Source organism: Lytechinus pictus, chromosome 13 (assembly GCF_037042905.1).
Source record: "Lytechinus pictus isolate F3 Inbred chromosome 13, Lp3.0, whole genome shotgun sequence".
NCBI lineage: Eukaryota > Metazoa > Echinodermata > Echinoidea > Temnopleuroida > Toxopneustidae > Lytechinus > Lytechinus pictus.
Genome location: NC_087257.1, coordinates 14,149,267 through 14,210,214, shown reverse-complemented (window position 1 = coordinate 14,210,214; position 60,948 = coordinate 14,149,267). Strand labels below are relative to the sequence as shown.

At 36.9% G+C, this 60,948-nt stretch overlaps 1 protein-coding gene and 2 long non-coding RNA genes across 3 annotated transcripts; 1 reads left to right on the top strand and 2 right to left on the bottom strand.

Annotated features, from left to right (window-relative positions):
- Window positions 1-2,645: 2,645 nt before the first annotated feature.
- LOC129282854 (uncharacterized) lies at window positions 2,646-4,325 on the bottom strand. Its single transcript, XM_054918713.2, has one exon. It carries the CDS (start codon window positions 4,323-4,325, stop codon window positions 2,646-2,648), a length of 1,680 nt encoding a protein of 559 aa, XP_054774688.2.
- Window positions 4,326-12,458: 8,133 nt separating this feature from the next.
- On the top strand, window positions 12,459-16,186 carry LOC135156345 (uncharacterized). The gene is made up of 3 exons (XR_010295458.1): window positions 12,459-12,655; window positions 14,205-14,329; window positions 14,864-16,186. It is a non-coding gene; the product is annotated as an uncharacterized LOC135156345 (long non-coding RNA).
- A 4,556-nt stretch (window positions 16,187-20,742) lies between these two features.
- On the bottom strand, window positions 20,743-25,039 carry LOC135156288 (uncharacterized). The gene is made up of 3 exons (XR_010295391.1): window positions 21,831-25,039; window positions 21,319-21,438; window positions 20,743-20,859 (listed from the first exon to the last, which is right to left on the bottom strand). It is a non-coding gene; the product is annotated as an uncharacterized LOC135156288 (long non-coding RNA).
- Window positions 25,040-60,948: the final 35,909 nt, after the last annotated feature.

Below are 60,948 nucleotides of genomic sequence, written 5' to 3'. Positions count from 1 at the left end.
ATTATAGATCAGCATCCCTGACTGAGATCGAATTGGGGTGAGACCGCTATTCATAAGGACCGCTAGTCATAAGGACCACTATTCATAACCTGCAAGTTCCTAGACCCCGAAAAAGTTCACCAGTCATAAAAGGGAAAGGGGGTCACTTGTCTTAAAGTCACAAGGTCCGACATTCATAATGCAAGATGAGGGTAAAAACATTCTCACAAGAATCGCTAGTTATAATCAACAAAAAGGGTCGCATGACATAATACGTAATATTAGAAAGGCGTTGCTATTCATAAAAAGGGAAAAGATTCATTAATCATAGGGTTCAATCGCTCTTTATAAACGCATTAGAGAGTCGATAGTCACATGCAGTAGTAGAAGAGGGTCGCCAGTCATAATAAGACGGGATGGTCGCTATTCATAATAGCAGAAGAGGGTCGCCAGTCATAATAAGATAGGAGGGTCGCTGGTAATTTTTTTCTATTTTTCTATTTATTATTCATATTCAAGTTTGTACAACAAAGGAGTAAAAATGGATATCGGAGCATCAAAAAAATTACAGAAAATGAAATCCAGGATATGTCGATGTCATTATTTGACATTTGAGGACACGGAGTTGTAAATTTAAGATTCTTATTATTTTTTAATACATTTAAATTAAAAAAAAACTGTTCAAACTCAATATTTGCGCTAACTCGTTGTTCCTCATTTCCATTCTAAAACCCCTCGGTTTGATATGAATTACCATGTCGCTTGCCTTTATATCTTCTGTTAAAAAAGTATGAAATTAACTTCACACTTTTTGGTGGTTCCATATCATATACATACATACATATTGTCATATCAGGGAGGGGAGCTTAAGAAAATACCCTTCCTGGTATGACTATCACAACAACTCCATCAACATTACAAAACAGAAAAAACGGAAATAGAGGCAAAATTCATAAAATTACCTTAAAACTTCTTTTATTACGCAAAGGCCCCCTCTTGCGCTGACAAGAATCGCACATGTACATGACATACCTCCCCCCTTAAAAGAAGAAAGTTATAGCAATTTAACTTTCTTTCATTTAAAGGAGCGTGTTGAAATAGCATAACATTATAACACTCAGAAGAACGATGAATATGAAAACAAAAATCCATTCAAGTGTATAGTCAAGACGTAGCATCATAAACATTTACAAAAAGAGATGCAGAAAACTTCAATCAATAACAAGCTGGTTTTACCTTAGGAATTCCAATATCACGTAAAAAACATATGCCAATACAACAAGGTGACTTAACTCTGCAAGACTCTTGTCTTTTTATATACATATATATAAAACCTTTCTAAAGCAACATGAGCTATTTAATCATAAAAAATGAAATTAAGTCCTAAAATGCAAGAACTTTGATCCAGCTTTGTGATATACCTTGCATTGCCAATCTGATCAATGCAATCCTCAATACGAGGTAAAGGAAATGAATCAGGTTTTGTTACAGCATTGACTTTCCTGTAGTCAATGCAAAAACGCTGACTCCCATCTGGTTTTGGAACAAGAACTACAGGTGAACTCCAGCAGCTCTGACTAGGCTCAATGACACCGCATGCAAGCATATACTCAAGTTCCTTCCGCACCTTGCTCTTCTTTCTTGGATTCAAACGGTAGGGATGTTGTTCAATAGGCAGATGATCGCCTACATCAACATCATGAATAGCCTCTCCGGTATATCCCAACTTATCTCCACATAATTCAGGGTAATCAAGAAGTATTTGCACTACATCCTGCTGTTCAAAATCTGATAGATGACCCAATATCTTTGAGGGATCAGCCATCACCTGTGAGTTATACACCTTTCCAGACACCCCTTCACCAATCTCCGCTTCCACCGGGATTTCAAGTTCTCCAGGAATATGTTCTGCTGCCTTTTCACAAACAACAGCAACTGTCGCCACCTCGTCACGATCATAATACTTCTTCAGCATATTAATGTAGCAAACCCTCTTTATTTTTCTCCTGTCTGGAGTACTCACCCTTACCCAAGTTCTTCTCTACCACATATGGACCACTGAACTTTGCTCTGAGAGGTTCACCCTGGATGGGCAGTAACACAAGGACTTTGCTACCAGGCTCGAATGAGCGAGGTTCTGCCTTCTTATCTGCCCGGGCCTTCATCGTACCTTGAGACAACCTCAAATGTTTCCCCGCGAGTTCACACGCCCTCAAGAGCCGTTCACGAAATTGTGACACATAATCTAGCACATTCCCACTCTCCACCTCAAACTCTGACAACATATGCTCCTTCACTACCTTAAGAGGACCTCTTGGCTCATGGCCAAACACAAGCTCAAATGGGGTGAATCCCGTAGATTCATTTGGAGTATCACGAGAGGCAAATAAGAGGAAAGGAATACCCTTTTCCCAGTCTCCAGAGTTCTCAGAGCAGTAAGACTTGATCATTGTCTTTACGGTCTGATGGTATCTCTCAAGGGCACCCTGCGACTGTGGGTGGTAAGGTGATGAGTTCACCTGCTTGATTCCTAATTGATGCATCACCTCCTGGAATACACTAGACGTGAAATTAGAGCCCCGATCTGACTGGATGTCTTGAGGGAGTCCATAGCGTGTGAAGAACACAAAGAGGGCATCAATAAACGTCTTAGCCTTAATGTTCCTTTACGGAAAAGCTTCTGGAAAACGTGTGGTTGAATCCATGACAGTAAGCAAGTACTGATAACCTGCCTTGGTTTTTGGCAAAGGGCCAACACAATCTATCAATACACGGCTAAATGGTTCAGGAAAAACAGGAATTGGAATAAGTGGGGCTGGTTTGATGTGGTGTTGTGGCTTGCCCACCACCTGACAGACATGACATGACTTACAATACTCAGATACGCACTTCCTGAGCCCAGGCCAGTAGAAATGAGCCCTAATCCTGGCCACTGTCTTCCTCACACCTAGATGTCCAGCAAGGGGAATATCATGAGCTAACCTTAGAATCTCTGCTCGATACTGGGGCGGGACAACAATCTGATCTACCGCAACCCAATCTTCATCAGCTGGGCGACCAGGAGGACACCATTTTCGCACCAACACACCAGACTTGATGTAATAACACTGTGAGACCTTCTCAGCCTCCCCTGCTGCCAAAGCAACATGATACAAACCCTTCAAGTCTGCAGCTGACTGTTGGGCTGCAATCAAGGCAGGCTGTCTGAAAACAGTCCTATCATCATCAGTCTGACTATTCATACTCTCACCCAGATCTCTGAAAATTGTATCCCCTAAATCTATGTCACGATCATTTCCAACCACTCTCTCATCTCGCCCTGCCATAGCCTGCGCTCTGGTAACCGCACACGATGGAAAAATACCTGGGATAGCCGTTTTCAAAGCCTCTGTCTTGGAATCCACTACCGGCATGTCACTCAACACAGTAGATGGCTGCACCTTACCCCCAGCCAAATCATTGCCAATCAGCATTGTGATTCCCTTCATAGGCAATCGAGAAACAATGCCAACTGTCACTCGCCCAGAAACCAGCCCTCTATAAAGTTCTACATCATATAGAGGAACAGATTTGAAACCCTCATTCACATCTTGGATCAGAACTCTCATGCCTGTGAAACACCAAGATTCCACGGATGACTCATCAGCAATTAACAATGTCTGAACAGAGCCAGTATCTCTTAAAATCACAACAGGAAATTCTTCTCCATCAACAGTGAACTTCACCGTGCCATCAGAAATACATTCCTTGTATCCTTCATCCACCCCATCACGAAAATTCTGCTTTACCCCATCACCACACAAAGGGTCTCCTACACAAACCGTAGCCGGCCGAACAAAACCGCTGGCCTGGACTTTATTCTGACCAGTATTATTGTCCTTTAGTTTCTGACAGTGAGAAATAAGGTGCCCATCCTTCTTACAGTATGCACAAAACAACCTGCCCTCTTGTCTAACACCATTAGACTGGCTACCACCACTCAGCTTACTCTTCGGCGACTTTGACCTCTCCACTTCCTTATGTAACGTCTCGGACCTACTCCAACCAAAACCACTCGCTAACGTACTAGAAGGTTGGAGCTGCGATGCGCTACTTCTATGTGACAACTCATACCCATCTGCCAACATTGCAGCATTTCTGACACTAACAACAGCATGATCATTCATGTACGTTTTAACATCACGGGACATGCATCTTGTGAACTCATCAATCAAAACAACCTCACGCAGTGATTCATATGTCGTCTCAATTCTCAGAGACCGGATCCATCTATCAAATGCGACCTCTTTGCGACGTGCAAACTCAACACAAGTCTCTGCAGGATCCCTCTTGAGATCACGAAACATCTGACGGTATGCCTCTGGGACTAGCTCAAACGCCCGAAGGATGGCATCTTTGATTTTCCAATAGTCAAAAGCGTGATCATAACTCAATGCAGACACGACAGACTGTGCCTTGCCTGAAATTACTTGCTGAATGAGCAATGCCCATGCAGTCACTTTCAGGCCATTCCATTTTCCTGGCTACTCTCTCAAACAAAAGAAAGAACGAGTCTAAATCAGTCTCATCATACCTTGGAATAAGCTTTACCCTGGCAGAGAACCCAGCTTCCACTGACCTTTTCTCTCTCTCACCCAACTGCCCACTCTGAGACACCATTTCACTATGCCGCATCATCTCAAACTCCAGTCGCTTTCTTTCCATTTCCCTCTCATGCTCAGCAGCTCTCAGCCTTTCTCTTCTTTCTGTGCCCCCACTAGCCTGATTATCGTTTGTGTCTTTGTCCTTGCTTGCATATTTTCCCTCACCAGGTTTATTGTGGGATTCATATGACCCTTTACCTTTCTTTTTCCAATAATTCTTGAAAGGAGGCATATCTCCACTACCTTTATGTGTGACCTCAAATTCATCAGCTACTATGGCTGCTTTACTGACTTCAGTAACTCTTTGGTCATAAAGGTGGGATTTAATGCCAAAAGGAAGACTCTTTTTGAATTCTTCTAGGAGGACAACTTCCCTAAGTGAACAAAATCTTTGTCAACTTTCAGTGATCTATATAATACCACGTATCGAACATCATTTCTTGTTCCCTAGCAAATTCAACATACGTCTGGCCTGATTGTCTGTGCAGGCTTGTTATAATCACTCGGGTCGCGTTCGAAATCACTCGGGTTTTTTATTTTTGGCGATTTTTTTTATTTCGATGCGATTTTTTTTTCTAACGGTGTCTTCAATGGGACAAACACGCTGGGAAAATAAAATGAAATTCAAATTCTAGTTTCGTTTTAAGCCGGCAAGTGCCTTAAAAAAAAGGCACTCGCCTACTGCTTAACATATCAAACAAGCAAATCAGCCATGTGGCTCAACTATCCTAGAATACATCCAGACTTCTACTGTTTTTATACGAGGACTCCGAGTCGGAACTTGCCATATCTGCCACATCGATATTACATCGTCATTCCCATGTACGGACATGTATGCCTGCATGCAATGGCCCCAAGGCGGGACCCGGCCACGGTCGGACACGGCGTGCATCGGTAGCATGGAGCAAGGTAACGTGAGTCCAGCCGAGTTAGATCCCACGTTACAGTGCCAGTCAGTCTGCAGCTCGTCCGAAAGTATTTTATTCAGCGGTATGCATAGCCAGCCATCCGTGGTTTAATGCATATATACGCAATTAGACCAAAAGCTTCGGTCTCCAGTCTGTAATGTTCGTTGTTCCGCTGAACTCCATTAGCTCCACTCACCAATACAGAGACCGGAGTTCTAGCTCGATCTGTACAGGGACTCAATGGCCATATGTTTATGCATTAAGTTCCAATAAAACGGGGAAGTGAAGTTGCGCGACAGCCGAAGCAATTAGTTACTGTTTTTCCCCTTTTAAGTTTATTTTCTCTTTTTTTTTGTGCATTTTAGGACAAAACGGAATAATAATATTTATTTGATACAGTTCTTTCCATATATTTTTATGAAATAAAGACAAAAATCGATGAGCGCTGTCTGGGGGATTTTGCATTGTTAACCCCGTAATGATGGTTGCACCATAGCGAGCCGTCTGTGTACGAGGAGAAATAAAAATGTTAAAAAACTCGAAACAGACGGCTGCCAGCTGTCTAATACGTAATGAGCTTTGAGGACGATCTTTCCGATATGCGTTTTAAAATTCTGCTCTTAACTATTGTCCATTTCTCATAAAATTTGTCTTATTTTATAGATAAAATCGCCATATCATGTTTTAAGTAACTGGAGACCTAAAAAATTCCCTACCTACATGTAAATTCTCGAAACATTGCATTAGGTGATATGCTTAATTGATCTTCTTTGTGCTCGCGTGCAAAACGTATACGTTGAGCTGAACGGGGATCAGTCTCTCTCTCTATCTCTCCTACCTTTCCGAAATTAAAACGGTCCTTCGATCGGACATAGTTATTTAGACGCAGGACAAATAATGCTCTGACAACCAAACTAACTTTTCGTCAAAATCAGTAAAAATGTGAATGGGCTTTTAAAAACTAATACTAAAACTGATCTAAAATTGATCTTAGATCGATTTTAGAATTGATTTTGGAAATCGATTTTAAATTAATTTTAAAATCGTAATTGTACCTGTTCTAATTAACCGATTTTAAAATCGGCTCCCGATTTTACCACAATCGGCGCGATCACCTGCCAATCTTCGATCATGCCCCTTGAAGGAAAAATCGGATATAAAATATCGGCGTAGATCTAGTTACAGTGCGTGATCGTTCAGAACATATTTCAAGATTTTTTTGAGGTGCTAGCTATTTATAGGTCGCATTAATCAGGGAGAAAGACGCAGTATTATCTCTGACGATGTTTACGAGGATAGATATCTACTCTTCAACCTCGTGGTGATAGCGGACGCCGCCGTGAACTTTTAAAGGTCGTATTACCGACGGACATCACTGCACTACTCTCTTACCTCCTTTATGATGATAGACACTTCTCTTCAACCTCGTGGTGATAGCGGACCCCGCTTCTTTTATATTTGTTCTTGGTTATCAAAAGTTAATTTCTGAAGATAGTAATAAATTGATTTGAAAACGTTAGCTCCCCAAAGCATTTTAATAACATGTTCCGAATCATCGCGCGTGCTTGCGACTTCTATTACATTTTAATTGCACTTGCGCCTTTAAGATGATGCATTTTATTTAAGGCATTTGCTGGCTTAAAACGAAACTAGAATGTCAATTTCATTTTATTTGCCCAGCGTGTTTGTCCCATTGAAGACACCGTTAGAAAAAAAATCGCATCGAAATAAAAAAAAAAATCGCCAAAAATCAAAAACCCGAGTGATTTCGAACGCGACCCGAGTGATTTCGAACGCGAACGCGACCCGAGTGATTATAATAAGCCTCTGTGCATTTTCCGAAATTATGTCTGTATGCTTCTGGTACCAACTCATATGCATTGAGAATTGTTTCTTTCACTGAAGCATGGTCACATGATTGTATTTCAGAGAGCGAAGAATAGACTTTTGCAGCCTTTCCAAATAAAACGCTTTGGAGGAGAAGAGTCCAGTATTCCTAAGGCCAATTCAGTCTCTTGGCCACTTTTTCAAATGACACAAAATATGTATCAACTCCCTCTTCATCAAATTTGGGCACAAGGCGAATGTTTTTCGCCACAACAAAGCCTTGGGGATATTTATCTTTAACAGAGTTAGTATTAGTATTTGCATGAGCTAACTCCACTTCTTTCAACTTTATCTGGTACTCCAATCTCATTTTCTCCATTTCAAAGTTTTCTCTGATTCTTTCCTTTTCAATGTTTTCTTTGATTTTCATTTCCTCCTTTTCAAGGTTCTCTTTCATTTTCATTTCCATTTCAAACTTTGCCAGTTGAATCTGAGCATCGTCTGAAACAATAACAGAAGTTTCAGATTCCTCTATAAGCTTCATGTGACTAGCTAACAAGTCAATTATCTCTGCCTTCTTTAAACCTCGGGCTAGAGATACACCCAAATGATCACAAACTGTTATCAAATCATCTTTCTTCAGTGACTTCAAATGATCATATGACAATTCTGTCATTGCAAGAAATTCTTCAACATCAAATGTAGCCATAGTGAATATACACAAATACAAGCAAGTAATTAACACAGTACAGTATATTCTAGAACTTTCCAAAAATTTGCAAAATGTTTTCAATTCAAATTGGCTTTTGTTTCAAATTGATTTTCGTCTCAAATTGGCTTTCGATTCCCGAAAAAACTGGTTTTAGTTTCAAATTGGTTTTTCGTGCAAATTGGCTTTCATTTCCCGGACAAGCCCCCAAAATTATTTGTTACGATACTGCAACAAATAACAATTAAATAATATGAAATTTGATTTCCCCTTTTTTATTACAGGAAATACAAGTATATTAGCCAACAAAATTAAAACAAAATATCAATCTCTTGAAGTATCTGATGTACAATCCAGGGTTATAGTTCACAGTTATGATAGTCCAGTATATAATCCAAATTGGTAGGCTAAGATTCCGTAAATGAAAGTTCACAATGATGGCGATGATGAAACTGATGTTGAAGCGCGATGAATAACAAGAGTCACTGTAACGAGTTGAAATGTCCGTGAAGACGATGTTGATGATGATTAACAGTCAATTTCAGCAATCCATGGGTTGAAGAGTGTTCATTAAATAGGTTGATGATCTCGATGAGAACTGAGAATTCCTCTCTCAAAATAACAGCGAACAGTTCATTGATGGTGGGTAAATAATTCCACAGAAGATAAATATTCCAGGTGGAAATAAACTCGGCTCTGACATAAAGTCTGGCGTGAAACTCTGAGTTCTGATCTGATATGATGAAGTGATCTGATATGATGATGTTCTTGAAGAAACTGCCGCTTATATACAAATTACAACTATTCTAGAGACTTCTAGTATTCACTATTATGGAAGGTTCTAGTATTGTCCAAAAAATAAAAATTCTCATTTCAGGAGCAGTCAAATTCCAGAAGACTCTTAAATGACCTCATTGAAATCAACAATGTCAACAAAATAGCTAAGCCTATTGTTCATTTCCACTTCCAATATAAGTCTATTGTAAAGTAATCTCTATTCAGAAATAACAAAGAGTATTCAAAGATTAGTGTCCAACAAAGCTGTAGTGGAACATTCTTGATTATTCTATGCTAAAATATCCTTAAAGAGGAAATAACTAAATAAATGAATGTAATTGCTCTTACAATTCTTCTTATATGTAACACTATATTGGTTGTTCCGCTGAACTATGAGTATGAAAGTCCACGTTGGCCTCCCTCACCAAGGCTATTTGATATGACAGTAAAATATCAGAATTGTTAAAATAAATCCCCATAAACGACGGTTATTCCTGTCTACAGTGTTAGATCTGACTATTGCTACGCATTGCTTGCCAAGTAACTAGGCCTGGCTAAATTTAGAATTATTACTCCTAAACATCTCTCTACTCCTGTTTTAGGTCCATATCTGTTTCTGTGAAGAGTTTTTGTTTTATTTAAACACTTTGGGGGACTTGTTTAGGTTTCCCGGTCCAGGACTAGAAAACAGGCCTAAACCTAGACCAACAGCTCAGTCTTGTCTAGACTAGGCCTCGCCTAGATTTATTTAAGAATTTAGATCTAGGCCTAACGTTAGTCTGTGCTATCTAGTCTACCGTATGATCTAGAATCTCTTAACTAACGCTGGCCTAGATCTAGACTAAAAAACTTAGACTAGTAAAAGATAGACCCTATCTAGATTTAGAACTAAATCTATATCAATCTAGGTCTACATGTAATAAGTCTAGATCTCAATGTAGATTCTGAATCGAAAAGTAGTAAATGTAGGCTAGTCTACAGTAGATCTACTCATTAGGGGGCTGAAATGGGAAGTAGGCTGGAGATCTAATGTTGGATTATTTATATTACTAGATCTAAAGGATCTAGATCTAGGCCTAGATCTAAAGCTAGGGACTGTAGTTCGAGATCTAGAGGTCTAGTACCCCTCTTAAAACTACAACTAATCCTACAGCTACATGTAGTTCTCTATGTAGCCAAACAACAGTTAGCATTTGACCATAGTCTTAATCTTATTTTGGTGTGTGTAGTTTTATCATACAAACACATATTTTGATGAATGAGAAAATGTGTCTTGCAGATTACCTCAAATCTATGTGTTCTAAATCTCATGAGCATTGTCCTATGTCATAAAATGAAGAAGTAGTTCAATCCACAAGATGTGTTTACACATTCATTGATTTAATATGCTATTATCATGACAACACATTTTCCAACACACACAAATATATGTCTTGCAGATCTATACCTCAAAACCAATGTGTGAGCCAACTTTTATAAGAATTGGTTGAAAACTAATGAAGGAGTTCAAACCGCAAGATTTTCACCTATTTTCGTTATATATTATGTTGTTACCATGGCAACACGATTTCTGATATAGGCAAAAATATGTCTTAGACATCTTCACCTCAACAAATTTTTAAGAGAATTGACCAGCTGGAAACTGATAAAGTCGTTCAAATCACAAGATTTTCATCTAATTTTTTATATTTAATTTGTTACCATGGCAACATGATTATTTTTATAAAGACATAAAATATGTTTTGCACATCTTCACATCAAGACTAATGTTTGTGCCACAATTCATGAAAATTGGTTAAAACTTAGGAAGTAGTTGGAATTGCAAGATTTTTACGTAATTTTTTTGCCATATTATACCGTTAACATGGTAACACAATTTCCGACACATGCAAAAATGTCTCTTGCAAATCCTCAACTTAAGACTTATGTCTGTTCCAAATATCATGAGAAATGGTTTAAAAATTATAAAGTAATTAAAACCACAAATTTTTCATCTAATTTTCGATATTTAATGTTGTTACCATGTTAACGCGATTTTAAAAATATATATTTTAGGCATAGAATATGTTTTGCACATCTTCACATTAAGACTAATGTATGTGCCAAATTTTATGAATCGGTTAAGAACTGAGGAAGTAGCTCGAAATGCAATATAGGCATAAATTCTAAAATCTTGTTGGCCATGATTTGTTGGATTTAAAACAGGCTTAAACTATCCCCTGCAAGAGTTTAACTTTTTGAGGATTTATTACCACACTTAGACCAGGGTTAACTTAAACCTTGCTATCGGAATACGAAACTTAAACCTAGGTTTAGATATGGCAATTCATTACCACACTTAGACTAGGGTTAAGTTAAACCACGCTATCAGAATACGGGCCAATGTTGCTCGCGAGGTCTAAAAACGCCATATTATTTTGGATGCGCAATTCTTAAGAACATCGTCCCTTTTGGGTTAACTTTTAAGCTCTATAGCAAAAAATCAAGCACATGGACCCATGTTAATTTTTGTATATTTGTAATATTCAGGTGCTAAAGTATCTATATGCAAAGTATGGTAAAAATGACATAGATTTTCAATGTTTGGGAGCAAGACTACGGAACCACTCACATTTTAGACGGTATTAACAGCCTTATGCTTGTTTTCGGCGCATTTTTGGCTGTTTCAAGCCAACTCGCAATAGTTTGGACACTGATAATTTGAAACGAGCACATGGACCCCATGTTTTTAATATTGTAACGTCATCAAAATATATTCCTCTGTAAATCTAGAGAGTATGATGAAAAGGACATGGATTTTGAATGTTTGGGAGCAGAACTAAGGAACTATTGATATTTTAGACATTTTGGACGGTATTATCAGACTTTTACTTGTTTTCGGCGCACTTTAGGCTGTTTCAAGCCAACTCGCAACAGTTTAGACACTGATAGTTTTTAAAAAGAGCAAATGGACCCCATGTTTTCAATATTTTAACGTCATCAAAATATATTCCTGTGAAAATCTAGAGAGTATGATGAAAATGGATTTTTAATGTTTTGGGGCAAAACTATGGAACCATTCGCAGTTTAGACGGCATTATTAGACTTTTGCATCTTTGGGGCGCATTTTGGGCGATTTTCATGCCAACTCGCCTCCAGCCCATGGACCCCATATTTTTAACTTCCCTACACCTTTGATATGCATTCCTCTACAATTTAGCCGAATGTGATAAAAATGACATGGATTCTGAAAAAAAGTGCAGCTTACAAAATCCTTTTTTAATTTTTGAGTAGATTCACGTCTTTGAAGATTTGTTTCAAGTTTTCCGAGTTTTTTCAACATTCTTGCCAAATGAGGGCGCTGCTGACTCCAAATAGCACAGAGATACGATCTTACGTATACGTAAGCTCCCGAAGGGAGCTAGAGAGGGAACTCTTTTCGCGCGTTTTTGATTTTCCATAGGTTTTGTACATAACAAACATGGCTGCCATTTGGCCAATTTGAAGGTTGATTTTGGAAGGTCAATGTTTAATTCATGAGTAATGACGTCAAAATACGCATAACGCACTTGTATGATTGGATAAAACGCTAATGTTTTATTCATGTCCTCATGCATTAAACATTCTTTCCTTCCCACAATTCCCTACGATATCGTTGCGAAGTGTCGTTCTTTTTTACTCTGCGAAATTCAACATTTGAAATACAATAGCAAGACTAATTATCTGTTTATAGAATTAGTATCCGGAATCATGATTTCTGAGTGAAATTCAGTTGAGCAGAAAATTATGAGGGAACATCCACATCAAAGTAATGGCATTCCATACAAATAAAAGTAAGTTAAGTTCAATTTCGTGCTTTGATCTCGGTTGTAATTGTAATGTGTTTGCTGCTGGGGTTCGGCGTCGCAGTCAGGGCCTTACCGGTATGTACCGGTACTTTGTGTAGTTTACTACGGAAACCACAATTTCCATACCATTAGTTACTGAGATCTGACTCCGGATCTGACTGACATATTTTCTCAGAAAATAATAGTTTTTCGTAGAACTAAGTTGGTTAATTAGAATGCTTCATGTCCGTCCTTATTAAATCTGTATTTCAGTACATTGTCATATATCAGGGGTAGATGTGGACTTGTTCAGTAACGGCAAAGCTGCATTAAATCTAAGCCAAATAATATAGTCAGAGCGGGAAATGGGCATTGATACCGCCGGTGCCAGCCGGCTGCGAAATTGCCGATGGCGATGTAGGCTAGGTCATAAGGTGTTGGGAATTAATGTCAAGCTTGAGTTGAAGTTTATTAAAAGTTGGGCCTGAGCCTACTGATTTTTTGACACCGCTATTCCATCTTTATATGAATCAATATAAGTCTCTGCATTTAAAAAGAAATTAATTTTAAATCAATTATTTAAATGAACTAAATCTAGGCCAATTTGGAATGATATTGATATCGGTATATTTGCCTCTGCCCACTGGTGGAATGGTTTGAGACAGATTTTAACATAAGTCTTTTTTTACTAAAAAGTAAGGCCCTAGGATAGGTCTAACTTAGATCTTGATTTCTAAAAATGAAATTCTAGATCTGTCTGGTTTGACTTTTTCTACGAAGATTTAAATTAACTTTATTCTAGTCCCTGCCTGGACCGTTGGACTAACGGAGTTGAATGATTCTTATTTTTTGGGGACAACATTTCTTTGTCAGGTTTCAAACTGCTCAGTTATCGTATACCATGAGTGCAATTTTTTTATGGGAAGGGGTGACAAAATTTAAAGTGCCCCATTTTGAATTTTATAAGTATAAGTAGAGAGAGGGCTGATCCAATTGATTTATCTTTATTGTCCTCACTTGACCATATTTATGGTGAAAGGCAAAGGGTCATTTAAACTTGCGAGCAAGCTTACTTTTTTTTAAATCAAAATCAAACTTAAAGAGGAACTCACTTAGATGTAGAGATTCACATGTTTATAGATCTAGACGATTAAAAAAACCCAAAACAATAGTCTTGCACTGGTGAATGAGCGAGAGCCAAATTATCACACAAATAATAATTATCCTACATCTGTCAAAGCTGGCTTGGTGTATAAGATTGACAAAAGGCCTCGCTATAGTAGGCCATGTATATGCTTGAACCATTTACTGACTCTTGTTGACAATGAAGATGGTCAGTGAAAACAGAGCCAGGTAGGCCTATGCCTATTTCGTCAGTGGAACATAATACAGAGAGAAGGAAGTTTTCGGTCAATACCAGCTTTTTTTCTAGTTGGGAATATTCATAGGCTTAGGATAGGACTAGCTGGAAATTTTGAAAATATTGTTTTAAAAGAGGAATTTTGTTTCTCACCTCTAAAATTCTAAACTGTATTGTGTGTATTTTGAATTGCAGATCCAATGGGATCAAGTTCTTAGCAGTCCCAGCCCAGTCAGAAGTACAAAGTCAACTACCATTTACACATCACCAAGAGTTACGATCTGATGAGGAACAGGATATTTGAACTGAAAACTTGTAAGGTATGCTTGTTTTTGTTAAAAAAAGGCCTCCTATTTCTTTTTTATTTGGGGGGGGGGGGAGGGCTATAGCAACTTTTTCTGAATCATGTTATCCCATATAGTAAAGCTCCGTTGTGAGTAAATATTTATTTGGATTCAGATTCACCTGTATTTCCATTATCATCAATGCATACTTATTGTCCATGTCTCTTTTCTTATCTACATGAGTCATATGTGATATCACTTTAAAACTCAGTTACTTTGTAGACAGAAATAAAAAAGGACAAAATATTGAGAGTAATTTTATGATATATATGTGAATGAGTTTACACACTTAATCAAAAAAAATCTATGAATAATGCTCTATAAATAGTGATCTATGATTTTTATCTGGCTATATAGATTACTACATGTGCATTATCTAAACAATATTGCATGGAAGATTAGGGCCTAATTAAACGTTTAAAACTTCTTAATAAACTGAACTAGATGAGTAAGAATAATTTATATCAGCAGCTCATTTTGTTCTTTTCTTTTTTTTTGTTTACCATGCAGGTTCCGCAGGCAGTTTGAGTATCACCAGGGCAGATTATAAGAAGAAATATGGAGGCCAAGTTCATAACAAGTAGCTACTTCATCAAAATTACTCATTTTAAAAATTGAATGAATTTGAATAAACATGTCAATACATATTGAATGTTGCTTGAACTACACATCTGTAGAAAAAAAAATGGAGTATTGATACTTAGGTCCATAGGTTTCACACAAGATTGAAATATTTTCCCAAACGGCACACCTACCCACCCTTTATTAATGTTCTAATCATCTACATGTAGTAGTAGTGAAAGAACTGTTAATGATATAAGTAGTTTGAAAGGGATAAGTTGTATTCTGGTAATATAATCAATTCAGAATGGGTCTTTACTGAGTTCTGGGCTATGTACATGCCTACAGACATACATAAGACAATAAGAAATAATGGGTTTTCATTGAAAATGTGCATACTAAAAAAAACAAGGTGACAGAACAAAGAATTAAGAAATCACTCTCACTCCTGGACCCCATTTCATTAAGTCTATCCACTACTCTAACTCTTTGCCATTCTGGTAATTACCATGGAAATATTAAAGTAACAGATCAACATTGAGGTTCCCATGTTAGTTGCTAGTTACAATTGGGGCAAGTTTACCATAATTGACGTCTTTATGAAACAAGGATCTGTATTGCTGGACATTAAGCTGTTGAATTTATTTTTTTGGGGAAGTGAAAAGTTGCACTGTTTTGTTCGTTTTTAATCTCTTTTTGTTCTTGTAGCACTGTATTGTTCATGTCCCGTATTATGAACTAAATTAGCTCTTCAAATGAAAAAAAAATTGTTGGAAATAGAACACAGCTCTAGCAGCACTTCACAACAATAGCCAATAAGCAATTTTGTTACTAATTTACTAATGTGCAGATTTGGGAAGGCACTCTTTAGAGAAATGTGGCAATGTGCTCCCTTTGTGAAGTGCCCTCGGTTAGATTAGCATGCTATTTCTTGTCAGCAAATGCTGAAAAAAAATTACTTGATATTTGAGTAACCGACTTTGAGAGAGATGTATATCGTTAATTTTTTTAATGACATCCTTGATGTCTCCTTATATTGACTATATAAGGCTTATCAATACCTATGAAAGTTATTTTTTTTAATTTGTTTTCTCTAGATTTTACCAAAAAAATTACATCCCCTCCCTTGTAACAGCCTTGCAATTTATGTTGCATTCATTATATGTATTTTGCTGATGTAATGTGATGCTTTGGCGAGAAAAAGAGGATAGGAATATTTTGATCACATATTCAGAAATTGATTCCTTAATAAATATTTTAATTTGAAATATACTTTCTAATCTTGATATTCGTGATTTATTTATTCACATTGCGTGAAAGATTTGTGATAATGATGTTATTGCTACCAAACTGTGTTGTGATGTAGGTAATGATGATAATGAAGAATACTTCTATATGACTGGAATATATGATGGTGCTACTGATTGATTGATTTTGTTTGTCAGGTATCTATGGGTATAATACTAGTACAACAGGTAAGAGTATAGCATAAAGTATCAAAATACCATGCATGCATGGCAAGATAGCCCATAAAAATATGGCCTACTGTGACATTTTAAGATCAGGTGCAGCCAAATTAGATATTCTTCCTAAAGAGATAAATGAGTTTGATTTAAGAGTGGGATAAAAATGATATGAGAATAATTGTTTGCTCGCATGATTATGTGGTACATGTATGTGTGTGTGTGGAAGAGAGAGGGGGGAAGGGTGGGATCGATGGATAGATTTTGGGGCGGGCAGGTACAAATAAAACTTTATCTTTTTTGGAAGTGACCTTTTTAAGATAGCCTTGATGAGAGTAAATTCATGCGGGGGGGGGGTACTGGGCTGTCTTAATTTTGCTCCCATCCCAAACTCAGAAAATATACATTTTTTTAAAATCTTTATAAGATTTGCACCAGATTGTTCATTTCAATTTCAAAATAAAGACAAAATGGCCTTCTAAATTGCTTTGCTCTCTTGCTCAGATTTCTCTGATCATTTTAAGTATCTACCCCCCCCCTAAAAAAAACCCCAAACATATAAATAATTATGGCTATTAATGATGTGTAATGAAAATAATATGCAGTGATGACTGCATGAATAGATCGAGCAAGCAGATCCCTAAGTTCAATCCTATTAATGAATTCCTTGTAAGCTTCCACATTTCTTCAAGGGAAATAGCTGTAGCAAATAAATAATTTTATTAATTGATGTAGTAATAATCGCGACAGGAAAATATGTAAACAAGGAAAGATGAATTAACAACTGAATACCGGGGGTGAACGGGGGAATGAATGACATAATCTACCTTATTAATATTATTTACCAAAGACGCAACTCTATGAATTCATTTCATAATCAATCACGTCGCGCATTATGCTAATTAGTAACAATATACTTATTTGCATATCTTTACGCTGTGCGCGCAGGCCAATTATGACCACGCCTCTGTTTCGCTGGTGTGCCATGAAGTTGTGGTGTCCATAGACTTGTACGCGAAAAATGGGAGCAGTGTGCACTTTTGACCTTCCAAAATTTCCCCATGTCTAACCGGATGCAGAAGCGGAGTTTCACCCCCCTGCCAAATAGATATAGTTTTACCAATTAAAAGACTTTCTTTTACTTTGGTATACACTTTGTTATATATCTTGAGAATTCGATGAAGTTTGATGCGGTATCCACTGAGTAAAGATGATTTAAACTCATTTGTTAAATTCGTGAGGTCTAAGAGAGGCATAATTCTCTTGATTGCGCAAAATTGCATATCATTCAAATACGGTGACTTTGAAGACCCGTAGAAAAAAATGAGCACATGAACCTATGTTATTTTTTGCATTTCCATAATGCATAGATTCCAAAGTAACTCTCTGAAATTTTTTTGTGAAAATGACATGGACTTCTTTTTAACTGAATTTTACCGATTTTTGCTCTAAATGTCTGATTTGGTTAATAATAGCAATATTGACTGGCCTGGGGGCGAAAGAACATGTATCACCCTCACTAAATTGATATCACCCTCGGTGTCTACGACTCGGGCGATATAAATCTAGTTTGAGCGATATATGTCGTATCGCTCCGAGGTCATTCAATTTTGCTTTATTATTTTAATACTGGTTGTGTGCATGTGTGTGTGTGTGGGATGGGGGTAAATGCAGTTTATGTGTTATCAGTAATTGGAAATAGGCCGAGAAGCAAATATGACAATTCGAATAGAAGTCCTTTAATCGTTGAATGTACTCTAGAATGAGTGGCCAAATGGTAAAAGTTGTATGCCAGATGGGGGGGGGGTGTTGGGGATGGGATAGGGGATATGGTTGGTAAAAAACAATTCTAGTTTTTAACCAGTCCCAAAAGTGCTAATCAGTGGCGTACCGAGGATTTTCCACAGGGGGGGGGGGGGGCAAAACCGTCCGCCCAAAAATTTGACAAAAAAAAAAAAAAAAAAAAGGTCTTCGATCACAAATAAAGGATTTCGTACCAGAAAAAAATTGACAAGCAAAAAAAAAAAAAAAAAAAAAAAAAAAAAAAAAAAAAAAAAGGTCTTCGATCACAAAGGATTTCGTACCAGAAAAAAATTAACAAGGAAAAAAAAAAGGCCAAAGGCCAGGGGGGCATTGAAGGTCTTAAAGCTCGTCAGGGGGGGCAAAAAAAGGTTTTTAAGCTAAAATAAGCCCTCATTAATATTAATTTCGTACGATGCTCCCTCGTCAACTGTGGTTTTGTACGTGTATTAGACAATACGCACATCAGCGCAATGACAAAGGTCAACTTGGCAAATTCATTAATGTATTCATTTTGTTACGCGCTCGTGACGCGAAGGATTCAGCGAATCAAGCAAGCGCAAATCTGAGACGATACGTTGCGCTCTATAAAGTATCGATATCACAAGCGATATCACTTAAAAACAAAGCATTGTTTGTATTGCGTCTTATAGGCCTTTGATAATTCCAAAAGGGAAGATGAAAAGAGTAGATCAAGTCGTGATTAGGTAAAGAGGTCTCTAGTGCTTTTGCCATCCCTAAATCGTAGTTACCATACTTGTAAGTCATGATGAAACGGGCCCCAATTTATCATGTTTAATACGTTTCCTGTCCCCTTTATTCTCCAGCATTTCTTACTCTGTTTTTTTTTCCATTTAATCATTTTCCCACTCAAAATTCTTTTGTGCCGCCTTTCTCCTACATATGTAGAGCTCATTTTCAAAAGGGGTTAGGTCCATTTTTCATCAAACTTGATTTTTATGTCTTAATGTATATATTTTTAGTAGCTATATAAGATGATTCCATAGAAAAGTTGAAATTCCTATTAAAAAGTGAACTAATATGGCAAAGAAAAATCACCTTTTTTCAAAAGGGGTTAGGTCCTTTTCAGTTTAGTTGCAAAAGGGGTTAGGTCCACACAAACCTTTTTTTGGAAAATAATATCTTAAAAAATATGAAGACAAGTAGATATCTTTTATACCCAATTTTATGTTCTTATGGTAGGGTATCATGAAAATTCAGTTTCGCATTAGAATATTGCAATATGGGAGAATAAAATAAAAATTATTTTCTTGGAATGGTCCAAAGTGGCCCTAACCCCTTTTGCAACTAAACTCTTCATATATTTCCTTCTTCTTTTCCCACTTGTTATATGTCTCCTGGTTTCCATAAATCTCGTCTTATTTCTCTTCCACCCCTTTTGTTCCTACTTCCCACATTCTAGCTCTCTTACCACCCCCCTCTAAATTATCTCTTCATATGTGCCCCTCCATTTCTTTTTCATCTCTTCAACCCACTTCTCATCACTCTTTCCCTCTCTCGATCTTCATCTCATTTTGAATTTTGCCAATTCCAAATCCCTTTCATTTTAGCTCTGTACAAATACTATATGAACACAAATGAAAGACATAAAGGAATTTTCTGGTTAGTGGTGAATTTTATTAATTAGCCATACAAAATATCACATTATTAGAGGATTAAGCTTGACCTTTTTCTTAAGCGTATGTTAATACTTTGAACCAAAATATTTTGTTTTTGTATGCTGGGGCAGCGATCCTGGGGATGGGGGGGGGGGGCACAGTTCCCCCTACTTCTTGAAGCACTGAAAAGTGCCTTTTTATGCAAGAAAAATGCCCCCTCACGAACGTGTACTGTGTCCCTTTCACCTGACGAGAACCTGTTTTGGGTGTTACCAAGTGCTCTTCCTTGTATGCAATTTTTTAACCCAAAAATGCCCCCCCCCCCGGAACGTGTTCTGTGCCCTTTCATCTGAGGGCCCGTTTCATGTGTTAAAGAGTGCCCCCTCGCCTTCTTGTAAGTGCCCTTTCTCGAATCACTGCCCCCTTTTACCCAATGAAAGTGCTCCTAAAGAACTTGTTCTGTGCCCCTTTCACCTGAGAATGACCAGTTTTATGGTCACCATGACGATTGCCCTTTGAAAAAAGAAAACAATATTCTCATTTCGATAATATACTTGTGAAGGAAATCGTTTGTGCATTAGGTTTAATGATTCATGAGTGGGGTATATAAGTAGTTTCGTACAGATGGAGGGGGAGGGGGGGCTTGAAGGACTCTTGCCCCCCCCCCAAAAAAAAAAAAAAAAAAAAATAGAAAAGGGTGAATATATATCATTCTGAATATTTTAGATTTTCTTTTTAAAAATGTCAAAATTTTCCTCTCTCGCAACTTCTTAAAAATTTCACGTAATACAGCATTTTCCCTATGCCCCCCCACTTTCAACTTCACTCCGCCGCTCCTATTTGTATGTTTATAGCTTCTCCTTTTGCAACCAGTTTTAATGAAAATCAAAAAGAAATTTCATACGTCATGAATTTGGGGTTGTGATAATAATTTTTTTTTGTTGTTGAAAAATTGAACTTGGAAAAAAAAAACCTTTTCCATCTTCATCAAGTGGTTCCTAAGTCAGACTCTTCAATATTGAATTGTTGGATTTCTTGAATGAAAACATCTGTTACACCAGTCCTTCAGATTGAAAAAATAGAGAAAGAAAATCAATGAATTTGAATTAAAATTGTCGTGATTCATAAAACATAAATGTTTTAAGTGAGACTATACATATATATGTTTCTTCAACACATAACAGGAAATCTTACTTCTACTAATTATAAACTTGTACTTCTATAAAGCATATCACTTAAACCTGTTCTATGCAGTTTATATACCACTCTCCATTATAACTACATGTACTCTATGAAAAAATGTCAGAGATTTCTCATAAATATGAATATATGAATATGTAAATTATATAAATAGTCATAATTAAAGTTGATGTTTTGTTGCACAGAATATTTTGATCTGTGATTAAAAACGACACTAACTATAATCTAAAAACAAAATTGAAATGGGTTTTTTAAAGGCAGGTCTATTTTTTGCAAAAAAAATGTGAACAACCTCCATTATTAAAAATATTAATTAACTCACTCATATAACTGCTGTAGGTTGTATTTCTCTTTGTGGTCTAGTCGCTGTTCTATTAGGCCTACTTCACCAATTATTTATCATCATCAATCACCTCCATGGAAATTGCAAAACTGCATCATCCTATTGGACAAAATGTAAAATAACAAGATTTAAAAAAAATCGTAAATCTACAAATATGAAATATGAATATCACACTAAAGAATGAATAAAATGAATTTTGTAAAATATGAAAAATAAATATTGCTTTGTTTATAAACAAATAGGAAATAAAAAGGCCATTTAATTACTAGTAGATCAAGGACATGACCTTATTTTAGAAATTTGCCCAAGGTACATAACTTTTGGCATTGTTTCTATCTTAGACTCAAGAGCCTGTATATCTAAGAAGTGTATACTAATTACAGATCCTACCTATTTGTGGCTCGGATTATTTTTATTTAATGTAAACATGGTTAACATTCCATGCATGTAATGTATCTGTAATTTTGTATGGGTTAGTTTAAGTTTTATACCTGGATGAGAATCTGCAAAATGATGCATGCCCTTATGATCATCATCTTGAACCATATACCGGTAGGTAGACCTCTACTGCTTTTCTTGTTCTTCAAACTCAACCTGTTTGTGAAAGAAAAGAGAGAACAATAATAAGAAGTGATCTTTTTCATGGCCGTATGTATAGGGGGAGGGGTTTGGGTAAGAGCTGAAATGTGAAAACCTTCATCAATGATCAAAAAGAGAATTGCATGACATCCTTCAATTTTACTTTAGAAAATGAACAAAACGGCCCTAGGTAATATTGGTCGTTTCTGGCTCTCGCTTTCTAAATTTTAGGTTTCTCTAAAATTTTTCACATGTCTGCCCCCCCCCAAAAAAAAAAAAAAAAAATCTGGATCTTTTTATTTCCGAATCTTATTTCATTTGATTTTAACATAATTTCATAATCTCATGCACTAGGTCTAGATCTATTTGTAAGAAAGTATAGATCTAGTCCAACGAGACTCAGTGCTGTGCGACAGCATTCATGTATCTAAATTTGGTCTAGATCTAGACTAACGATGGACTCTCGATCTATCTAGAGTAGACCTAGAAAGTAAAGCTTCGGTTCTAGACCGAGATCTAGACCCTATATCGGTTTAGAAATTTTTGATGTCTGACTCTGACTTTTATTCCTGGCTAACTTCATTGCCACTATTGACCGAGAGTAGATCTAGATCTAGTCCTTGGTCCACCGAGAGTCATACTCGTACATGCAAATGGAGTCGTTTAGGCCCAGACTTAGATCTAGGCCTAAATTACAGACCTAGATCATAAGCCCTGGGGGTAAGTGTCGAGGGTTGGGAAAGTATAAGTTAGACTAGATTTGAATTACGTAGGCCTAGTTGATAGCATCGATTGATAAATAAAAGTAAAGTAGCCTAGATCTAAGTGTAAAGTAAGTAGGGCCTAGGATTAAGAAGATCAAGGTCCTAGATCTATTGTCATAAGACAAACATGCAGAGCAGCATGTTATTTCTAAGACCGTGTCTAACTATATTTATAAATAACAATAAGAGTTAAAATGGGTGGGGGCTAAATGCAGAAGCCTGAAGTTATGCAAAATAAATTTGATATCTGAAACAAAGTGAGGACTGAGGATTGACACAATGACAGGCGTATCTTCATTCACACTCCGCTTCACAGTTTATTCCTGACTGAGTCTCGATCTACTGAAGATAGATGCAGATCTCCCTCTAGATCCAACGTTACAGTGTACAAAAAGAAGCCTCATTTGGTCCTTGTTGGAGCTAAGGTGAACCAAACCAGCCCGATTATCTCTCGATTCCCAGCCGGCTAGGAGCCCGTACAAAATGTGGTTAACACAGCGGCACAGCGGCATAACGGCATAACCACAACACTGCAAGCAACATACAGGCTGCACTGGGCGACGATGACAATCTAACTTCAATTTCAAAGACAAAATTCTGCTTTCCTTTAACAGAAGAATGATAACAAACTCTCTAATTTGTTAAAGAAATAACCTAAGATCACAAAATACAGTGTGAAATGTGTAAATAGTCCACTGAATGCATGTGGTTATATCAATTTATACGTACTCACCGGAGTGTTCGTAGGTCCACTTCGTGTGTGGAAAGAAAAGTTTCAGAATGAATAAATTAGATGACGTAATGAGGTCAAATGAATAATTAATTCTGTAACACGATACCACTAGTATCGATGACAAGGAATCGGGGAAATCGCGTATTAATGACGCTCTTAGCCAATGAAAAGGCCGGATTATGAATATCTTCATGCTCATGAATGTTAATGAGGGCTTATTTTTGTCTTCAAATGATCGCGGTAGGCGGAGCCTAATCTCATTTGTTTTGTGCTGAACGCGCACGCAGCTTTCGGTCTAGTAATATATTATAAGGTCTTTGGTTGTGACTCGTCAGGGGGGCAGAGTGCCCCCCTGCCCCCCCCCCGTAGGTACGCTAGTGGTGCTAATACACCTGATTTTAGGGGTCTTGGGGGTCTTGAGTTGATTCCCCCCTCCCCCTCAGTCAGTGGGTGAGGGTCGGGAAAATTTTAACTCCATCACTTTCTGATAGATTGGACCCAAGTGAATCTAAAAATGCCAAAAATAAAATAATTTTTCACACAAAAGTCCTACGTGAGCTGTGTCAGTGACATACCGTACCACACTTATATCATCATGATCGGTTATGGCGCCATTTAGTGTTGTAGTAAGGTTTCCACTGCATAAAATCCTGAAATGGGGTTAATTTTTACATCAATTGACCAAGAATAATCATATAAATTACATGTGATGTATTCATCTGTTATTGGACTGTATAACAAGACTATCAGTTTGTAATCTTTTTGTCCTAATTCTAGTGCCAAAAAAAGGGGGAAATACATTATGGGGGTAATATTTTACAATTTTTCAGCATTTTTCGCAAAGTCTGCCCCCATGTGAAAAAAGTGCAAAAATCATTTACATCAAAACATCATCAAATAATAATTCTTGTACACCTCAGACAACTTAAAAATAAAATTGGCGAAGAAAAGTGAGAAAGAAGGTTGAAAACAATAAATTATCCGATTGGCTTTGTACATGTCTAATATGGCGACAAAATTACCCCCCCCCCCCACGAAGGGAAGGAGGGGTCTGGAAATTTGAACCCAATCATTTTTGGCCTAAAGGGACCAAAACAACAAAAAAAATCAATTTTGGCAAAAAAATCCTAAGGGATTACAAATCACACTATAGCAAGGGGTTGTTACATCCGATATTATATCCTACATAGATTGAATCCTGTATTGTGATTGGTTTAAATAGCATCATGTGACCGAATATCTCAACTATGATGTTGTGTGACGTCAGACCTCGATATATTTGTCGCTATACCAATAATCTGATGTCATTATTTCAGGAAACTGGATATATAGCTAAACTCTCGGGCGCACCGACCAGCGAGCTCTCTCTCCCGGGCAAGTCCAACCATGCCAACGATGCGTCGGCACAGGCACTAATCTGCGTTCCGCTGAGCGCGGTGGCTTGGAGAAAAGTAGGTAATTCAACGCAAGTAACCGGACTTTGCGAGCTAAGCGCATATATTTTGGTAATAAATTATTAAAAGTAGGATATAAAACAAATATATCAGGCGTTTCATTCGAAAGCATAGTGGGAATTATTAATCCTCGGTTGGATTGGCAAAACTACTCCATCGGGGCTTCGCCCCTCGGGGAAAAATAGTAATTGCCAGACCAACCTCGGATAAATAATTCCACTATACTTTCTCAAAGCCTGATGTATTTATTTAATGTCGCAGCGACGCATAATGTCGCAATTGCGACATTTGGGACCTTTCGCAAACCTTACGTACGCTATTATTAGGGTCCCCCAACACAAAAGTTAACGCTTAATCATACACTCGATTTTTAAGATTGATTGTACATTATAGTCAATAGAATCAAACGTAGAAAACTGCTCTACGCTCAATGCTAAGCTTTGTGTTACAGGCCCTACAGATCTGCTTTTCGTGTGCAAAAGCCTTTCCTGCGACACCCGCACCATACATGCATGTATATTACGACTGATGGCTGGAGATATTCGAAATGCAAAACCTAAAATAATGTAGATTATGACAGGAATAAGAAAGTGGTTTTTCAAACAAATCGAGTACATATTGAGTGAGGAAAAACTTACTGAATGAAGGCTTAGATATAGATCATTACAGTCCATCGAATAGATATTGCATTTAATGTGGATTATTGGTGGATGACTGGCAATTGATTCCATGGGTCAGATCACCTCTCCAGCCGAGACCATTTCGCACGCGTTGATATGTACACAGCGTATGCAATACGTTTGAACATGCGGGTTTCTTTTGTTTCTTTTGTTTACTCCTTCTACACAAACGATACGCCTCTAGCACACGATGTAATGGGCATTAGTTTTACTTTCCCCAGAAATTGGGGATTAGATTCAAATTCCGGGGGGACCACTTCCATTGATGAGTGGATACCAGGCACGACCATGGGGTTTCGAAAAGTACCCTAAACAAGGGAAGCAAGTCTTTTCCAGATTATGAAAATGCATCTTTTAACAAGTATTTGGCTTGTGAAACCCTGCAAGTATTGGATATATATACACAACAAACAAGTAAGTCCCCCCTTGAACAAACATCAATAATTCCGAACCAATGCGAGTTTTTGATATATTTTTACATGAGAGTGTGGGTAATTTTATAAGCTACCATCTGAGTAAAAGTTATGGACGTATTTTACGTCATGCTTCAGTGAGCACCGTCAGAAGGCAAAAATTTCACTTTTCAAAAGTCACAAGCCAAATATCATGACTTTGATTCCATTTTATTGGAACTGATTCCATATTCTCATCATGAAAAATAGTCAAAAGGCTTGTAAAAGGCACTTTTTAAAAGACGATGCAACTTTTTTGGTTAAATTTCACGGTTGAATAAACATAAGTCCAAATTTGCTATAATTTGATTTTTTTACACATTTTATCAATAAAAAATGATAGAATATGATGACAGTTATTTTGGGGAAGAGTATCTTCAACAATATTCATCGTTTCACGGTTCAATGAACATATATTGAAAACAAAAAATACGATTTTCAAATATCATAGGCAAGAATTGTTTTATTTTGGTTACTGAAATTGATCTTTTATCAACTTTTTCGTTATGTTCATGACCAATTAATATGTTTTAATGATTCAAATGCGTTTAATTAATCATTCACGCTTGAATGAACATGTGGAATGTGATTAGCTCTTTGTTACGTTATTTGAAAAAATGCAATTTGTAACTATGGATATCTGTCACAAGCCTCCTTGCATGGTTCATTTGATTTGATTTTTATGAAAATCCCAATGTTTAATGCATCAGTGAGCACACAATATTCGAAAATTATGCAAATGAGAAGAAAGTTCAAGGCCTTGGCCCAACTCTGTGCCGTATCAAATTGTTATTTTGATGTGCGCGCATTTTGGATACTGTTACTCTGAAGCCATGTGCGAAGTTTCATGAAATAACCGTTGGCAGAAGTAACAAAAATCGTCCATGAAACAAACCCTTATTTCATATTTGTTAAAATTTTGACTTCCTCTCTCATAGACCTGTGTACATTATGGGTGTTTATGTTTAAGAATAAGTAACCCCTTATTCAATATGGTGGAACTTTTCTTCAAGGCTGTCTTTAGCAATGTCATTTGGCAGTAATATTTATCAACCTATGGGCAGAATTCTGTGCAAAAATGAAATCGATTTGTTAATTTATGGATGAGAGAGCACGCATCAAAGTGGGAAAATGGGTATTTTCAATGTCACAGACTCATTTTAAAGGGTAATTAGCTGAATATTGGGGGCAAATTCGGTCTCAAATGTGACTTTAATTGCTGTTGTTTTTATCATCCATCATTTCTATCACCACACACTTTCCGAACTTTTAACATGTTCATGGTTGAGCGAGCACATTAGAAAACTTAGGAATGAATATTCTTTATACTGCATAAATGTATTCTTTTCCTTACAATTTCTCATGATCAGTTTAATTCATGGACAAATTAGGGGTGGATCCAGAATATAAAAATGGGGGAGGGGCCTATAATCGGGGGAGCCACCAACATTTTCAAATTTTAATATGACCTATCAAGTTGTAGAGGATACTACTGAAAACCCCTATGATGATACGTCACAATACAGGGGCCGCGGAACGGTTTTCAAAGTGAGGGGGGGGGGGGCTGACCATTCAAAAAAAAATTACAATCGTGTGGTAATTTTTACATTGTTGTACATGCTTTTGGAAAAAAGTGAGGGGCCCAAGCCCCCCCCCCCCCCCGCTTCTGCGGCCCGGCCCTGCAATATTGTGCTCACTCAACCATGAACATACGATATCAAAATTGTGTGTGGAGGGGCTAAATGATGGATAGTGAAATAGCATTAACATCATAAAATTCACATTACAACATCTTTTGCTCAACTTCGTATTTGCCAAATCTGAAAAACGACTCTTGTGACTTTCAAAAATTGTCATTTTTAATTAAATCTTTAATTACCCATGCATGACTCAACCGATCAATCTCAATATTCCCTAGGAGTTGCTTAATGAGTGTAGAAAACCACCAACGAAATGTCATATCTCAAAATAATTCCGTTAACTCTTACTATGCCAGGCCCAATACCCCTCTAGTGCCAGGGATATTCGAGGGAATCCTTAATTGACCGAAACGTAAGCAGAGACTGATTTTAAAACGGTCATAACTCTTTACCCGTACGTTGTATAATGAAACCTTCTACACATGAAATGATGCATGGTTCATGGACTTTATGATCATGTTATGACCTTTCATATTTGCTATCGGAAAAATTGAGAAAAGATGAAATATTTTACATCGTTTTTTTTCAGTAAGTAAAACCTGAAAAACTATGATTTCATGAACAGTGAAAGAGTGAATAACCTGAGTAATTGTAGAGATACCAAGAAATTAAGAAGATAAAATGAAAGTTCAATGTTTACCCTTTCAAATGACGTATCTATTGATGAAATTGAACAAACAGAAATATGAAAAATAATGCTCTTTTTAATGAAATACTATTTTGCTATTCAAGTTATTTCCTCTGAAATGTGAGAGGGTTTATACACACGAAATTGAAACCGACCTTTCCAAAAAAGGGCATTGTCGTCGATCAAGTGACCAATCATAGCACAGCTGCGATCCCCACGCAAACACACACAATAATATATTAGAGGCATGTATCTTCACAGTGCAGCCAACCGTACCCTTGCATTCGTGTAGTCTTCAAAACAAGACCCTGTAATTTTTCAGAATGCGCGATATTCCGAAACAACCGCTATGGGGGAAACAAAATTATTAGCGCAGTGTAAATTTTATGTCATTTCAATTCTCGTCAATATTGTCGTAATGCAAAACATGTTTTAGAAAATCGTAACCTGGATACGATTTGTTGTGTGCGATGCACTCAACTATATACTGTTTTGGATAATGTAGGCGATTTATATCCAGTGTCGGCAACAAACATTTGCGACCCACTCAACTATCGTTCTAAAGTATGAATCAGTGTAAAGTTTGGTCATATTTTGTCAGGGTCGATTCGTCGTACATACTATACCGGCTTTCGTACTGTAACAAAGTTATTGCCAGTCAGAAGGAGACAAAATATAGAAAACTAAAGATGATATATTGAAATATAGATAAAGAGGGATCGGACAGATTCAATACTAACAGGTTTGGGGTGTAAAATCCCACAACATAATATGGGCGTTATTGGCAAAGTACGCAGAACTAAGAAAAAATGTTTATTTTTCGTGAATCAAGAAGAGGAAATGCAGATCAGTTACAAACTAAAAATTCAATAGAAATTTTCAAAAAGAAAATAGGCCTTTTTGTTCTGTATTTCTGGTCTGACCCCCCCCCCCCCTCGCCTAAAAAAAATGTGAGGTCAGGTGGAAATGTTTATGTTGACTTTTAGCCCTTTTTGTGGTGACCAAGGTTGAATACAAAATTAAATGTATTTATTACTAAACATAATTCTAGCATAATATTCATACGTTATCATCATTACGTAACTAACTGATCTCACAGCTCTCTCTCTCTCTCTCTTTCCATCTATCTATCTATCCATCTCTCGTAATCTCTGGGCTCTCTCTCCTTTCTTTTTCATCTCGTGTTTTTTTTTTTCACTTTTATTTTACTTTTATATGTTTGCATAGATTCTGTGCTTTAATGATAAACGTAATTTACAGTGAGCTAATAAATTATAATGAGAGTAACAAAACTACTACTACTACTACTACTACTACTACTATTACTACTTCTACTACTACTCTTACTATTACTATTACTACTACTACTACACTACAACTTCTTTTTACAGCAGTACAAAAACTGGGTGTCCTGGTCGATCAAATGAATCGCTTAAAATATTATGAACGTTGATATTTGTGAACACTCATTTTAAAACTGTCTAAAAATGTTTAATGTTGATCCGTTTTGAAGTAAGAGACCCCCCCGGCTTCCAGGGTAACCAAAATTAAGATAAATATAATGAATAATTACGCAATTAGAATTTTGTGATTGCAGTCATTATAAGACTGGTATTCTGACAATTTAAAGACTGTAATCTGGGCCAACTATGCATCTCGTACATGCCAAGGAATGGACAATAGATGCCGGATATTCTTTTTCGTGTGGATAATATAATGCAATATAAATATGAAAATATAATGGCAATTTTAGACAAGAAAAGGGCCCCATTGCATATTATGTCTTTGAATAATTGATTATTTTCAAACTTTAGGCTTCATTCATTCCACAAGCGAGCATACATAGCAAGCGGTTTGAAAAAAAGGGCAACTGTCTACGTCGACATGCCAGGAAGCCCAATGGGATCTCTATTTGATATAAAATCGTAGCTGAACAGTGAAAGAACGATAAACATAACAGGTAAAATTCACTCTGGACATTTCATGATGGGGGTGAAATATTAATTATATCTGCTTCGGTATTAAAAAGAATAATCTTCGACCAAAGTAACCACCTGTCTGATAGCGACTACATTTTTATTGTTCATGCCACCAAGTAATGAACAATAGATGCCCAGACTCCCTTTCATGAGGAATGTCTAATCCGCACTCCCTCCTGACCTATTATCGAGGAGAGCAATTTAGCACAGGATGTTCATAGAAATCGGGCCACGCGCGCGTCTTTTGATTTGACAATTGAATACTTTCAAAGGTTCCGATACGAACAATAGATTTTCTCTCCGTTGAGATCAAGATTAAGATTCCTCTGTCTCTTTCCCTAACACCTTCCATTGACTTATTGCCATTAAAGTACATAATTTTTATTCAAATATTTGTTTCGACTTTAGACATTTAGCATCGACAATATACGTCAAATTTCCTGTAATCTATATGATGATGATGATGATGATGATGGTGATAGGGATGATGGTAAAGATGGCATGGATAATAATGTCGAGAATGATAACAAGAAATCACGGGGAAAACAGCACACCTCCACCACCACGACCACCAGCACACTGGCATCGTTACTTCCACTTATCAAAAGCATAAAGAAAAACAAATAGTTTAAAATAATTTAATTAACTTGTAGCTGAAGCCTATTTTGCATATTTAGAAATAAAGGATAAAGATAAGATTTAAGATTGAACAAAATGTATAGGCTATATAATCCTTGACAAATCAAAAATACAGGAAATTGAAAGATAAAAGAGGAAACATAAATAACGAAGCAATGGGGTGTGAAGGTAGAAATTACTAACAATTTGTAGAAATTTAGATCTTTATAATTTGTTGAACCTTACGATTGTTTATTCAAATACTATGTTTGTAATTGATCATCTATCAGAAAAGTAAGATATTGCTTTCGACAATATCAGAAATTATATTTTCTACACCTCTTTATTTGTGATATTTATAATTACCCCGTCATTAAAAATATCAATCTAGTAAGGATTAATTTTACTTCCCCTTCCCTGAAATAAAATATTAAATGGACATTATTTGTTGTTAAAATGATATATAAGTGACACCACTAAATTTCTTTATACCGTGCATTGTCAATATTCATGCAGTAGGACTTATGCACAATAAACATACTCGATATGTTAGTACATTTCACATTTCCAATTATCAAATTTGCTTGATATATTATTTTTTTTTTTCATTTAGTAGTAATCCAGTTTATGCTTCCAGATTTACCATATGAGCTCAGCGTGTAGGGGAATTTACCCATCATCTTTTTGCTGGCATAAAGGGAGTAACAAAAGAAAGCGGATCATCGGAAGAAATTATACATTGATTAATATACGTTATTTCTCGCTAATAAAACAAATGAGGAAGAATGGACCAAAAAAAAAAAAACGCATTGCGGAAAATGCATGACATTCACAGAATTTTGTAAATAAAAGATCATGAAAAGTGCGTTTAATCGCTTGATTGGCTCACTCCCATTTTCTCCTTTTTTTTCCTTACACACATCATACTTTTTATTTCGCCCTTGCCACATTGACAACATATATTTTGTTGATGATCAAAATAATATTCAGGTTTATTTCCGTAACCGATGCAAATTTGATGCTTATTTTTTCCACCAAACTTGGTACGTAATTTGGTGTTGTTATCAAATTTGCTTGATTCCTTTTTTTCATTTAGTAGTACATGATATCAGATTTGACATAAGAGCTCAGCGTGTAGGGGAATTTACCCATCATCTTTTTGCTGGCATAAAGGGAGAAACAAAAGAAAGCGGATCATCGGAAGAAATGATACATTGATTAATATAAATTATATCTCGCTAATCATCTTCTCTTCTTTGCTTTCTAGCCCCCCGCCCCCCCCCCCCCCCCGCCCCTCTCTCTTTCTCTCTTCTCTCTCTCCCTTATAAAGCTGGTTTACTCGTCTTCGCCTCTCCTTACTTCGTAATTTTCTTGCTCTCTTTCATTTTCTCGCACTTTTTTTTTCCTCTCTCTCCATCTGTATTTCCCTCTCTCTTCAACCCTTTTCAATCTATTTTGCCCGCCTTTACTTTTATATTTTTATCACTTTATGATTTTACTTCCCACTCTCTCTTCTTTCCCCTACGTTTCTTCTGTCCCCCACCTCGAAAGGCTCCTGTTTCCGTTCTGTTATATAAAATCGAGGAGCCCGTCTTATGGTTATGCTGGTAGATTTTAAGTGATGGTTAAATGTCAAGTCCACCCCAGAAAATTGCTGATTTGAATTTAAAAATCAAACAAACATAATGCTGCAAATTTCATCGAAATCGGATGTAAAATAAGAAAGTTATGACATTTTTAAGTTTCGCTTACAAAGTTGAATGCACAACTTAGCGATTTGCAAATGAGAGAGAGAGAATGATGTCCATCACTCATTATTTTTTTTGTTTTTTATTGTTTGAATAATACAATATTTCAGTTTTTACAGATTTGACAATAAGGACCATCTTAACCATAAACTGTTAAAATGGTGGTAATTTCACATGTTCTGGGAGAAATAAAACTTCTTTTTACTTGACAAGGAGGAGAAAATTAGAATATTTCATATTTTATATAATAAAATACAAAAGAAATAGTGAGTGGGTGACGTCATCAGTCTGCCAATTTGCATACCGACCAGGATGTGCATATTACTGTTTTGTGAAATTATGCAAAACTTTAAATGTCATAACTTTCTTATTTTACATCCGATTTTGATGAAATTTTTAGTGTTTTGCTTATTGGATTTCTCTCCTTTTTTTTCAAATCAACGTTTTGTTGGGGTAGACTTGTCCTTTAAGTTTTAGTTTTTTTGTGGCGGAAGCAAACATACTTGATATATTCGTATCTAAATTTGATACAACAAAATGATACTGCCTTCTGACAAAAGTTTTTTGGGCCAACATATTTAATTATTCGTGTTTTTTCATATTATAATTTTTTTTGGAGGGGGGGGGGTATTTATTTCTTTTTACAATTTACTTTTTTATTGGTGACCGAGGTAAAGATAAAACAATTTGCCCCTCCCCCCTCCTACAGAAAAATCTTGCCTCCGCCCAGGGCCTCCCCAGATCGTAGCACTATCCGGAGTAAAAAAATGAAATGAAATAAAAATTTGTTCAGATAACATAATGTACAATAATAAGCGTGGTATGAAGAAATATAATACTCAACCCGTTATCGTCGTTATCATTTTCATTTCTACTCTATTCGTTTTAAAATCCCCTGGATAGTGATGTTAATGATGCAGCAACTAACAGGTGGGTCTGGTCGGTTTCGTTATTGTAATTGACAACTGTCCCACCCTATCCCCTTTTTTCTTTTTCCCAAAACATTTAATATTACTGTATATACTCCCATTTACATTTTCTCTGACCAAATAATGGTTTGATTTAGCAAAGGAAAGTCTTCCACCTTAAAAAATCATGAGAGGAATAAAGCGTTAATAACGGCCATTTTAATTATCACTTTTTTTGCTTCTTCCTATTTTATTCGAGGAGAAAATTGAACGATTCATATTTTTTTGTGAGAAGTTTGAAGATGACATTAAGAAGCGTAACAATATCAATCATTCTTTTTTATAATGGTATGGGCTATAAAAACAAAAACGAATATGAACCATTATTTACCTGATCTTAAGTTTATGAAGAGAGAGTTTGGCTGCAGGAGAAATGCAATTGATATGATTACAATAATTTTTATGACATAATATATAATTATAATATTCATGACTGTTTTCACAAAATATTACTAAACTTTGAAATTCAATAACTTTGTTATTTGTTATCCGATTTTGATGAAATTTTCGGTATTTTGCTCAGTGAATTCTGCTTTGTATAAAAAACTATAAATACTTTCAGCCCGGACCATCCCTTTTATACTAAGAAGAAGGTGAAAGAGAAGAATGATGATAATAATAATAATTATAATAACAATAATGATAATAATGATTATAATAATAGTAATACTAATAATGATAATATTAATAACAATAATAAATGAATAAATAAATAATGAGTGTGATGATTGCAGTGCGCAGACGAGAGTTGGAAATGACTGGCTTCTTTACTCATATATTTATAACGAGAACAATTTTGCGACAATGCTAAAAACAATGTATAAGACCTTTCCCCCGCCCCCCCAAAAAAAAAAAAAAAAAAAAAAAATCCCCCAAACCGTGCACATTTGCAGGCAAAAAAAAGCCTTGACACAAGAATACTACCATACTGGCCTGCAAAAAACCTGATCGATAGCTCATGAATATTCATGTAACAATAGCGAATGGGCGAGTAGTGTTGGGTGAGAAACATCGTACCGCTCGGTCATTGGTCAATTCCGAGCTGAATGTCTTCGCACATTCGCCTTTGCTCTGCCCATAGAAGTACGTGTATTGCTACACACAACCGTTATATCACACGTGTCAATGGGGGAAATCTTGATTCAGATCGCAGCAATATCCGAAATCAACTCTTAAAAATAATGATGCAAAAATACAATTTTACTCAAAAAATGTCTATGTAAACCACTATTTTTTATATGATAAAATGAATTGTGAATTCCTGGCCAGTATAACAACATAAAAAACAGAGAATATGGTGATGATTTTCTGGCTGTAAAATTGGTTAAAAAAAAAAAAGTTCTCTGGGCACGTATACGTGCCAATGGCATTAGAGGGCTAAGGGCACGCATAGCTGCCAACGGCATTTAAAGAGTTAAAGAGTTACAGCAATTTGATTTAAGGGGGACTTACTTTTTTTGTTGTGTATATATCTCTTCCTTCAGTATTTTAAACATCGTTTTTGACACCCTTATAACGTTACATAGGCCTATATACGTAACGTACTTGCCCACACTGTCCCCTTTTACGCGTGGTCGCGCCTGGTATCTACTAATCAATGGAAGTGGGCCCCCGGGCGGCCTCTCGGGCTCTGGGAGGAACCAAACGTGGCTTTAGAAAGTCGTCCTAAATCGGATATATCGCTGTTACCATAGTAGCAACCAGAATTTTGCACACGAAACGCAAATTGAATGTTTCCGTTGCAGATGCGAAACGAAAAAAAAAATCTCATGTCACACAATTTGCATTGCAGGACAAAGTTTTACGACTATGTCACAGTAAACGCGTTCTCCAACGAAAGGTCGGGATTATGCGTTGACTGTGACATTATGCGTCGGATGATTTTTGCCTAATGTCACAGTCAACGCATCTTAAATTGCTAACATATAACGTCGCAAGTCTTAACGCTTAATGTCGCATCAGTATGTTATTCATGAATCGAGTTGCAGATAAGATATAAGATTTGTTTTCACTCAGTAATTTGTTTAAGCTCTGTCATCTGAACGTTTTTTTGTGAAAGAGTGTTTAGAAGCACTTGCGCGCATGCACGGGGGCAGTATTGAATTCATTATGATGAAGAGTGATCACTTTAAAAAATATATAATATTTTATCGTTGTTCATGACATTTTACGAAAGAAATTATATTTAGTATTGTAACTTGGAATGTACTGTATGAATAATAATTTGAAAGCGATAGATCCTATACAAATACGTGATAAATTAATAACATGTTGGTACGTAGCGGGAGGGGGCAGAATTAATGCCCCCACCCCGGAAAAAAGTGAACAAATTCCTTTCTTACTGAAGAGTTTCACAAAATTCACTAAAATGTGCACGAAATCTCTAAATATTACGTAAGATTCGTTTTTCACAAAAAAATTGTGCATATACTATTTCTAAAAAAAGAAAAAAAATAACCAGGCATTAAAATGTTTTACATGCATTGACAACCTATTTTCGTTTTTCTTCTAAATAACGAGAGCCTGTGGAGCCGGGTTGTGTGCAAACGCCGGGATATGTGCAAACAACGGTATATGTGCAAAATTTCGCCGGGATTTGTGCAAACAACGGAATTTGTGCAAACGCCACGCCGGGAAATGTGCAAATCTGTCAAAATTTACCACCGGCATCTGTGCAAACGTGACGACGGGATATGTGCAAATGAACAATTTTCACGGGAAAAGTGCTAACCTCCGGGATATGTGCAAATCACTGCTTTTATCCACATTAAGGCTACATGTATTTCTCATGAAATGTTTCATAACATTACTGCATAAGGGAGAAGCTACAGTACCATCGGCAAAGAAACGCTTTCCAGAGAGGCAGTGGGGGGGGGGGGGGGGGGGGGAGGACCAGACTAAAATTTAAGACCCATTATCGTTCGGAATAACATGGATGTAGAGTGTAGTCTTTTAATCCTCCAGACCCGGTCATTTAATAATTTGAAGATCCTTCTAAACTAAGATCCTGTACTAAAGCATACGTAAAGAGCATAGCCTTTCAAAATTAATTAAAAACTGCAACATCTCACCGTCTACCAAATTAAGACCCTGTAGAAATGAATATAGAATGTAGTCTTTAGCCCAGACCCTGTTATATCAATAATTAACAAAATCAAATAAATAAGACCAGACTAAAATTTAAGACCCACTATCGTTCGGAATAACATGGATGCAGAGTGTAGTCTTTTAATCCTCCAGACCCGGTCATTTAATAATTTGAAGATCTTTCTAAACTAAGATCATGTACTAAAGCATACGTAAAGAGCATAGCCTTTCAAAAATATTTAAAAACTGCAACATCTCTCCGTCTACCAAATTAAGACCCTGTAGAAATGAATATAGAATGTAGTCTTAAGCCCAGACCCTGTTATATCAATAATAATAAAAAAAAAAAAAAAAAAATCAAATTTCAGACCTCCACCGTCTCATTCCTGTGGAATGAGAGATGGGTTTAAAGTGTAGTCTTTACTCCAGACCGGGTGATTAAACAAATTCAAAACTATTAAAGCCCCGCCATCTTCCACTACTAAGACTCTGTTATAAAGAACGTTTATATAACGTATTCTCAATTCTCCAGACCCGTTCATTAAAACAAATTGTCAAGACCCTGTAGTCTCATTCCTGTGAAAAAAGAATGGATATAGAGTGTAGTCTTTTCTCCTGACCGTTGATTAAAAAACCCTTCAGAATTAAGACCCAAAACTAAGACTCCGTTATAAAGCAAGGGTACATAACGTAGTCTTCACTCCAGACCCATTTAAAAAAAATCATGTTATAATCTTCAAAAATAAGACCCTGTAATAAAGAATGGATACAAGAGCATAGTCTTTACCCCAGACGCTGTTATATAAAAAATAGGAGATCTTCAATTTGAAGACCCCACCGTCTCATCCCTGTGAAAAAATGGATATAGAGTGTAGTCTTTACTCCAAACCTGGTGATTAAAAAAACTTCAATACTAAGACCCCATCATCTTCCAAACTAATAGTCTATAACAAAGCACGGGTCACTAGCATAGCCTTTACTCCATACCCATTAAAAAAAAAACTACACTGTACACTGTACACCCACTGCATAATTACACTGTATACCCATGTGCTATATTACAGGGTCTGGAGATGATCGCAATCGAAGTTCGAAGTGTCGAAGATTCTTGTTTTTTTTCAAATGACTGGATCTGGAGAAAGAATAACTCTATATCCATACGCTTGATTACATGGCAATTGTTTAGAAGATGATGAGGTCTAAGTTTTTAAGTTTATTTCCCTTTTTAACCACCGGGTCTTGAGTAAAGTCTACGCTTAGCTAGTTCAGGTAACTCTGGCACGGGTGTGGGAGGGGGCTCTCCTTTCTTTGCCTGTCTCTATTTCAGTCATTAAAATCATTTTTCCCCTATCTTATCATTTCTTGATCACATAAATCCTTTCTTTCTCTGTCTTTACTTTACGGGGCCGATAAAACCCCAGAAAATATATCTTAGGCCACTGAGATTATTTGAATTGTAACTAATAATAAAAAAAAAAATGAATATATCACAAATGATGCTTGGTACACTGAGAATTCAAAGTACCGAAAAACTTGTTAAAACGTTATCCCCTCTTGTTAGAATGACTTTCCGTCATACAGTGCGCATCAAAAAAAAATTACACTAAAAAAATCCTGTAAAATTATACATTTGTAATACCCTGGAGATTTTTCCAGATTTTAAAGTGATTGTTTAACATTGATTTGACTTTTAAAAAATCTGAGCTAGAAGGTAACACTTGTCACCTGTGTCTGTGATATGTTACAAAAATGAAGCCCAGAAAAAATTGTGTTCGAAAATAATTATTAAGTGCTTCAAAAATTGAAATAAAAAGTGACCGGAAACACCACCTTAATTTCATCCCATACACTTATGTGTACTATTTAGGCGTCTAGTAGACGCCTATTTACAAAATCGGGGTTTGCCTTGTAGTTTTAGCTTTTCTTTCTCAATAATGGTTGTTTTCAGGGTTTATTAGTTCTTAAACTAATACATGCACTTGTACACATGTTTCATCTTGGTTTAAGAATTTTTTTAATCAGCTGCTCACAAAGTTAAACAATACCTTTAACATTGGTACATATTCATTTGAGCAATATACGATATAACTGTCGAAAAATATTTCCGCTTGAGTGAGCACCACTTACATTTGAAAAGTTAGTGAAAAATGATTTGCGCAGAACTTTCAAACAGTTATGCGAATAAAAGCAGACCTTAATTATTAAGAACACGTAACGATATTTGCTTTACACTGAGCTGTGATTTACATGAAATGGCTTATGCTTGATATTCATTTTGATAATCATTGTCAAGCTTGGAAAAAGTGTGGAGAAACGCATTAAATGAAAAATGAAATGTAAACCCACTTTAAATGATAAAAACTTACTGAAAAAATGCTGAAGATGTTTGATATAAGCTTTTGTTCAGATTCAGTTATGTCTTCAGATCCAGCTGGCACAAAAAGGGTAAAGGTTGTGCCTACTAAGTGTTGAAATTTCAATTTGGGTGGCAAAATTGTTACAAAATGCTTGAATGTATTCGTTGTATTTCAATTGACTAAAAATGCAAGAGAAACGCATGAGAAATATAAGTAAGTTTGATTCCACCCTTTCCCCTTGACACAGCGTGAAAACGAGCATTGCTGCGCAAACAGATTTTTGCCAGCTTTACAAAAATGGACAGTGCTCACTCAAGTGTAACATTCTGTCAAAATTTTTACTTTCATTGGATAGATGAGCCCCGAACCCAAGATTATGTGTGAAAAAAATACCCACATGTTGTATATTTTTTTAATTCCCAGGGCTTTTTCAAAGTGTAAACTTTTTTTGATACGCACTGTATAATATCACGTAGATCGTCGATCAACGACCTTATATCTTTTTTTTTCATATGTAATTTGAAAGTTTTGTTTTGTTTTGTTTGTAATTTCATAGAAAAAAAAGGAATGAATATACAAGAAATAAAAAAAAAGGGGGGGGGGATAAAAATAATAATAATGAATAAAATTGTTACCCTACTCTTTATACAGTGAGTGACAAAAATAGTCAATCATGACTTATTGCCAAATAAAAACAAGGAATGGAATGGTATAGCGTTAATCCTGTTGCTTGGAAGAATATATGGCCAAGACTGAGTATTAAAAAGTAGACTAATAATATTCATCTTGTATGGTACGGTCGCATTGGGTCTGGAAAAGGAAACTACCAGCATTCGTTTCGTATGGATTTGTCACAAATTAAAGGGTCTAAAAAGTAGAGTAACACCCTTTGACTCGTGCAGAACGTTCCACTAGGTTTGAGAAAATAGATTAACATTCATCCAGGGTCGGCAGAGCGAAATTTAAAGTGGGGGGGGGGGCACAGCGAAAAAGGGCGCTTCCTCTTTGAAAAGGGCACTTGAAACAAAAAACTTTAAAAAAAAAATAGCATATGTACCCTACTAGGGCAATGAGCAAAATAATTGAGGGGGCAGCCATGGCGTATGGGGCAACATTTCTTAAAAGCTGCGAGCGAGCAAAATCTTGAAACTTTTAATGAAAGAAAAGCATTTGTGATAGATTTTTACATAGAGAACAATATCATGTTTCACCACTTTTTTTCCTTTTCTTCTTTTCTTTTTATTGGTCTTGAAAACTTTTGGGGGTCCATGGATCGAGGTCCATTTTTTAAGGAGGTAAGTGCCCCCCCCCGGTTCAGATGCCCCTGCAGAAAAGAAAGGACGCTAATTGCAAATATATATACATTATATTAGCAAACTGGACATTTGAACAAACCAGAAGAGAGGGGGCATTTATCAAATGTAAATGAGGACACATTCATATGGGGCACTTGATCAAAGGTGAAAATGTACACACTGCAGAAGAAGAATTTCACTCTGAAAAGGGGCAACTTAAAGGGGCAAAAGGAACATTTTAAAAGGATTTTTATTACTAAAAATATACACTTTTAGAAGGGATTAGAACGCGAAATAAGGAAAACGGGCGATGATCGGGCATGAAAAGAGCGGTTTCAAGAGTGGAAACTTATTTGATACGAGAATGGGCACTTATATTTATAAAAAAAAAGTAAAGGGGCACTCTTTAAGACATAAAACGGGTCCTTCTAAGATGAAAGGGGCACTGAACGCGTTGAAAGGGGGCAAAGTTCTTGGTTAGAAGGGGAAAAAATTTTAGTGCTTAAAAATGTGGGGGCACTGTGCACCCCTGCCCCCCTCCCGAATTGCAGCCCCTGCATTCATATAATATGGAACATTCGTTTTTAAATCGAGGAGGTGTATGAATTACAACATAAAAATATTGCATTTAGAGAGTAAAGTGGACTGCATCTGTGGGTATATAGTTCAAAATTAATGCCTCTTGTTGGTAAAGTGCGCCATGACATTTGTGTGAAATATTATTTATTTATTTATTTATTTATTTATTTATTTATTTATTTATTTATTTATTTATTTATTTCAAATCTTTATCCAGAGTAGCCTGTTCAGCTTTATACAAACAAATATGTAAAATTACACAATATATAAAATTAAAACGTTCATTAAAAATCGCTGGTCTTCCACAGGGATCTGCATTAATACCAAAACATATAATTCATAGCATAAAGAAAACATAAGTAAATAAGACATACATACACATCAAAATAAGATTCAGAAAGAAAGTAAAAGGACATTGTAAGATAGGGAGAAAGAGATAGAGAGAGAGAGAGAGAGAGAAAGGGGGCAGAGGCAAACAGAGAGAGAGGCAGAGAGGTGGAGAGAGAGGGAAGAAAAATGTGAGAGAGGGAGAGAGCGAAGGGAGTTCAGGAGCAAAGAAAATTATGTAATATTTGACCAGTCAAGCATATTCTAAGAACAGCATACGATAGCATAGGATAAAAACCAAATTGAGGAAGTGATCATGCATTTCTAATAAAACATAATACATGTAGCATGGGCTGTAAGTATGAGAAGTGATGTCATATTCTTATCTGTGATTGCATGATATCATTTTAGGAGTAATTTAAAGGAAGCTGGCCGCTTTTCTAGTCGCGTAGCGTCCGGAAGGTTGTTCCACTTTGTGGCACCTGAATAAAGGAAAGAATTTTGATAAAAAGAGGTGGAACATTTTGGGAGTCTCAAAATCAGTTTGTTTGATCGTTTAGAGTTCCTCATAGGTGGGGCAAGTTCATGAATTATTTTAAACATTGTGCAGCAGGCAGATTGCCAAAAGAGTTTGTCCAAAGTTGGCCAAGATAATTTATTAAATACTTCATTGGACGGGGTTTCCCAAGTTAAGTGTGAAATTAAGTATGCTGCCCTTTTATGTAGGCGATTAAGGATATCGTAATTGACATCACTTCTCCCTGTCCACACATTACAACAATAGAGAATATGGGGCATTATATACCCCAGTAAATCTGTGACAATTGTTCAGCGGAGAAGGTAGATCTCAGTCTTCTCAAAATACCCAACTTTTGCTTAACATCTTTTGCAACTTTGTTTGTATGACTTCTAAAGTCTAGATATGAGTCAATAATGACCCCAAGACATTTATATTCATTTACACATGCTATGGATTTTTCGTCTATAATAATATCTAAGTTTTTATCTCGTAATGTGCAAACTTTTTGACGTGAACCAAGTAGCATTGTCTTAGTCTTATCGACATTGAGAATAAGCTTGTTTCGAATTAACCATTCACGTGTTCATGGTGACGAAATGTTCACATATCTTTGAATCAAGATGGGGTAATATATGACACAAAAGATCTGTCACATAGTCAATTCGTGCTTTCTTATCTTTCTGCTCTATATTATGTTCATATGAATAATGCAATTGATGGACAGCTAATCGTAACGCAGATGTAGTCATATATTTCGGTAATTTATACCTGAATTATCCAGAACCCGGGGCTCCGGTATAAGTATTTGATTTTAGCGTCATTGTATAGAAAATGGACACTTATTTGGAACGCAATTACTGATAGACTTGATAACACTGTCACAATCTATAATATGCTCGGTAAAATGTCACTGTTCAGTCAGTGTAACACATCTATCTCGGACGCCCGTGGCGTTTCAAATTTCTCAATCACAGCACATTTAATAATCCACAAAAATCACTCCAGAATATAAGACTAAACCATCACATGGAAGATAAGTAAGCAGTTCCATCACAAGGCAAACGATAACAATGGTAATATTAAGATATTATAAGGCAAATAAAGTCAAAATGGGAGTATTTTCTGTAGCCGTTACAATACTTTAGTGGGTACAGTGTTTTTACACATGTGGCTGTTATTACACTAGCTGGCGTCTGTACATCACTTTGGGTGTGTAAAAAGAGATAGCAAAGACTGCCTTGTTTGTATATTTATAGATTCATAAAAATTAACATCAAATGCTATTTTAATCAAGACATTTTGGGTTTATAATTTAATTTTATAGAAATTCGACAACTTCCGATGAAATTTAGAAATGAAATCAACAGATCAAGTTCAATGTGTGTATCAGTGGAAATCATGCTTGCCTCTCCCACCCCCTTAATTAATTGCCCCATACAGTGTTCGAAACAGTGCTGAATGTACCTTTAAGGTGACACGACATATGCTCCTGCGACAATTAATATCTCAGAAGGCATGGGATTAGTGTTAGGATTATGATAAAATTTTTGGTTCAGAATATTGTCATAAATACGATTAGGGTTGATTTAGTTTTGGAGGTTAGGTTTTATGTTTCGCTTAATGTGTATATTTTCCATCGGAGCAATTGTCGCCGGAGCAAATGTCATGGAAACCCATTTAAGCCTCCCCCCGCACTGCCTCTCTGAAAAGCGTTTCATTGCCGATGGCACTGTAGATTCTACCTTATGCATGCATGTTTCTCATTTTTTAACAGTAATGTTATGAAACTTTTCATGAGAAATAGCTTTAATATGGATAAAAACAGTGATTTGCACATATCCCGGAGGTTTGCACATTTTCCGTGAAAATTGTTCATTTGCACTTATCTCGTCGTCACGTTTGCATAGATGCCGTTGATAAATTTTGACAGATTTCCACATTTCCCGGCGTGACGTTGGCACAATTCCGTTATTTGCACAAATCCCGGCGAAATTTTGCACATATACCGTTGTTTGCACATATCCCGGCGTTTGCACATAACCCGGCTCCACAGAGCCCCCGAGCAGTGGTGGTACCAGAAACTGGTGAGTGGCAAAGGAAAAGAGGGGGGGGGGCATTTATTTTGCATGTTTCACAAAATGGAGTGTTAAGCGCCAGCTTTGAGACTAGGGCGCTAGATCCAACTTTTGGGTCCCTGCTGTAGTCCAGGGACAGAGCACACAACACACCCATATGTGTTTCTAATACAGTATGTAAAGCGGGATTTCGCCAAAAATGGGTGGGGCGAAGAATGTTTTCATCCATGTTTTCCCGATCGGCAGCTAAAATCCAATTTTTGCTGTTGGTTTATAGAGGGAGCAATCACAACTAAAAACTTAAGTTTTAAGTACATTTAATAAGCTCTATTCTTATAAACAAGATAGGCTATCTTACATTGCCTAACTAGATATTGAGAGCGCGAAGCGCGAGCTCAACTTTTGGGATATCTGATGCAATTAGACTAAAGCAATGAACACTCCGAGCAGTTTTTGGCAGTATAAAATATGGGAGCGTGAATCGCGCGCTAATTTTTCAATATATTGATGGCACATTTCGAGTAACAACACGAAATATGATTTCTTAATTAAAATGTCATGAACAACAATTTAATGTAACTAAATTTGTATTTATTTTTCAGCAAGATAACTTTACTCTCCTGCAAAATAAGTTGAATTTCATGTATAGCGATTTGCACAGATGAATGGTGACATGCATATACTTGCGTTTCACTAGGCCATACATTTTTCAAAGTCCACCGCCTTCTCATGACAATGAAATCCGATACTGACCCCTCCCCTGCATCCGCACCTGCCCCAACAAATAGTTCTTAAAAACGTTCAGATGACAGAGGTTGCACAAATTAATCAGTTAAAACATATTTTATGTCTTGAATTTAACTCGAGTCCTGAAGCGAATACCGCTGCGACTTTATGCGTTAAGACTTGCGACGTTATGCGTTAGTACAGTGGCGTACCGTGGGTCACGGCATTGGGGGGGGGGGCACCAGCAAAAAGTTCGAGTCACTTAGGGAGCGCGCGAAGCGCGCTCAGTTTTCAGGTATCAGTACTGACCTAATAGAGATAATTTAAGGACATGCAGTGCCATTAAACGGATATGTATCTCACTGATTAAATAGTGCGAGCGCGAAGCGCGAGCTGAAAATTTTTGATATTCAGAGCTAAAAACGGACATTATAAGCAATTTTTTTTTGTAATCATGATACATAACTGTCTCGCTAAACAAACAATGCGAGCGCGAAGCGCGAGCTAAATTTTTTTGTATATATTGACCCTAAACAGGGAAATTTTAAGGACTATATTTCAGAATCCATTAAGAGTATAAATATCTCACCATAGTCATCTAATGCTAGTGCCATCCTTTGCTGATTTTGATAGAATTACATCTAAACACAGATCATGAAGCACCTTTTGTAGTCATTGTAATCATGATTATCATACGCATCTTACTTATCAAATACTGCAAGTGCGAAGCGCTAGCTGAAAATTTAGGATATTCAGACCTGAAGAGATGCATTCTAAGGCTTGTTTGTAGGAATTCCCTAAGACCGCACGTATTTCACTAACCAAATAATGCGAGCGCGAAGCGCAAGCTGAAAATGTTGTATATATTGACCTCAAACATTGATATTTTAAGGACTATGTTTTTTAGGAATCCTTTAAGAGTATACATATCTCACCATAGTCATCTAATGCGAGTGCCAAGCGCTTGCTGATTTTGTTAGAAATTAGAATTACATCTAAACACAGATCATGAAGCACTTTTTGAAGTCATTGTAATCATGATTATCATACGCATCTCACTAATCAAATACTGCGAGCGCGAAGCGCGAGCTGAAAATTAAGGAAATTCAGACCTGAAGAGGGGCATTCTAAGGCTTGTTTGTAGGAATTCACTAAGACCCTACGTATTTCACTAACCAAATGATGCGATCGCGAAGCGCGAGCTGAAAATTTTTGATATTCAGATCAGAAAAATTGTCATTTTAAGGACTGATTTTAGGAGTTCGTGAAGAGCAGAAATCTCACCAATCCACTAATGCGAACGTTAGCACGGACAGGAAATGTTTTATATTAAGACCTTAAAATAGGGCAATCACTTTAAGTAGTCATGAAAAAGAAGAATATGTCACTACATAAAACAATAACTCGAATTGCGAGGAAAAATATATGTGTTGTATATTGATTTGAAAACGGGAGGTTTTAGTACAACAGGATTATATATCTTGTTAAACAGTCTATGCGAGCACCAGGAACAATGAAGACACAATGAAGCAAATAATGTTTCATAAAGTTATGAAAAAAATCTTCTTATGTAATGTAACACAATATAACATTATAATGAACAATAATATATTCTTTCCCCACTACGTTTCTCTTCCTTTTTACCTCTTTTTCTCCTTTTCCCCGTTTTTTTTTTTTTTTGCCAGCCGATTGGGGGGGGGGGCACGTGCCCCCCCCCCCATGCCCCCCCGTAGTTACGCCACTGCGTTATTAGAAAAGCTACGACATCATGCGTTGACTGTGACATTATGCGTTGGACGCTCTTGGCATAATGTCGTACTCTGCGACATTATGCGATGGTGCGACCCTCCCGACCTTTCGCTGGAGAACACGAACGCTTATTTACGACGGTAGTTGATTTTGGAAGAGACTTTTAGGCCCGTCGTCATGGTCGTAAAACTCTGTCTTGCAATGCAATGCAAATTAAGATTTTTTTTTTTCGTTTCGCATCTGGAACGGAAACGTTCAATTGGCATTTCGTGTCCAAAATTCTGGTTCCTACTATGGTAACAGCGATATATCCGATTTAGGACGACTTTCCAGAGCCACATTTGGTTTCTGCCAGATTTCGAGAGGCCGCCCGGGGGCCCATTTCCATTGAAGAGTGGATACCAGGCGCGACCACGCGTAAAAAGGGAAAGAGTGGTGTCACGTGGGAAGTGACTTTTTTAAATTATTTACCTACTGCTGCTTGAAAAACACCCTAAATAAGGAGGCAAGTCTTTTCCATATTATGAAAATGCATCTCTTATCAAACATTTTGCTTGTGAAACCCTACAAGTCTTGGAAATATATCTAGTCCGGGGGCTGGGGGAGTTTATTCAGCAGATCGTGTACAAAAGGTTTGATGGTCCCAACATGTTAGCATGATATCAGTGGTCAAGAAAATATGTTGCTGCCGGGCCATATCCTGTACGGAAGGCCCAGAGGACCCCATTTTTGTCGGCCATCTTGGATTTTTCATGAAAAATATTAAATAAATACGCATTTCACAATGATTTAGATAGTATAAATCGATTGCAATCGTTTTCTGGACAGTCCGGTTAATATTTTTTGATAAATATAAGAATTTATGCAAAAATTTCCATGTTTCTTGGCAAAAATTTGCATGTGCATTGATATCTTTCTATTTTGTCATTAATATCAACAATAAATGCAAAATATCAGCACTCTATACGAAAGAGGATATATTGACGAGAACATTGATATGCTTCATGACCGTATTAATGTCTTAACTTGCTTAGATATAGGGAAAATACCCCCCAAATGTATTCCCCCGATATTGCGATAAAATGACACCAAAAAGCAACCTCCGTCACTAGTCACACTAGTGATACCGACTACAATGCGCTCGCTGGCTTGCCTTTCAAAAGAGTACAATAGACTCAATCGGTCTTGCCTCGCCTTTGTTGGTGTGACTAGCACGCATAAATGCATGTAATTAGCGTCGCGTTAGAAGAGTGTATATTACATTTATGGGTATGAGGGCAAAAGGCGTTTTTTACATATTAAAGCAACTTTTATGTTAATGAAACCTCTTGGAAAAGTTAGAGGAGGCATTGCTCTGCATGTCGCAAGCAATTACATTCGGGCACCTTAAAACATAGTCCCCCAAGAGCCTGTCGAAGGTACCCCACCCTTATCCGAAACTTGACTATTGAAATATCTTACCTTTCGGAGCTCTCATTGTGGCAAAATGATGCTTGGATAGGTAAAAAACAACATTTATCTTCTTGAAATCACTTCGAGACGGAAGAGTAGGCTTTTCTCTATCAGCTATATTTAAAGAAGTGAGGGCACAGCAAAGCCTACCCTCTCAGGGGGCTGCCCCAAGTCACCCAGCCCTTTTTTCGTATTTTGCCCATTGCTTGGAAAATTCGACATTTTGGAGCCACATTGATGAAAAAAAGTGATTCTACTATGTAGTGAAGCCACTTTTCTTGTTTTAAACCACTTAGAGACAAAAGAGTAGATATTCTTCTATCTACTACATATAAAGAATTGCTGGAAAATTGAAGCCACCCCCGTCAGTGGGTTGCCGAAGACACCATCCCCTTTGCCCGTATTTTGCAAATTTATGGAAAAATCTGCAAATTTGGAGCCCCCAATGAGGCTAAAGGGTGTTTCTGCTAAAAAGCAATCCATTTTCATTGTCTTAAAACCACATGGAGACAAAAGAGTTGCCTTTCCTCTATCAGTTACATATAAAGAAGTGCTGGTACAGCAAAGCTTACCCCCGTCAGGGGCTCCTTAAGTTACCCACCCCTTTTTCTTAGATTACCTTTTTATTAGAAAATCTGCGAATTTGGAGCCCACATTGAGGCAAAAAGATGTTTCTCCTATTATAGCAAACCACTTTTATTGTCTTAACACCACTTGGATAAAAAGTAGTATTTATTCTATCTTCTTCATATAACGAATTGCTGGCACATTGAAACCTACCCCCTCAGGGGGCGGCTGAAGTCACCCAACCCCCATTTCGCATTTTTACAATTTATAGGAAAATCTGTCAATTTGGAGCCCCCATTGAGGCAAAAAGGTGTCTATGCTATATATATCAATCCAATTCATTGCCTAAATCTACTTGGAGACAAAAGAGTAGCATTTATTCTATCAGTTACATAATAAAAATGTGCTGGTACAGCAAAGCCTACCCCCGTCAAGGGCTCCCCAAATTACCCGACCCTTTTCCATATTTTACCTTTTTATTAGAAAATCTGCGAATTTGGAGCCCACATTGAGGCACAAAGACGTTTCTTCTAAATAGCAAACCACTTTCATTGTCTTAAAACCACTTGGATGCAAATAAGTAGTATTTTGTATATCTGTTACTTTATAACGAAGTGCTGGCACATTGAAGCCTATCCTCTCAGGGGGCAGCTGAAGTCACCCAACCCCTATTTCATATTTTGCCAATTTCTAGGAAAATTCGCCAGTTTTGAGCCCCATTGAGACAAACATGACAAACGACGTTCTTGCTTTGCAAAAAAAGTCACTTTTATTGCTTTGTAACTTCTGGGAGACGAAAAGGTAGGATTTTCTATATCAGTTTCATTTGAAGACGCGCTCGCACACCTTAGCCTTCCCCCGTCAGGGGCTCCCGAAATCACCTACCCCTTTTCCGGATTTTACTTTTTTATAGAAAATCTTGAAACTTTGAGCCCCCATTGAGGCTAAAAGGTGTTTCTGCTAAAAAAAGCAATATTTTCATTGTCTTCAAACCACATGGAGACGAAAGAGTTGCCTTTCCTCTATGAGTTACATATAAAGAAGTGCTGATACAGCAAAGCCTACCCCCGTCAGGGGCTCCTGAAATTATCCACCTCTTTTCTGCATTTTACCTTTTTATTAGAAAATTTGCAAATTTGGAGCCCATATTGAGGCAAAAAGATGTTTCTCCTATATAGCAAACCGCTTTCATTGTCTTAAAACCACTTGGAAACGAAAAAGTAGTATATTCTCTACCTGCTACATGTAACGAAGTGCTGGCACATCAAAGCCTACCCCCTCAGGGGACTGTTGAAGTCCCCCGCCCTCTTTCCGTATTTTGCCAATTCATGGAAAAATCTGCCAATTTGAAGCCACTGAAGAGGGTAGGCATCGATGTGCCAGCACCTTTTTATAAATTATGTAGCTGATATATATAATGAAGCCTTCTTTTTCATTGCCAGGTGGTTAAACAATTAAAAGTGACTTATATAAGAAACGCCCTTTGCCTCAATAGTGACTCCAAATGACGAATTTTCTAATAATTAGACAAAATGGATAAACAGGATGGGGTGACTTAATATTCGGCAGACCCTGAAGAGGGTAGGCGTCGATGTGCCAGCCCTTCTTTATTTAAAAAGCCTACTCCGTCTTTCATCCCCAAGCCCAGGGAAGTTAAAATAATAAAAGTGGTTTTACTTCATAGCAGAAATACCTCTTTTGCATTAATGGGACTAAACACTGAGAATTTTCCAATGAAGAGGGAAAATAGGCAAAATGGTGGGGTGACTTCAACAGCCCCTTAATTGAGTAGCTTCGATGCGCCAGCACGTTTTGTGCATGTAGCTGATAGAAGAAAGCCTATTCTTTCATCTTTAAGTTGCTTAAAAATCAAATTGGCTTCATTATATAGCAGGAATGCTATTTTGCCTGAATGAGGGGGTCAAAAACTGCGAATTATTCAATAAACTGATAAAGTGGGAAAACAGGCAAAAGGGTGGGGGGGGGGATATTCGGCAGCCTTTGACGGGGGTGGGCTTCTGTGTGCGAGCACTTCGTTATAATGTAGCAGATAGAGAAAATAACTACATTTTGCATCCAAGGGGACAATGCAAGTGGTTTGCTATTAGGAGAAACATCTTTGTGCCTCAATGTGGGCTCCAAATTCGCAGATTTTCTAATAAAAAGGTAAAATACGGAAAAGGGTTGGGTAATTTCGGGAGCCCTTGACAGGGGTGGGCTTTGCGGTACCAGCACTTCTCTATATGTAACTGATAGAATAAATGCTACCCTTTTGTCTCCAAGTGGATTAAGGCTATGAAATGGACTGATATATAGCAGAAACAGCTTTTTGCCTCAATGGGGGCTCCAAATTGACAGATTTTCCTATAAATTGTTAAAATGCGAAATTGGGGCTTGTGCGACTTCAGCCGCCCCCTGAGGGGGTAGGCTTTGATGTGCCAGTAATTCGTTATATGAAGCAGATAGAATAAATACTACTTTTTTATCCAAGTGTTGTTAAGACGATGAACATGGTTTGCTATAAAAGGAGAAACATCTTTTTGCCTCAATGTGGACTCCAAATTTGCAGATTTTCTAGTAAAAAGGTAATCTAAGAGAAAAGGGGTGGGTAATGTCAGGAGCCCCTGACGGGGGTAAGCTTTGCTGTACCAGCACTTCTTTATATGTAACTGATAGAGGAAAGGCAACTCTTTTGTCTCCATGTGGTTTTAAGACAATGAAAAAGGATTGCTTTTTAGCAGAAACACCCTTTAGCCTCATTGGGGGCTCCAAATTTGCAGATTTTTCCATAAATTTGCAAAATACGGGAAAAGGGGATGGTGTCTTCGGCAACCCACTGACGGGGGTGGCTTCAATTTTCCAGTAATTCTTTATATGTAGTAGATAGAAGAATTTCTACTCTTTTGTCTCCAAGTGGTTTGAAACAATAAAAGTGGCTTCACTAAATAGTAGAATCACTTTTTTATCAATGTGGTTCCAAAATGTCGATTTTTCCAAGAAATGGGCAAAATACGAAAAAGGGGCTGGGTGACTTGGGGCAGCCCCCTAAGAGGGTAGGTTTTGCTGTGCCCTCACTTCTTTAAATGTAGCTGATAGAGAAAAGCCTACTCTTCCGTCTCGAAGTGATTTCAAGAAGATAAATGTTGTTTTTTACCTATCCGAAGCATCATTTTGCCACAATGAGGGCTCCAAAAGGCAAGATATTTTAATAGTAAAGCTTCGGATAAGGGTGGGGTACCTTCGACAGGCTCTTGCGGGACTATGTTTTAAGGTGCCCGAATGTAATTGCTTGCGACATGCAGAGCAATGCCTCCTATAACTTTTCCAAGAGGTTTCATTAACATAAAAGTTGCTTTAATATGTAAAAAACGCCTTTTGCCCTCATACCCATAAATGTAATATACACTTTTCTAACGCGACGCTAATTACATGCATTTATGCGTGCTAGTCACACCAACAAAGGCGAGGCAAGACCGATTGAGTCTATTGTACTCTTTTGAAAGGCAAGCCAGCGAGCGCATTGTAGTCGGTATCACTAGTGTGACTAGTGACGGAGGTTGCTTTTTGGTGTCATTTTATCGCAATATCGGGGAATACATTTGGGGGTATTTTCCCTATATCTAAGCAAGTTAAGACATTAATACGGTCATGAAGCATATCAATGTTCTTGTTGATATATCCTCTTTCGTGTAGAGTGCTGATATTTTGCATTAATTGTTGATATTAATGACAAAACAGAAATATATCAACGCACATGCAAATTTTTGCCAAAAAACATGGAAATTTTGGCATAAATTCTTATATTTATCAAAAAATATTAACCGGACTATCCAGAAAACGATTGCACTCGATTTAGACTATCTCATTCATTGTGAAATGCGTATTTATTTAATATTTTTCATGAAAAATCCAAGATGGCCGACAAAAATGGGGTCCTCTGGGCCTTCGGTACAGGATATGGCCCGGCAGCAACATATTTTCTTGACCACTGATATCATGCTAACATGTTGGGACCATCAAACCTTTTGTACACGATCAGCTGAATAAACTCCCCCAGCCCCCGGACTAGATATATTTCCAAGACTTGTAGGGTTTTTTACAAGCAAAATGCTTGATAAGAGATGCATTTTCATAATCTGGAAAAGACTTGCTTCCCTTATTTAGGGTGTTTTTCGAAACCCTATGGTCGCGCCTGGTATCCACTCATCCATGGAAGTGTCCCCCGGCAATTTGAATTTAATGCCCCATTTCTGGGGAAAGTAATCATAATGCCCATTATATTGTGTGCTAGATGCATATCGTCTGTGTAGGAGTAAGCAAAAAAAACAAAACCGCAAGTTCGGTTGGTGTTTAGACATTTTGGCCTATTGCATATATTGTATGCCGTGTACATATCAACGGATGCGAAATGGTTTCGGCTGGAGAGGTGATCTGACCCATGGAATTGCGAGTTATCCACCAATAATCTACATTAAATGCAATATCGATTCGATGGACTGTAATGATCTATATCTAAACCTTAATTCAGTAATTTTTTCCTCACTCAATATATACTCGATTTGTTTGAAAAACCACTTTCTTATATCTTTTGATCTGAGTATTATGGCCGCCTGCGAATAAGACGTGACATCTAGTCTCTCCGTAATTTCTCTCAACTAATTTCATATTCTCACATCTCTTGGATTATATTGGATTATATCTGTTGATTTATTGGATTCTACATTCATCATGACCAGACATGGCAAGAAGACGACGACGAAAAAGTCAAGGAAGACCGAGAAAGATGAATCCAAGTCTGACAAAGGTGAGAACCTTTCTGATTCCTCGGACATTCAGACGCCTCCACGGGAGCCGGTACCCCGAGACGCCGGATCTCTCCGTGGCCCTGGGGCCCGTCCGAAGACCACCAGGAACCAAGAAGATATGTCCAGCTCTCCAAATTCCTTGAATTTGCATGACAATGATGACGTAACCCGGGAAGAAATAAATCGGTACTTCAAAGCAGCTACGGAAAAGTTCGAAAAGATGATACGAGATACCGTCGCGTCACTCAAGGAGAACGTAAAGCTAGTTGAGACGCACCTGGCTTCTGCCATTGAACATGAGAGTCGAAGAGTAACGGAAATGGAGGGGAAATATACAAGCCTGGATAAAAGAATGAAGAAGTTGGAATCGGAAGTGCTTAAACTGCGATCAGAAGTTGCCAATCAACGTGTTGAGATCAACAAAAGCGAACGATTTTCCCGAAGGAATAACATCAGGATCATCGGTATTCCGGAACCGACATCAGGAGAAGAAAATTGCGTCAACATCACTGAGAAAATATTGAAGGAAAAGTTTGGTCTCGCTGTCAAAGTAGAAAGAGCCCATCGTGATGGGAAGCGTCTAGAAGATCGACCGCGTCACATCCTCTTCAAGACCCTATCGTATCGCGAAAAGGTGGAAGTCATGAGGAATCAGCGAATGAAGCTCGCGAATGAATCTTACCACATGGTTGACGACCTCACGCGTGATGATCTAATGGAGAAGAGAAAATGGTCAAAGGCAGCTCAGGATTTATTCAAGAACAATATCAAACTTCGTTTCTTCGCCGGTAAATGGAGAACAAGTTCTGGAGTTCCATATGCCTTTTCTTCGGTGGAATATACTTGAATCTATACTTCTGTGGAATAAACATTGACCTTGCTTGTAAATATGTATATACATATCATTACTGTTTATAATGTTTTTTTTTTCTTTCTTTCTTTTCTCATTCAACATATCATGATCATGATGATATGTCAACTTCTAAATTTATACTTTGTAACACTTGACAAAAATCTTCAATGATGTAAACTTCTCTTTTTTCCTTCTTTCCTTCCTACTCCTACTCCTTCTCTCTCTCCCTATCCTTCTTCCGTATATCTTGACCTCCTGACTCCTATGCTACTGTTATAAGAGAATATGTAAACTTTGCTTTAATTCTGGCAGGAGAGACTAGATTGCCCCATTATTTAATTGAACCAATCCCTTTGTCACCTCGTTCTCGGCTACGCTTATCATACGTTAAATGTTTTTATCATGTGTTTTTGTTTGTCTGGGTATCTGCAGCTCTGAATTCCCTAAAAACATGTATCATATATCTCTGTTACTTACATATGTTCAATATTACTTGATACGGTATGTCGTATTTACCATGATGATCATGTACACTGAGATATATACATCCTTACACACCCATGATGAGTTTGTGTAACATTTTCCCTTTTTTAGCATTGGATGACAATGATTTTCATTCAGCTTTCCAAACTTATGTTCATACACCTACTCATGGATCCTCTGGGAATTTTGCCCCATATGTATTTGATCAGGTGATGGCAGATGATCTTAATACCAACTCATTAAATTTTGATTTTACACCACATGATGATGAATTATTAATATATAAACAAGATTCAAAATATTACACTGACAATATGTTTTTTGACAAGATTGAAAAGAAAATGAATAAATTATGCATATTCCACACAAATATCAGAAGTATGAACAAAATTTTTGAAAAGCTGAATATATTTTTACAACGAAGTAAACATGAATGTTTTGCCATAGGTATAACAGAAACATGGATGACTGATTCTTACCGCCCTCTTTATTCTCTACAAGGGTATAATTTATTCACAAATAACAGGATGGAAAAGAGAGGAGGTGGATTAGCTTTGTATATTTTGAACAACGTAGAATGCGAGATAAAACATGAATTGAATTTTATGAATCATAATATTGAAACTTTATTTGTAGAGATTTTGATTCCTGGCAAGAGAAATATCATTATTGGAGTAGTGTAAAGACCACCACAGTCTAAAACTGCTGATTTCCTTGCCGAAATGCAATCTATTTTGTCTAACTGTATATTACTTTCGAAGTCGTGTACATTAATTGGTGACTTTAATGCGGATCTTTTGCAACATGAATCTTGTGCGTTTGTTATGGACTTTTTAAATATTATGAACTCGTTCTCCTTATCTCCACTTATAACAAAACCTACAAGAACTACTGAACATTCTAAAACACTAATCGACAACATCTTTTGTAATCTTACTCCCCCTCCTGAAGCGGGAATTATTCTTACAGACTTTTCTGACCACTTTTCAATATTTGCACTCTTCTCTTTATTAAATGAAAATAGGCAAAATGAGTACTTTTTCCGTAAAATCACTCCAGAAAATACAAATCGATTCAAGAATAGTTTATCCACTGTTGACTGGTCAGAAGTTTTAACCGAAGAGGATGCAAATGAGTCTGAAAAATTTATGAATATACTCATGTTGTCATATGATAATAATTTTCCATTAATCAAACGCACAACTTCAAATTACAAAAGAACTCCCCGCATGCCTTGGGTCAGCTTGTCATTGTTAAAGTCAATAAATAGAAAAAATAGGTTATTTTATAAATACAAATCTAATCCAACACATACAAATCATATAAAATACACGAGGTACAGAAATACGCTTACCAGTTTAATTCGTCATGTAAAAAAAGAATATTATTCCGATATAATTCCGATATAAAAGGAACATGGAAAACTATTAAGAAGGTACTTAATCCTAGCTCCTCTAACTCTTGTAGTTTATCAAAAATCAAGCATTGTGGAACGATAATTGAAGATAAACAATGTATTGCCGAAACATTCAACGATTTTTTGTCCTCTGTAGGTTCAAATCTAGCAGAATCTATTCCGAATGCAAAAAGGTCGTTTCATGATTTTATGCCAGTCTTTAATCCATTTTCAATGTTTATGTTGCCCATCAACGAGAAAGAAATAACTGATATTGTTCATAATTTGAAAAATAAGAAAAGCCCTGGCTTTGATAATCTTACGAACGAACTGATTAAAACCATCATCGGTGAAATCATTGTACCGTTAAACCATATATTCAACATGTCAATTTTACAAGGTATTGTACCAGATAAAATGAAGATTGCGAAGGTGATACCTATCCTGAAGAAAGGAGATCCACTTGAGTGTCGTAATTATAGACCAATTTCTCTCCTAACTGCTTTTTCAAAATTTTTTGAAAGACTTGTATATAAACGTACAATATATTTTTTTATACGCTATGAACTTTTATCTGATAATCAATTTGGATTTCGAGAAAAACATACAACTTCACATGCAATTCTTCATTTTATTAACAAAATTTCATCTGCTATTGACAAACATTGCCATACAATCGGATTATTTTTGGACTTCTCCAAGGCCTTCGATACCATTGATCATAGTATTCTTTTTTATAAACTGCATCATTATGGTGTAAGGGGCAAGGCCTTGGAGTGGTTCAAAAGTTATCTTACAAACAGAAAACAATTTGTCTCATTGAATGGAGTAGAATCTAAAAGCCAACCAGTTAATTGCGGTATTCCTCAAGGGAGTATCCTTGGCCCCCTGATTTATATCATATATGTAAATGATTTTCAATATTCATCTCAATTTTTGTCTTTTATTCTATATGCAGATGATTCAAGTATATTTTTCTCGCATAAAAACCCTCAAATGCTTGTAGAGATTTTTAACACCGAGTTGCAAAGTATTTGTGAATGGATATTTGCCAATAGGCTCTCTCTTAATCTTGATAAAACAAATTTTATGTTATTTAGTAACTCTCTTACAAATTTACCTGACAATATTTTATTGAATGATGTCCAGATCAGTAGGGTAAAATCAACTAAGTTCTTGGGACTTTTTATAGATGACAAAATGACCTGGAAAATTCATACAAACCACATTTGCTCAATTTTATCTAGAAATACTGGTATAATGTACAAACTTAAATCAATGTTTCCACTCCATATTATGCAAATGTTATATTGTACTTTATTACTCCCGTATTTAAACTATGGCATTCTTGCCTGGGGAAATTCTAGTAAGCTTCAACTTGATAAAATTTTGGTTATCCAAAAGAGAGCAATTCGTATAATTTATAATGCCCATATACAGGCTCATACAGGTCCTATCTTTTTAGAAAAGGGTGTTTTAAGAGTTTCTGATATTTTCTTTTTGCAGTTGGGTTCTTTTATGTTTCAACTGAATAATAATGACTTGCCTCCGGCACTTAATTATATGTTCATAAAAAACAACCAGTTGCATGACTATCCAACACGCCAAGCATTTTCATTTCATCTTCCAAAAACCAGAACAACATTTGCCCACAATACTATTATTTATTCAGGTCCCAAATATTGGAATTCTCTCAATATCGATATAAAAAGATCTATTAGCTTAACTGCATTTAAAAGAAAATTGAAAACGTCTCTTTTGAGACAATATTACTTCTCGTAGAACCCAACTGTACGCTTTAAATATACAATATATATTTACCTATTTGACAGTCTGGCGCACTAACGCTTTCCCGCTATTCACGAAAAGAATGGAAATGCGCTATCGCTCTTCGCTGAGTGGTCCTCCGAGGTCGCACTCGTTTGATTGGCACTCGCTCTGAATAGACGTGTGCAGTCGCTTAATTTAAATCGCCGTACGTATGCACATACATACTTGGAATGGTAAATGGTTGCATCACGAATTGAGGTGTAGCTGACGTTTTGTTGTTTTTGTTGTACATATAAAAAATAAACTATGGATCTTCATGTAGGCTTTTTTTTAGTTGTTTTCACGTAATTTCTAAAATAGCCCACATGTATAATAAATGTGTATGAAAGGGGATGAAAGGCCCAATCACTGCCAAGTGTTCGCGTGCACTGCATCCATATGGCACGGTTTCATGGAATCTTCGAAAGTTGGGGGATGGAATCATAGACCTATTACGAATAGGTCTATGATGGAATGAAAAGGATGACATCGAAAGAAGGCAGGGGCGGCCGGGGGCGGGGTGGTATAATGCAAGAAAGTTATTGTTTAATAACAAAACTCTTGTTTTAATTGCTTCTGATCTATGATGTCTTGTTATGACCATGACAAACCTGTGATTGTTATGATGGTTGGAAAATTATTCGAATTTTGCCTAGTATACTATGTTTTCTTGCATTGTTTTCTTTTTCTTTCATATTTTCATTTTATTATATTAAAGAATACAATATGTTGCAGCCAACTGAGAATATCCAAATCACATTGCTAGTATAACTCCCACTTACATGCTTGTATAAAAGGTTAATTTATTCCCTACCATGGAGCTATACTGTGTTAACTCCATGTCCCTACTATTCATTATGCACAAGCTTGTCATACCAGTTTTTGCAACTTCCCAATCACTCATGTAGGCCTATATTGATATTCCGTACATGGTTTCTACTGTAAACAATGAGATCGGCTGCAGCATTAATTCCGCATCATTTAGAGAGATTATGTAAGCCTTCTCAGCAATCCGCTATACGGGATGTAATGAAAAAACACGTGTCTTTGTGTATCGGCTGTTGTGTCGTTGGGGTGCTGCCCCTGGTTAAGCTAGTGGCCAAAACAAGGAGTTGTGTGTGCAGTACTTTTATAGTAACCGCAAGAAATTGTGCTATTAGATGGGAGATTTTGTTCATTTTCCCTCGTCTCATCAGTGGATCATTGTTTGGTTGTTTACCATGTAGCAGTACCTAAGAAGTAAGTTCCTTTTGCGTATTTCCTCTGTGTTTGTGAGATTGCCTGTGTATATAGTTTGAGCTGTCATCATTGTAAACACACGCTCGATATATAGACTGCCCTGAAACGTGAAGCGCCTGGTGAGAACATCTATATTTGCACGTTTCGATCTTCGAGACAAAAACTTCCACCTAATTACGTATTCCAGTGAAGATTTCTCAAAATGTCATGGATAGTTCCGTTTTAAATTCACAGAGGAGAAAATTCAAATATTTTTCATTTGCATTGTAGAGTATGCAGAGGATTGAACCATGACATTTTGTGCAAGAATGTTTCAAACAATTACAGTTGAAACTCGCAGAATTTTTACATAGACATAACGTGCGAAGCTGCGCAATGCATGATGGGGGGATAGCGCTATGAATTATGCATGAGCCTTGTTTTAGCGGATATCCATTCTTTTCGTGAATAGCGGAAAACCGTTAGTGCGCCTGACTGTTTGAACTCAATTGTGTATTACTTTTAGGATGGTCGGAGAGTGGATTGGGCACCTGGTAGTCAGGGAAACTCTTTTATCTACCACGTGCCTCTTCGAAGTTTGCTTCCTTTAATACTTTTTCTCACCTAGCAACTATCAAGATTTTTTTTCTTTTCCTCGTCTGTCAGGTGCTCCATCCCCTCACTATGTCCGTATGTTTGTCATTGTAAATAAATTAAATGTATTAATATTTACAGCTGCAGATGCCCTTACAAAGGACCCGTCTTTTATCTTCTATTTCATTGGCATACGACCAATTCTGCCAAAATATTTCATGTTATACTTACACGTCGTAATCGTGAACAGCAATATAATAGACGGGTCTTCTCTTTTTTCCTTCTTTCTTTCTTTTATAATTTGCTTTGTCTTTCTTGGTCTTGTCTAGTTACCTGTGTGTCCCTGTTCTTTGTAACGTTCTCCGTTTTCGTCCTTGTCTAGTTTCTGTAACTTTCTCCGAGCTCAGCTCTATTTTTTTTTACTATAACTATTTTTAGCTATCAATGATTACACATTAATTATTTGTTAAGGGCCTATCCACAACAAGCTTTTGCTTTACTTTAGGTCCATCCACTTAGATTATGAATTTATATTGTAATTATGCATACTATTTCGGAATGATTTGTATGTTTTTCTTTGTATTTTGATTGATTTGTGGAAAATAAATGAAATGAAAAATGAAATGAAAAAATGTCATAATCTATTGTAGGCCCTGCATTTTGAACATCTCCAGCCAGCTGCGAAAGTAGAGGCTCACCGTCGGCTCAGGGGGCATATACGATGATCACCATCAGTCGTACTTGCATGAAAGCAGGATTTAATCTCGCAGTATGATGCGGGTGTCGCGTGAAAAAAATTTTGCACACGAAAAGCAGATCTATAGGGCCTGTAACAAAAAGCTTAGCAATGATCGTAGAGCAGTTTTGTACGTTTGATTCTATTTACTATAATGTACAATCAATCTTAAAAATCAAGGGTATGATTAATCGCTAACTTTTGTGTTAGGGGACCCTAATGTTACCGTCCCTGAGGTTTGTGAAAGGTGGTTATTATCGGTTGTAACAGGGTTATGCATATAAATCAATTACTGAAGCATGATCTTTTGCTTTTGCTTGAAGCGATTGCTACCTTTTATGCATCTGACCCATTACCTCGCAAAGATTTTGTTTTTAACACGCAGAATCTCGCGTCATTACATATAATATATATATATATCTCTCTGTGTGTGTTTGTTTGCGTGTGTAGGGCTTATATGTTGTCTAATAATGAAGATAATAGTAGGCGTTTCACGTGTGGGAGGTGTATGTACATGTATATGTAAAATTGTGAAAACTCCAGCTATTCTCCTTTTTCAAAAAATTGATGGGAATCGAACTCCTCCCCCCAGCTTAGAACGTCAATGCCTTGCATGACGAAAACCTCCATTTGAGAACACTATACCCCAGTTTTTCTCAATCAATTCTCTTCCTCAAG

Excerpts from the sequence above, each read along its gene's own strand:
- LOC129282854 (XM_054918713.2), bottom strand. The coding sequence starts at position 4,325 with ATGTTTCGTGATCTCAAGAGGGATCCTGCAGAGACTTGTGTTGAGTTT.